Source organism: Arachis ipaensis, chromosome B1 (assembly GCF_059453495.1).
Source record: "Arachis ipaensis isolate K30076 ecotype BB chromosome B1, ASM5945349v1, whole genome shotgun sequence".
NCBI lineage: Eukaryota > Viridiplantae > Streptophyta > Magnoliopsida > Fabales > Fabaceae > Arachis > Arachis ipaensis.
In genome coordinates, this window is record NC_142436.1 from 112,204,181 (window position 1) to 112,275,596 (window position 71,416).

The 71,416-nt window shown below is 36.4% G+C and overlaps 6 protein-coding genes, 1 non-coding gene and 1 pseudogene across 14 annotated transcripts; 2 read left to right on the top strand and 6 right to left on the bottom strand.

Annotated features, from left to right (window-relative positions):
* Positions 1-11,639: 11,639 nt before the first annotated feature.
* On the bottom strand, positions 11,640-15,929 carry LOC107632213 (peroxisomal membrane protein PEX14). 8 transcript variants are annotated; one of them, XM_088501605.1, is made up of 12 exons: positions 15,726-15,929; positions 15,553-15,641; positions 14,982-15,229; positions 14,836-14,875; positions 14,509-14,702; positions 14,163-14,352; positions 13,932-14,021; positions 13,486-13,550; positions 13,320-13,362; positions 13,174-13,241; positions 12,951-12,995; positions 11,640-12,388 (listed from the first exon to the last, which is right to left on the bottom strand). In XM_088501605.1, the coding sequence occupies exons 2-12, from the start codon at positions 15,587-15,589 to the stop codon at positions 11,900-11,902; spliced, it is 1,509 nt and encodes a 502-aa protein (XP_088357731.1). In that variant the 5' UTR covers positions 15,590-15,641; positions 15,726-15,929; the 3' UTR covers positions 11,640-11,899. The 8 variants fall into 8 exon arrangements, with proteins under 8 accessions (XP_088357731.1, XP_016191412.1, XP_016191404.1 ...); XM_016335926.3 differs by having other exon boundaries at positions 13,486-13,514; positions 15,726-15,920; XM_016335918.3 differs by having other exon boundaries at positions 13,486-13,523; positions 15,726-15,920.
* An 18,415-nt stretch (positions 15,930-34,344) lies between these two features.
* LOC148577949 (uncharacterized) lies at positions 34,345-42,628 on the bottom strand. The gene is made up of 2 exons (XM_088503342.1): positions 41,861-42,628; positions 34,345-34,425 (listed from the first exon to the last, which is right to left on the bottom strand). The coding sequence occupies exons 1-2, from the start codon at positions 42,626-42,628 to the stop codon at positions 34,345-34,347; spliced, it is 849 nt and encodes a 282-aa protein (XP_088359468.1).
* Positions 34,806-38,853, bottom strand: LOC110266264 (uncharacterized; annotated as a pseudogene).
* LOC110268033 (uncharacterized) lies at positions 39,003-42,628 on the bottom strand. Its single transcript, XM_088503341.1, has 4 exons — positions 40,350-42,628; positions 39,956-40,267; positions 39,766-39,871; positions 39,003-39,683 (listed from the first exon to the last, which is right to left on the bottom strand). Exons 1-4 carry the CDS (start codon positions 41,387-41,389, stop codon positions 39,003-39,005), a joined length of 2,139 nt encoding a protein of 712 aa, XP_088359467.1. The 5' UTR covers positions 41,390-42,628.
* Positions 42,629-55,070: 12,442 nt separating this feature from the next.
* On the top strand, positions 55,071-55,174 carry LOC148577950 (small nucleolar RNA R71). The gene has a single exon (XR_015903723.1). It is a non-coding gene; the product is annotated as a small nucleolar RNA R71 (small nucleolar RNA).
* Positions 55,175-62,786: 7,612 nt separating this feature from the next.
* LOC107609523 (uncharacterized) lies at positions 62,787-64,613 on the top strand. The gene is made up of 7 exons (XM_016311526.1): positions 62,787-62,963; positions 63,083-63,356; positions 63,467-63,566; positions 63,773-63,916; positions 64,037-64,169; positions 64,261-64,319; positions 64,526-64,613. Exons 1-7 carry the CDS (start codon positions 62,787-62,789, stop codon positions 64,611-64,613), a joined length of 975 nt encoding a protein of 324 aa, XP_016167012.1.
* Positions 64,614-65,363: 750 nt separating this feature from the next.
* Positions 65,364-66,625, bottom strand: LOC148577951 (uncharacterized). Its single transcript, XM_088502925.1, has 4 exons — positions 66,521-66,625; positions 66,326-66,433; positions 65,635-65,938; positions 65,364-65,590 (listed from the first exon to the last, which is right to left on the bottom strand). The coding sequence occupies exons 1-4, from the start codon at positions 66,623-66,625 to the stop codon at positions 65,364-65,366; spliced, it is 744 nt and encodes a 247-aa protein (XP_088359051.1).
* A 2-nt stretch (positions 66,626-66,627) lies between these two features.
* Positions 66,628-68,877, bottom strand: LOC148577952 (uncharacterized; the record flags this gene model as incomplete). The annotated part of the gene is made up of 3 exons (XM_088502926.1): positions 68,492-68,877; positions 67,348-67,480; positions 66,628-66,807 (listed from the first exon to the last, which is right to left on the bottom strand). Coding segments are annotated over exons 1-3 (699 nt in total), but the record flags the coding sequence as incomplete, so codon positions are not given.
* Positions 68,878-71,416: the final 2,539 nt, after the last annotated feature.

Here is a 71,416-nt window from a genome sequence, read left to right on the forward strand (position 1 = left end):
TTAAATTCGAGACCAGCGAATTCTAGGCTGTTTTCGACCCAGTTTGCAGCCCAGAAAACACAGATTAGAGGCTATAAAGTGGGGGATTGAATCCATTCATAGGGAGGCTTTCACATTCACAATTTTAGGAGTAGATGTAGTTTTTAGAGAGAGAGGTTCTCTCCTCTCTCTTAGGATTAGGATTTAGGACTTCTCTTAGTTTTAGGAGTGACTCTCAATCCCAGGTTCAATGTTCTTTTGCTTTATATTTATCTCTTACTTTCAGATACTTTAATGCTTATATTAGTTATGTTGCCTATTTGGCTTATGCTACATTCATGTTATGATTTTCTTAATTAATATTATTTGAGGTATTTCAGATTTATGATTGCTTTCTTTTATTTATATAAATAATTTAGATTTTCCCCTTTTGGTCTTGGTTAAGAAATCAGTAACTCAAGATTATCAAACTCAGCATAATTGATAATCGCTATCTTGCTAATTGAACTGAACTTCAATAATCCCAACTTTTTCTTAGGAAATAAATAGGATTCGAAGGTCAAACTAATTAGTCTCTTGACTTTCCTTTGCTTTAAAGGTTAACTAAGAGGAATTAAGATTCAACTTTCATTATTGTTGAGAGAGATAACCAAGTTGGACCTCCAATTTCTCATACCTTGCCAAAAGTTTATTTTACAGTTATTTATTTATTTTTTATTGCTTGAAAATATACCTGTGCGCATTGCCCAAACTCCAGAACCCCAATTTACAAACTCATAACCAATAATAAGAACATACCTCCCTGCAATTCCTTGAGAAGACGACCCGAGGTTTGAATACTCGGTTATCAATTTCAAAGGGGTTTGTTACTTGTGACAACCAAAACGTTTGTACGAAGAGATTTCTGTCGGTTTAGAGACTATATCTACAACGCGACTGTTTTTATGAAATTCTTTACTGGCAAAAATCCTAACGTCAAAATGGCGCCGTTGCTGGGGAATTGCAAACGTGTGCCTTATTATTGGTTATTGTAAATATTTTTTTTTATTTTTGCTTGTTTATTTGTTTTTATTTTTGTTTTTATTTTTTGCTTTTCCATAAATTAAGAGGTTATTTGTTTTTATTTAGTTATTAAAAAAATTTTTTCAAAAATTTGTTCTTAGTGTTCATCTTGATCTTCAAGTTGTTCTTCGCGTTCATCTTGACCTTCAAGCTGTTCTTAGTTGTTTTCTTCGTTTTGATCTAAATTTGAAATTTGGTGTCATTTTATTATTTTTCTCTTTCCTCATTAAATTCAAAAATATTTTTAATTAATTTTTTTTGAAAAAAAAAATTTCAGATTTTTATTTTTAAAATTTTTATCTTATCTTATCTTATTTCAGAAATCAAATTTCAAAATTCAAATTTAAAAATTTTCAAAATTTAAATTTAAAATTTCAAATTTCAAATTTCAAAATTTAATTTTCAAATTCAAAATTTAAATAATCTTTTAATTTAAATTTGTTTTTATTTTTATTTTTAATTTTTATTTTGCTACTATGAACTCTCACCCCTTTGGCTATGAGTCTGGTTACAATTATGTTGCAGGAAGAAGAAATTACAATGAGAACATGCATCAAGGTTGGAACAATCAAAGATGGGAGGAGCCACAAGGATTTGATCAACCCTCATGGCAACAACCACCTCCAGTGGACTATCAACAACCACCACCATATGCCTATGAACCCTTTCCTCAACATGACTTTGGACCACCATACTCACAAGCCCCTTTCCACCATTCACCTCCATATGACCCTAACCCACATCCACCATACCAACCACCTTATGAACCAAATGAACCATACATAGATCCACCCCAAACCTCTATGGAGAAAGCATTTGCCAATCTAAACTCTACTATACAAGCTCTCGTCGCCCAAATCAGACCACCAAATACCTTCAACAATCAACCCTCAAGCTCTAGTGCAGTTCCTTTTCAACCACAGAATGATCTCTCCATCGCATCACCACCATCCATGGAAGAGCACCCACATCTATCAATCCAAGAGCAAGATGATCCCAATTATGCTATTGATATGGAACAGGAAAAAAGGAATCATCTTCGCGAATCCATACTTCATAAGGAGCTAGAGGAGGCCTTACGGGTAAAGGTAGGAGAGACCCTTGAAGATAAAGGAGTAGTTGAAAGGAGTTGTCATGGAAAGGAAATCATCGAGGATGAGTACGATTTTATCCTTAAACAACTGGACAAAGCAGCAATTATTAAAAAGGAAGAAGTGGTTGCAGACTTAAGAGATGTTGTACCTCCATTGGAAAGTCCAGTCACAGAGCCTCCTTCCACGGTGTTTGATGTTGATGTTGAGAAGAGCGTACAACCTCCAAGGCAGATCATGGTTGAAGATTTTGTAGAGGTTGATCAAGAGGTAGAAGATGTCAAAGAAGAGCACAAGGGAGTGGAGCTTGAAATTACCTTGCCAAAGTTGTTGGAAACCCCTCCCCCTAAGTTGCCATCATTTTTCACAATATTCAAGTGGGTAAAATTCATATCCCATAGCTTTCTAATCCCACTTGAATATGGGCTATTGTAGACGGATGGTCAACTTAGAGCTCTTTGCAACATTAAGAGTAAGAGGAAGATGGCCAGTGGTAAGAATTGTCCTGCAAGGTTCATCATGGTTGGAAGCTTTAAGTTTAAATGCAAAGGTTGGTGTAAAGCTCAACTAAATGGGTCTAGGAAGCTGTTTGGTAGCTGCAGTGAGAATTCAAATTACTTATCACCCAGTTGGAAAAATACAGATCCCGACAAGGATGGGTGTAAAAGCAAGATTTGGGATCCTGGAATCTGCTCTGACACTTGTTACCCCGGGAGCCTAAGAATCTGTTTGAAGCTTCTTAAGGGCTTTACATGCTTAGTTTGGGACCCCGGAGGCTACTGGAGATGAAAAAATTGGTGGAAATTCCTGGATGAATACAAGCATAAGCCACCATAACAAAGGACTCCCCAAATGTCCAACTTAAGGACTTTAACTAAAAGTGCTAGGTGGGAGACAACCCACCATGGTATGATTGTTCCTTTTTTTTCATTTTTTATTTAGTTTTATTTGTTTTTGAGTTTTATTTTATTTTATTATATTGAACCTGGAGTTTTGCATCACCTTCATATTAACACTACATTCTTCATTTTTCAGATTAAAAAAAAATAAAATGCCACGCAACGCGACCGCATCAGCGACGCATCCGCGTCGCAAAGAGAGGGGAGAAAAATAAAAACGAACAGAGAGTCACGCTGGAGCGTGGCTGGAGGCGTGCCAATGGCACAATTCTACCCACGCAGACGCATGTCCCACGCGTCCGCGTCACCTGAGAATAATGGCCTCCCACGCGACCGCATCACCCACGCGGCCGCCTGACCTGAAAATCGACGTCAACCAGGTGCATGGCAGAAAGTTGAGCTGGAGTTGGGCTGGACTCGTGCTGGAAGCCCAAGCCCTCCCACGCAAACGCGTGTCCCACGCGTTCGCGTCGTTTTCAAAAGATGGCCACCCACGCGACCGCGTCAACTACGCGATCGCGTCACCCAAATTTTTGGCAAAAAAGAGTTTTGAACAGAGAGTTGTGCGACCGCGAGGCTGCACTCGCGCCACTAACACAAATCGACTCACGCGATCGCGTGCCCCACGCGTCCGCGTCGCCTAACCTTGTTGCGCACCACGCGACCGTGTCACCCACGCGACCTTGTCACCCACACGACCACGTCGCCAGCGTCGCACAACCTATCCAGATTAGTGCCAATTTTCTTATCTTTTCTTCTCTGAATTCTTATTCTTCTTATCTTTTCTTACTTCTTTTTTCTTCCTTTCTTATTTTCTCTCACCTCTATTTTATTTTACTTAAATTATTTACATATATTCATTCATTGCATTTTAATTTTATGCATATTTTTATTTTCTTTTCTAAATATTTTTTTATTTTTCTATTGGTGTTAAAAAAATTTTTTATTCAACTGTTGTATCTTTTCTTGAATTTATTTTGGTAACTTGTTTTACACTGTGGGATGATATTAATTATCTGCCAATGCCAATCTTTTATGATACTTGCACTCCATTTGCATTGACATGAGCTTGTATTGATACTTCCATTACCCACACTCATCCCCTATACAAATTTTATACCACTGGCATGCCATGGCTTCTATTGTTTTCTCACTTACGTGTTGTAGCTACCATGTAAATGAGACCCTTATTATCTGGCATTAACACCTATATTTTATTTATTTTCTATCTTTATTTTTGGGTTACTTTTTCTTTTTCCTCTTCTTTCAGGATGGCCACCACGAAGGGAGCGGAAAAACTTCTTAAGGGGAGACAAACAAATCCATCTGCACAGTCCTTGAAGAAAAGCATCAGTTGGAACAACCCGTCCACCTCCACATCTCAGCATGCACCGAGGACGGTGCAATATTTAAGTGTGGGGAGGTCGATACCGATCTCCATAGGTTAGTATTTCCTTCTCAAACACCAATGTTTTATTTTCCTTGTTAGTTGTTGCATTTGCATGTTTGTTTGATTTTTGTGCATATTTTACCACTTGGTTGAAGTAATATTTTCTTTTTCAAGAAACTTTTTAGAGTATTTCACTAATTTGAATAAAAATTTAATGTTACATTTGTTTGAAGAAATATTATACTAGAACATGGTTTAGAGCTCGAACACACAAAACCTGTGAGATTTTTGAGCCTATGTGAATTGGTTGCATTTTATCAACCAACATTTTATTTTTGGTGTGTGTTTTTCTCTCTAAAATTGTGATCTTTGTCTTGCTTAATTCTATATTTCCATGGTTTGATGTATGCATGCACTTATATGATTGAGGCCTTTGTTTCACTGAGCTTACATACCCATATGGCCTTAACCCTTCATTATCCCTTGCAAACCAATTTGAGCCTATTATACCCCTTTGTTCTTTACTTTAGCACATCATTAACTCTAAGTGGAAAACAATAATGTCCTTAATTTGAATCCTTGGTTAGCTTAGACTAGTGAGAGTGCTCATGAATTAAGTGTGAGAAAAGTGGGTTTGGAAACATTTGGTTTGAGAATTGAGTATGTTAGAATTTTCTGAAAATGTGAAAGAATGTTGAGAATATGTTCATGCATTCAATACTTTAATCATATGCATTGACAAAAACAAAAGAAAAAAAGAAAAAAATAATATAAAAAAAGAAAAAAAGAAAAATAAAGGAGAAAAAGAAAAGAAAAAGAGCAAATAATAAAAGGGGACAAAATGCCCCAAAGTAAGTGGTGAAAGCAATGCATATGAGTTGTACTTGAAATTAGAATGCATGAATATGTGGAAAACATGGTTAATGGATAGTTAGATGTGGTATTATGATTACATGGATTGTCTAAAGTTAGGTGGAAAATTTAAGTTAATTAAGGATTCAGATTTTTAGTCCACTTAGCCAAATACAATCCTACCTTGACCCTAGCCCCATTACAACCCTTAAAAGACCTCCTGATATGTGTATCTGTGCATTAAATTTATGTTGATTGTTAGATGAAGAGTAAGCCTTAGAAAGCAAGGTTAGTAGAGAATTGAGAGAATCGAACCTAAAAAAACACTTGAGTGATTAGAGTGTATACACTACCAGTGAGGGTTCGATACTCAATTCCTTGTTCCCTGCTTTCATAAGTTATTTTCTTCTTGCAAGTCTATTTGTGCTTCATTTTTATGATTTGAATTAGTGAAATCCAGTTCATATTTGTTCTTGAAAGATTTTTTTATTTTTAACCAAGTAGGTAGAAACATCTTAGCATGTAGTTACATTCATAGGTTGCATTGCATACTCTCTATCATTCCTCTTCATCTTTATAGTTTCTCTTGAGCTTAGCATGAGGACATGCTAATGTTTAAGTGTGGGGAGGTTGATAAACCACTATTTTATGGTTTATCTTGTGCTCATTTGAGTGGTTTTTATCTACTCTTTACCCACTTATTCATACTATTTGCATGGTTTTACATTTGTCTTCCTAATTATGTGCTTTGATTGAAAACATGCTTCTTTGGCCTTTATATTGCTAATATTAATCCTCTCTTATCACCATTAGATGCCTTGATATGTGTGTTAAGTGATTTCAGAGATTACAAGGCAGGAATGGCTCAGAGGATGGAAAGGAAGCATGCAAAAATGGAAGGAATACAAGAAGTTGGAGAAATTGCTAAGCTGTCCAGCCTGACCTCTTTGCTCAATAAGCTATAACTTTAGCTACAGAGGTCCAAACGATGCGGTTTCAGTTGCGTTGGAAAGCTAACGTCCGGGGCTTCGATTTGATATATAATATGCTATAGTTTTCCTGACGTTAGGCGACGCGACCGCGTGATCCATCCGGCCGCATCGCAGTGACGGAAATCCAGCGTGATTAAATTCGAAACCAGCGAATTCTGGGCTGTTTTCGACCCAGTTTGCGGCCCAGAAAACACAGATTAGAGGCTATAAAGTGGGGGATTGCATCCATTCATAGGGAGGCTTTCACATTCACAATTTTAGGAGTAGATGTAGTTTTTAGAGAGAGAGGTTCTCTCCTCTCTCTTAGGATTAGGATTTAGGACTTCTCTTAGTTTTATGAGTGACTCTCAATCCCAGGTTCAATGTTCTTTTGCTTTATATTTATCTCTTACTTTCAGATACTTTAATGCTTATATTAGTTATGTTGCCTATTTGGCTTATGCTACATTCATGTTATGATTTTCTTAATTAATATTATTTGAGGTATTTCAGATTTATGATTGCTTTCTTTAATTTATATAAATAATTTAGATTTTCCCCTTTTGGTCTTGGTTAAGAAATCAGTAACTCAACATTATCAAACTCAGCATAATTGATAATCGCTATCTTTCTAATTGAACTGAACTTCAATAATCCCAACTTTTTCTTAGGAAATAAATAGGATTCGAAGGTCAAACTAATTAGTCTCTTGACTTTCCTTTGCTTTAAAGGTTAACTAAGAGGAATTAAGATTCAACTTTCATTATTGTTGAGAGAGATAACCAAGTTGGACCTCCAATTTCTCATACCTTGCCAAAAGTTTATTTTACAGTTATTTATTTATTTTTTATTGCTTGAAAATATACCTGTGCACATTGCCCAAACTCCAGAACCCCAATTTACAAACTCATAACCAATAATAAGAACATACCTCCCTGCAATTCCTTGAGAAGACGACCTGAGGTTTGAATACTCGGTTATCAATTTCAAAGGGGTTTGTTACTTGTGACAACCAAAACGTTTGTACGAAGGGATTTCTGTCGGTTTAGAGACTATATCTACAACGCGACTATTTTTATGAAATTCTTTACTGGCAAAAATCCTAACGTCAATGACCATAGATATTTTCTCACTATAGTGGACGACAAGTCCAAATTTACTTGGATAAATTTGATGAAGTCTAAGGCTGAAGCAGCATCCCTGGTGTAAAGTTTTTTAAAACTTGTCAAAAACCAATTTGAAAAATCTGTAAAAATAATTCGGACTGACAATGGTCCTGAATTTTTAATGCCAACCTTTTATGCTTCATTTGGAATTTTGCACCAAAGGTCATGCATCGAGACACCACAGCATAATGGTGTTGTTGAATGAAAGCATCAACACATTTTGGCTGTGGCAAGGGCCATTATGGTTCACGCCCAAATACGTAAGTGTTATTGGAGTTTTGGAGTGATCCATGCAGTCTATTTGAAAAACAGAATTCTCACACCTCGTTTACATGAAAAATCTTCATTTGAAGTACTACATAAATCACTCCCCCATATGTCTCACCTTAGAGTATTTGGTTGTTTAGCATATGCAAGCACGGTCAAGAATTGCAGAACAAAATTGGACCCTCGTTCAAGAAAATGTGTCCACCTCAGTTTCAGGGATGGTACCAAAGGTTATGTGCTTCTTGATTTGATTTCAAAAGAAATTTTTGTGTCTTGGGATGTCAAATTCTATGAAAATCATTTTCCAATATTGCTCCATCTCAGTTGCTTATTGACTCTCACCAAGAACCATCTTTCAGCAATATAATACACCTCACGTCATGCATGATTATGATTTGTTTAACCACCACACAACCGATCTGCATACTCCTACTTCCAATCCACTTCACACTAGTCAACCTACACCACACATACATATTACTACACAACCCACACATATTGAATCCTCAAGTCCAGCATTGCATGCACAACCCACTCATTCGAATATTCAACATCACAATGTATCACCATCTTCTCATCCCACACCGAGAAGATCATCACGCATTAGTAAACTACCAGCATACTTAAAATATTATAAATGCATGAATATCACTAATAATCACAACAGAGAAACTTTTCCTAATCAATGATATCACATCTCAAAGTTTTTATCATACAAATCTCTTTCACCCATGCATCGTGCATACTCATTAGCCATCTTAAACATTGAGCCTAAATGCTATGAAGATGCCATACTTAAACCTTGTTGGCAAGAGGCCATCCGAACTGAATTGGATGCTCTAAATGAGAACAAAACTTGGACATTGACTTCCCTTCCAAGTGGTAAGAAGGCGATTGGTTGTAAGTGGATCTTTAGGGTCAAATATCACCCTGATAGTAGTGTTGAGCAACACAAGGCTCGCCTCGTGGCAAAGGAGTTCACTCAAGTCCCCGGAATTGACTATAAAGACACGTTTAGTCCCGTTATCAAGCTAGGAACACTGCGGGTTGTTTTGGCACTGGCTGTTGTCAAGGGATAGCATTTGAAGCAAATTGACATTAATATCGCCTTTCTACATGGTGAGCTTGATGAGGAAGTGTACATGAAACCTCCCAAAGGTCTCGCAATAGCTTCGGGTAAGGTTTGCAAACTTGAAAAGTCTCTATATGAGCTTAAACAAGCTATTAGAAAATGGAACTTCAAACTGAAATCTGCTCTGCTAGAGTTAGGATATAATTAGTGTAAATCTGATTACAACATGTTTACTGAATTCCAAAGTACATGGTTTTACAGTCATTTTGGTTTATGTTGACGATTTAGTGTTGGAAGGGGACGATTTGTTTGAAATTGAAAGGTTGAAGCAGACTTTAAGGACATAAGTAATCTCAAGTTCTTCCTTGGCTTAGAAGTTGCTAGGTCTTCAAAAGGCATAGCTTTATATCAGTGAAAATATGTTCTAGATCTCTTGCAGGACACTGATTTTGAGCATTGTAAGCCCGCCTCCATGGACTATGGGGCGAAATTAAGAAAGGATGATGGAGATAGTCTTCCAGATTCCTCCGATTATAGAAAAATCATTGGAAAACTGTTGTATCTCTCAAACACAAGGCCGGATATAAGCTTTGCAGTTGGCAAGCTCAGCCAATTTTTGGATTGTCCCACAACTAATCACTTAAAAGCGGCACATAGGATCCTCATGTACATAAAGAACTCTTCGGCAGCGGGGTTGTTCTTCTTGGCTAACTTTGATCGATCTCTCATTGGATTCTTTGATTCTGCCTGGGCTGGATGCCTCGACTCGTAATGATCGATTTCAGCCTATTGTTTCTATATGGGTTCCTCCCTTGTCACTTGGAAGAGCAAGAAGCAAGTAATCGCCGCAGCTTCTTCCTCTGAGGCAGAGTATCGGACTCTTGCACTGGCCACCAGAGAAGCTCAATGGCTTAGTTATGTATTGAAAGACTTAGGAGCACCTCTTGGTAAACCTGTGAATTTGTACAGTGATAGTAAATCTGCCATTTATATTGCTACTAATTCAGTACTTTACAAGCGTACAAAGCATATTAAGACTGATTGTCACATTGTGAGGAATAAATTGCAAGAGGACTTAATTCATCTTTTACCAATTTCTACACATGAGCAGGTCGCAGACATCATGACTAAACCTTTGACACCAGGACCGTTCAGCATATTGTATGGCAAGCTTGGGTTGTTGGACATTTTTATGCCCAATCCTCCTAGCTTGAGAGAGGATATTACCTTATATAACATACTGCCGTTAGTTGTATCTATAATTAGTTAGTCTTAGTTAGTTCTCCCTTAATTGGTTAGTGCAGGTTAGGATAGTGTGTCTATATATTATATATGCAGTTAGTTGTTGTAAACGAGACTTGTGTGTCATAATGAAAGTTAATATTTTGACTCATTCTCTTCACTAGTTTTAGTTCTGAACTTATTTATCTCTTTCTTTTCACACCTTCAATAATTAGAAAAATGCACATTTCTTTATGTAGCTCGAATTATTTTATTTTCTGATAAGTCTTGAACGAAGAATATAATTCAATTTAACTAATCAAAAAATAAAATAAAATAGTTATTGCTAAGGATAAAGAATTACTGTTTTTAATAATCAAACAACTATAAGAACAAATTTTGGCCATGAGTTTGGAACGAGAGGGTAGGAGAAAAGGAGAGGAGAATTCACAGAGAGAGAAAGAGAGAGTTTTATTTTATTACGAAAATTCTTTTAATTTAATTTGAGTAACGTGACAAATAAATTTTAAAAAATTTATACTTTGTACATATTAGTCTTTAAAAAAAAAAGATACCAATAAAATCTTTTAAGATAACACTTGTGGACACACTACCTTTAAATTATAGAACCTTCTTCATTATATACTATTTCACCATGGTAATGAATGGATAACAATGGATTTCTTGACATTGTAGAAAAAAATAGCAACAATGAAAACGAAAGTAGAGAATGAAATTGTGATTCTTAGCTCCGCTCTCCAACAGGTATTTATTTTAGAAACTCATCCTAGAATTTGTCGGGAGTGCAGCAAACTCTATATAAATTATAGAGTTCATCGGGGGTGCGGCAAACTTGCTCTAATTACAAAAAAAAAAAAATCATATTCTAAAAAATAAAATTAAAAAATCTTGTTTGAAAAATTAATTTATTTTTTTATTTTATTTAAGTAAAAAATCCTCGTGCAAAGGCTATCATTGTAATGTTAAAACAAACCTGCAACCATAAGGTGATAAAACAAGGGATAATATTTATGAGAAATTGGTCACAGTAGAAGTTCGAGTTTACAAGAGAAGTGCCACGTACTTACAAAATTACTTGGTTTCATATGAAAAAAAAATATATTAACACTCCAATCAATTTATTTTTAGCTATAGTTACATACAATTCTAAAGATGGAAACAATATAGGGCCGCCATGGAAGCAGACTAAAACAACGAAGAGGTGGCAGGAAAAAAAAGGGGGAAAATAGGAAAAAGGAAAATTGTAGAGAAAATAACCTTCGGGAAAAAAGAGTGTGTTGTCTTTTATTGTTTACTTTGATCTTTCTTGCTAAACATCATATAAATCAATCCTTTTTAACAATTTCAGTATAAAAAGTCCATTTAAATAATTTTTTTTTGGTATACAATCCATTTAAATAATTAATTTAGCCTGTGATCCTTTAGAGTAATTTTCCAAATTAAAAACTGGATCATCCTAGAAATGTCAAGGGCTTTATAATTCTAATAAATAATAACTGAATGATGGACCATCAGATATAGTTTCTAGTTAACTTAAATATATGGGTTTCGATGCATGAATTGATAACATTATCGCATACCTATGCCATTGTACATTGTCGACACATGAACAAACACCTATAAAAATGCAACATATACGAAAACCGAATGTTGCTAACAGCCAACTTATTATTTCTTCTTAATATGTATATATATCCATTTTAAAAGTGTCATCCTACTAAAAATCAGGACATCAAAGCGTCTCGCACTTGGTACAAATATTATGGTATAGAAAAGGCCATGCGTTTGCATCTTGTATCGGCAATTATGAAATAAATTGTTTCAGGCTTATCCATAATTTAGGACTACTCCAAATTCTATTTTCCAAGCTTCAAGTTTGTTATGGTGTATTCTGATTCGCCTTAATTTCTATTCCCGTCTGAGTTCTTGGTCTTCTTGTATCTCAACTGTGCTGGGAATCGAGCTGCTGCTGCCACCCTCGACCGCACCTTCAGATTCTGATCGCCTTGGGATCCTAGTAACCTCATCAGACACATCTGAAGAATTACCTACAGACTGAGTATCCGACATCTGATCCTTTTGGGCCGCTGGCTTCGGGCGCCTGATTGCTTCTGCAGCCTCTGCCATTGCTATGGGGGGAGGTTGAGGGGGAACCCATGTGCGTTGGGGTGGTGGCTGATTGGATGCAACACCATAACTTGATCCATTTCCATTATATTCAGTTTCATTACCAATTTCTCTGATTCTAGCATTTTTCCTCTGCCACCAGGGTAGCGCATCATCACCGTCACCATTGGATTGAGTGGAATCTTGGACCTTTGAATTCAAGTATTCTCCATTTCCCTGAGCATGAGGCACCTGGGTAGACGAGTTCTGAACCTGACTAACCTCCCAAGGCTAGCCAGCAGAAATTTAAGTAAATAATCAGAGATACAGATGATATTATACCATTGAGAAAGCAATTTGATAATTATGCATTATGCATAAATTACTGCTTTGTAAAACATATCATAAATATGATCAGACTGCAAGAGTTTAGAAACATCATGCTGCTGATTAGTTTTTTGGAAGATACTCTTCAAAGATGGACTAAATTAAATCTAAAGTTTCACGAATCAAGAGTTCGGGACTTATGCAACTGTCAAAATTAATTACTTCCCACATCTAATATACTAAGAAAATGCAAAGGGAGCTCTTTGTAAACCTTGGGTCTAGACAATAAGTGAGGATTTGATGGTTGCTGACCAGGGTTGGGGATAAATCATTGTTTCCCTGTGTTCTAATCCATTACTCCATGCTAACACCCTTGTTCATACCAAAGAGGAATAACTTATAATTTCAATCGATATTTTTAGGCAAGAAACAAATTCATATCAGTAATGTAAATGAGTTGTATGGTTTTTGTATTTTAGATGTGCAAGTAACTGTATCCAGATTTTCAAAAGGGAAAATGGTTTACTCTAGTGTTTGAAGGCTTCTCCCCTCTTTGAACCATGTTCATTATCTGACAAAAAGGCAATTAAAGAAGTCAATATAGAATAGAATTTGTAGCAAGGAAGATAAATAACACATTATTCATCCCACCAAATATGAAGAATATAAAGCATTAGCTGAACACAACTCGGTAGGTGAAAAAGAGAAAGAGAGAGGGGGGGGGGGTGCAAAAGCAAAATAATCACTACCTCCATATATGACTTTGGATGAAGAGAACTCGGTGGTTCGTATGATACAGGTGGGGATGTAGATCTCACTGCACATCACATTCTAATTATAGGTTATCATTCCAAAAGTAAGATCAATTTACTTGATATTTAATTAATATAACAACCTGAATGCAAGTCATAATCAGCCTTGCCATTGACAATCAGTTGCTGCATTTATTATGAAAGGTTACGGTCATCAAAAGCCAACTTATTTTAGACAACTCAACGAGAATCAGAGAAAACGTAAGCCACAGTTTCATTAAGGATGAAACACATTGCTGTTCTAAGTACCTTTGTATTAGTTTGAGTGACTCGGAGATCTTCTTGTGCTAAAAGGAAAAATTCCCCATCAGTAGCTATATTTTCTCCCATTATTTGGCAAAGAAAATATTCAATAAGAACCTAAAATTCTAAGTAACTCCCACAAATTTACAGCACAAATGTCTTAGAACATAAACATAAAAAGCCACTAAATCTATCAGGAAGCCTGAAATGATATCAGTCCAAGTCAAGGGATTATGTACGATTTCCAACAATCACAAAGCAAAAATTACAGTAGGATGGACAGAACGCACATAAAACATGTTTCACTCTTAAGGAATAAAAGAATATAAATGTTCCTCAATTACCCAACCGCCACATTTTTGACAAATATACAAGGGGCTATTGCAAATTGAAATCTGAATGCCTGAAATTTTCATCTTAGCTAAATAGATTAAATGGGAATGCCCAATTACCTTCTATTCGTCTTAATGCATTAGTCATTGACTTCATTTCCTGTACTTGCATATCTAAAAGACTCACAACTTCCACAAAGTGTTTTCTCTCTGCAAAGTATAAAACATGCAGAAACAACCACAGTCACTTCTCAGAAATAAACCATTCTGGAGAAAACTAGGAAAGTTTAAAATAGTAATAAAAGGATTACACAGTGTGCATATTAAAGGTCATCCGTCCATTATACCAACCTTCCTCTTTTGAAATCAGCATATCTTGGCTAGCTTTTGCAACATCTGCAGCTGCAGCCGCAGCAGACTTTGCAGCTTGTGCAGCTTCCTCCACCAGTGTCGGTTTTCTGTCTAATTTCTTTAATTCTTCATCATCTTCTTCTACGACAACTTTGCGTATCCAGGATTTCAAGCGAGGAAGAATGGAATTCTGCAAGGAGCACACTTCAAAGTTCAGTGGATAAAACCACATCGTAATAAAACTTGCTTTCATAAGATAGCCACATCAATAAAAACCTTAACACAGTATTCTTTTTAATAAGATACCAATCTAGATTGCATCATGATGATTGGACGGTGATAGTACCTTAACTACTATAGCTGTTCCAGCACCTGAAGCAGCCAATACTCCAATTGCAATAAGGGCATGGGACCAGTGAAATCTGGAGCGGGACAAGGTTGCTGATGAAGTATTAACTCCAGCAGAGGCAGGTAGACCAGGTTGCAAAGCTTGTGGTTGGGCCTGTTGTTGAATGTTCGATGAAGATTTTACTTGTCCATCTATATTAACAATAAGCCATTTTCAAAATATAACTGAAGTGTGAATAAACTTTCTATTGTGGTTCAACTCGACCCAAAAAATTATAAGAAAACAAAGAAAACCATATAGTAACTTCAACACGGTATAATTCACCTTGAGTGACACCACCTGTCTGCACAGTCGGAGCTGAATCCTGCAATTGGTGCCAGATGTGAACAAGTACATATAGTTAGTTGCAGATGAACAAGTAAAAGGGCAATCCAGAAAAACTTAAGCAACATATATAAACAGTAGCTCACTGGCACACGCCGAAAGGCTTCATCTATCTCCTCCTTGGTAAGGCCCTTCCTTTCCAAAAAGGATCGCCTGTACATGACAGGAGAGCCTTTAACTTTGGGGTGTGACAGAAATTTCACAGCATTCTGAACTTGTTCTTCCCTCATCGGCTCCGAATTTACAAAAACCAAAGGCGTGGAGCTCTGTTTGACAGGTTCCTCTGTGGCACCCTGCTGATCCACATTTGCTGCTGGTTCCGCACTTTCAGCACCTAAAAAATGTCAAAATCGGCAAAATGAAATGTATCACGCAAATGTCAAGTTATCAATAGAGTCTATACAATTTTACCTGAAAATTCTGCTAGCACATCCAAAATTCATAGCAGTATAGCAAAAACGACAGTTACATATGAACATAACATGATATTTGGAACGATAAAAGAAGTGAAATTGTGCTCAAATTCAATCATATAGTGGGGGGAAAGCTAAGTAATGGATGTCATACCATAACATACAAAACACAGTTGTTATTATTACTACAAAACACATATATCAAAAAGGAATAAGAAAAGGAGAATTGAGAAGATAGAAGAACCTTGATTTTGATTTTGAGTGGGAGACTGGGTAGCCATGCTTGTCTGCAGCTGCTGCTTCCTCCTATGAGCCTATCCTAGGGTTCGATTCCTATAATATAGCATAGAGTTAAGAAATAATAGGAGAAAAAGAAATAAAAGTAGAGGCACCAAAAATAGTGATTATAATTGTTACGTGGTATTATTGGAAGGAACAAGAGATGAGGATGAAATGAAGTGAGTGGATCAGCTCATCATCAGCATGGAGAGAGAGAGAGAGAGAGAGAGTTCTCTTTTAATTTGTCAATATTGTATTATCCTCTGTTTGTTGCTGCAGTCTTTATTCGGCGGGGGAAAAAACGCCAAAATCAATATCAGGGCCTCAGGCCACATTTCTTCTGTTTCTTTTTTACTTTTTTATAATTATGTACAGGTTCTGACTTCTGAGATACTTATTTAATTTTGAAATGGAGGTAAGTATGGTGTATAGCTGAGTTATTGGGGTCTGGCGTATTGTACGAAAGTGTGGTAGCTGCGATGAAAAAATCGGACGGTCCGATTTAAGAGGGAATAATCGAACGGTCCGATTACAGAATTTGAAAGTATACAAATTGGACGGTCCAATTTGTATATTAATGTCCACGCATCTTGCATGCAGCCTCTTAGTCCATAGACCCACTTTAAAACTAACTAACGTATCCATTCATTCCTTTCGGTCTCACTTGTTCACTCTTCACTCTTGATTATACTCAACCCCACATTTTTTTTCTTCTCTTTTTTCATGGAAGCTGTAAAAATTTAAAAAGAAGCTGCTGCAAGGAAAAACAAAAATCAACAATGTCAAGAAGACCATAAATAAAAGAAGTTAATCATTCAGAATTTTTTAATTATCTTAATTATGTAAATTTTTTATTATCAAATAATTTGATTTAATCTAAATAATAATAATAACATTAAAGATTAGTTTATTGTAGCAATTATTATTAAGTGGATTGTAGGTATGTATTAATATTAATATTGTTATTAATTGTTAAAAGCCAACAGTAAAATAAAATAAATTTTGAAGGTTTTTGAATAATGATTAAATTAATTTTTCAATTGGTGAGTGTGTTGTGACATTAGAGGATATGGCGATAATTCTTGGTCTTCTAACAAACGGTCTTCCAGTTACAGGACCGACTCTAAGTAATTATGAGGCTTTAGAGGTCGAATGCTTGTATCAATTTGGTGTTGCACCTAGGAAGACATATTGTAGAGGAAGCTTCATAAAGTTGATGTGATTTCGGGGACTGAAGGATCATTTAGAGTTGGATAATGATATTCAAATTCAGAAGTACATAAAGTGCCACATAATATTATTTGGGACCATTCTGTTTGGAGACAAGTCTGAGACAGCGGTGCACTGAAAATTTCTGCCGTTGCTTCGTAACTTCAGTGGGATCATAAAATTTAGTTGGGATCGGCATGTCTGACGTACTTGTATAGAGCATTGCGTAGGGTCACTCGTATCGACTACAAGGAGATCGATGGTCCACTGACACTTCTACTTACCTGGGCTTGGATCCATCTACCATTTCTATCACCGATTCCCAGCAATCCTCAAGTCTTTCCGATTGCAAACAGGTAAAATTAATCACTATCTGCTTTGAAAAAGTGTAGCACATTTTATTTTGATTTTTATGATAACAGTTTAATTAACGGATGGTTTAATGTCAGCTAGCGTAATTGGGATCGTGCTAATCGGCCTTACAAATATCATTCTCTTACTCACTTTAGGAGGTCGTTGGATGATCTGCAAGAAGCACATGTATGTTGTATTCAACTATTATCTATTTTTGTTTAGCTGTATTATTATCTGGTGTGTAATCCTTTTTTAATTTCAATATGTTCAGTTTGTTTGGGAGGCTTATGCAGTTGATCGCATTGAGCCAGGAATGATTCTTGCTGACATCCATCAGCATTCGGTTATTTCTACTGCCAAAGCATACTGTTCACGTGGGATCCGGTTCAGCCAGTTAGTGTAAGCCTCACCCCATTCGTGTAATCGCTGATAATGCATCTTGTACTCGCGAGCTATCCTTGAATATCCTATGATAAACAAAAGACCTCCTAATAAAAACCATGCATTATAATAGAATCTGTAACAATAACAAATTTTCTTGTATTCAACTTTACCTATGTTGACGATAAGCTTCTGTAGGTACGGAGCCTTGAACTTCCTCAAGAAGTTGGACTTTATATGCCTGATACAAAATATGTGAAAAGCTCTAGGAGGAGACTAGGCTCCGTTACTACAAGTAATAGCTAAGTTGATGGACTCGTGTCAATTATAAGGCCTGATGGGTTGAAATCAGAATTTCATACCTAAACTCACCGGCAAGTGTACCGGGTCGCATCAAGTAGTAAAACTCACTTAGAGTGAGGTCGATCCCACAGGATTGATGGATCAAGCAACTTTAGTGGGTGATTAGTTTAGTCAAGCTAACATTGGTGAATTGAGTGAAATTGAAGCAACAGAATGTAAATTGCAATGAATTGTAAATTGCAGAAAGTAAAGTAGACAGAAGCTTAAATTGGCAGAAGCTTAAAGAGCAAGAAAAGTAAATTGACAGAATCTTAAATGACAAGAAAGGTAAATTTCATGAAATGTAAAGGGGGCTGGGTGCTGGAAATTAAAGAAAGCAATAGATCAATTAATTGGAACAATTGTAGAAAATATAAATGTGCAGGAAAGTAAATCAAGCTCAATGTGAATGTGAAATTGCAGAAGAAGAGAATTGCTCAGAATTGCAGGAAGAGTAAATTTGGATCTCAACAATTTCAAATGTAAAGTTGCAGAAAATAAAATTGCAGAGAAGAAAATTGGAGCTGAGAATTGTAGAAAGTGAAATTTGCATAAACTGAATTCAAGACTTGGAATGTAACAGTGCAGAAAAATTAAAAGTGTATACAAGGGAACTTTCTATTCTACCCTACTCCTAATGCTCTCTAGCAGAGCCAGCCTTCTTTACAAAAATGAAAATGATGCCTTATATAGGCTTTACAAAGTGAAAATGAAAATGAAATTGAAAACAAATTAAAATTCAAATGAAAATCCTAATCTAACTGATCCTTGTACCTTTGAGTGATGTCAATTGGGTTTTGCTTGCTTTCAATGAAATGGGGTGATTTTTATTTGGCCTTGAATAAAAAATAAATTTGAAAAAGGATGGGTCCGGTTAGCTTTGGTTCAATTTGGTTGGAGGTGTAACGACCCAATTTTCAATATGTCTAGATCATACCGAAAACTGAGCGCTACCAATTTGTCTTCCTAATTATTATCTATTATTTATCATATGAGCCTGATTCGTTGTTAAAAGCGTAGTTAATTTGCGAGGTTTTTTTTTTTTGAAAACGTTTGGATTAATAGGCGGAATCACTCATAATCAATTCACAAGTAATAACAGATAAAACAGTTATAAACAACTACACATAAATACATCACAAGTAGCGAGCAACATTTAGTGATCCAGCCTTTGTTAGAGTATAGACCTTTAGTTAGAACACCCTTAAATATAGCTAGATAATAACTATATACATATACATACATACAACTTCCCAGGTCCTGACCTGTTTAAGAAGTCCCTAAGCTGGCACCCAGGCTAGCCTAGACCCTATACTCACCTAGTCCCTCTAAACTACTAAAGCGAGGGAAAGTACGTTCTTAGGTCTTCAAAACTCAAGTCAAGTGGAACGTCATCAAAAGATAGAACATCATCTGCTACTCCTCTACACGATCAGACTTTTCCACAGGACGTCTCTCTGGTGCCTCATGAAGTAGCCACACAATAGGAATCTCGTACACAGGATTTAGGTTAAAGTACGCATACGAACGGGGTGCAGACGTTGGCTGGTCTCACAGTATATACATATAACAGAGAACAATACTCACCCTAGACTCAGAAGACTATCTAGAGCAGAATCCTCTTCTTGCGAATGGTCATCAGCGGACTATGGTGAGGTACTCTTACTTCCATCTGAAGGGGGAAGGGAGAGAGAAGGGGTAAGAACTTGGGAGTTCTTAGTAGGGTCGGGGTTATTAGTTACGTTCATTTATTTGGGGTCGATTAGTAGATGAGTAACATAATATAGCGAAGCAGTAAATAGAAGATAAAGATAGAAAGAGAAAGTAGAGACAACAAAAAGCAGAACACAAACAAAAGAATACAAGAAAATAAAACACAGAAATAGCATACGAGCAGACAAACATAAAGAAGTAGATCACACACAGAAAGGAATGCAACAGAGAATGATGCGCAGACAAGAATGATGCATATCTAGCCCTAGCGCAGGCCATGAGCTCATGTGTCGGTTGGCTGCCCGCAATCCCGACATTTATCCGGTCACGAGTAATCCCGATTTCCCGAATACGATTTTCCGTTCCTAAATAAATGCGCATATAATAATAGCCGCTCATTTGAGACAGCCTCTGCTTACTGCAGGAAAATATATATATACTCTGCTCTGCTCTGGGGAAGCGGAAAATAGCTGTAGGTAACTTAGTTTCCCTACAGAAGCTTTGGGTTGCATTAAGCAACTAATATATATTAAATATAGCTCTGGGTTGCATCAAGCAACTAATATATATATATATATATATAGCTCTGGGTTGCATCAAGCAACTAATATATATAAATATCTCTTTATTATATTACTCTTCTCTTTATATCTCTTTACTCTGTTCTGGTTTCTCTTTTCTCTGTATCTCTTTACTCTATTTTAATTACTCTGTTCTCTGTATCTCTTTTCTCTTCTCTGATTACTATTTTCATTTGTATCTATATTACTTTTTTTCTCTTTATCTCTTTACTTTACTCTGGTTACTCTGTTTTCTGTGTTTCTCTACTCTGCTCTGATTTCTCTGCTTAATGTATGTATTTAAAGTTTATGTAAATTTCGGTATGAATAGTTCGCCTGTCCCAAGTATAGGTTCATTAAGTCTATACTGAAACAGTGTAACTTTTCATATAATACCTAACCCTAGTCGCAACTCAAGGACTAACTATGTTGCCCTAGTTCGTTCACTAATTTCTGTCTGTTTTTCTGTTATTAAAACCTTACAGACTTTTCTTTAGTTTTTATCTTTTCTTCAACTTTTTATCTTTCTTTTATCTTTGCCTCACTAATATGTTCTTACCACTCCCTAAGTGTTTTATGAAGGTAATTATGAGATTCTGCGCTTAAAGTTGTCTTTCTAAAGCTTTTACAGAAAACTGCCTTTTCCGCATCATTTTATTATTTTTATTAAAATATTATTTTTAATTAAATATTATTATTTAATATTTTATTATTATTTATTATTTTATTATTAAATTTTCGAAAATTAACTTTACTTTAACCTTTAACCTTTAAAATTCACTTTTTACCACCCGTAACTTTTAATATTTCTACTTTTACCACCCTAACTTTCAGAAATTACCATATAACCCCTCAAACACCAAATTAATTACTTCCTTGCCCTTTTGTGAATCAAAAAGGTGTTCTTCATTGTTCTTCATCACACTCAAAGTGTTCTTCATGTTCTTCATAAATTCTTCAGATTTTTTCTCTGTTTTTACCCGTTTTTCAGTCTTTTCAGCAACCGATTTTTACCATAATTCAAAATAAATTTCCAGCCACTAAAATCCCATCTTTTCTACATGATTTTAACACAAATTGAACCTCAATTTAAGCTCTAGGGTTTCGTTTTCCAGCAGCCACAAGAACACACATTCATAGCTTGAATTTCATCAAATTTCATCAAATTTTCACCAAAATTTCAACAAGAATTACTCATACAAACAATCAATTTCAAGCACAGCCAAAACATATCATAATCACACAACTCAAACACAATCAATCAAGATTAAATTCGTCAATACCTACCTGGTTTTGTTGCTCCTAATTCGGTTAAACTTTCAGGTGGTCCTTAAGCACTTTTTCCTCCTAAATCACATCAAGAACAACTTTAAATCCAAAAACTCTCAACTGACCAAATCTCACTCAGTATGTTAGGAAGAGATATCTCACCTTAGACTTGCTGGAAATTCACATTTCTTGGCCCTCAAGTCAAGTTAAGCATGATTCCTAAGGAAGAACATCAAGAAAACACATATTTTGCATGGTTTTCCTTGAAAACCGAATTGAAATGGGAGGGAGACAGCCATCTCACCTTATTTCCAGCCTTGATAAATCACATGGTTATGTAGAGGAAGAAGAGAGGATCATTTTGGGGAAAACGGAGTTTTGATTTGAGTTTTAGTTCAGAAGAAATCAAGCTTTGAAGATTAAGTGTTCATGAAAGTTTCTCTCTTTTCTCTCTTGTTATTTTCGGCCAAAATGATGAAATGAGACAGCCTTGGAGGTCTTGGGGGTGTAAGGTGAGTTTTGATTGGTTGGCTTGGAGGTGGATTAAAATAATATTAAAATATCTCTGGTGTACAACTACTAAAACTAGGTGTACTGGAACACTCGTAAAAACATCTCTAAAAATTATTTTCTGAGCTACTAGCATAAATGACACTAGTAACATATTTATTATGAGAATAGAACATTTATAATGAGGCCTTAGCATTGCTAAATTCATCAGAGAGTGCTGGTGCTAAGCTGCACCAGTAAACCGTAAATCCGGTTAAACCGATTTTCTGTTTTTAACAAAAACAGACCAGATAACCTTATAATGTCATTCAAGCATTTTCTAATACTAATATAATGATAATATTATACTATTATCTCTCTCCTCTCATGAATCGAGTCCGGTTCGTCAAACAGAGACTATTTACGAAAATTAAAAATCAAAACTGCCAACCGATACGGTTCAAAAACAAGGTTCTTTGCGATTGCATTATCGAGCTTGCCTCAGAGGAGGTTCTAACTTAAGGATGACATAATGATAATGAGGATTGAGATGCTTGATGATATAACAGAGGTGTTCCCTTTACTGATCTTTCGGAGAAATCCGTACTTTCAGAAAAGATCTCATGTTCTCAAAAATCAGGGTTGTTACATTCTACCCTCCTAAAAGAAAATTTTGCCCTCAAAATTTCAGTTACCTAGGAATAAATGCGGGTAATCAGCTTTCATCTTATCTTCCAGTTCCCAAGTGTGCTCTTCTTCTCCTCTTGGTTCCCATGCTACTTTGACTAAGCGAACAGTCTTGCCTTTTAGCTGTTTATCACTTCTTTCTACGATCTGAACCGGTGATGCTTGATATGTCAAATCATTTCATAACTGTACTGTCTCTAGTTGTAAAACGTGACTCTTGTCGAGAATATATTTCTTAAGTTGCGAGACATGAAAAACATCATGAAGGTTTGATAAATAATGAGGAAGGACTATTTGATAAACTACTAGACCGACTCTTTTAAGTATTTGGAAAGGTTCTATGTATCGTGGGTTAAGCTTTTTAGTTTTAAGGACTCTACCTATTCCAGTAATCGAGGTTACTTCTAGAAAGACACGGTTTCTGTCACTAAACTCTAAGGGTCTATGTCTATTATCGGCATAGCTCTTTTGACGGCTTTGTGCTGTCTGGATCTTCCGATGAATCTCATTTATCTTCTCAGTAGTTTCTTACACTAAGTCTGGACCTAAGACACTAGCTTCTCCATCGTCATTCCAACACAATGGTGTCCGAAATCTTCTTCCATAGAGAGCTTCACATGGTGCCATCCCGATACTTTATTGGAAACTGTTGTTGTAGACGAATTTGACCAAAAGAAAATACTTATCCCAGCTGCTTTGGTTGTCTATCATACGTAATCATAACATGTCCTCTAATGTCTGGATTGTCTGCTCTGATTGTCCGTCTATCTGAGAATGGTATGCTATACTCGTGTGCAATTCTGTTTCCAACGCTTTCTGAAAAGCTCCCCAAAATCTAGTAGTAAACCTCGAAACTCGATCTGAGACAATTTATGAAGGTATCACATGTAGTCGTACGATTCCTTGAATATATATTCGTTCCAGCCTTTCTAAAGTATAGTCAACTCGAATCGGAAGGAAGTGCGCTGACTTTGTCAACCTGTCCACAATTACCCAGATGGTATCGTGTCCAGTTGAGGTCCTTGGCAATCCCGTGACAAAATCCATAGAAATCTGCTCCCATTTCCATTGTGGTATTTCTAAGGGTTGCAGGGTTTCTGACAGCTTCTGATGTTCCACCTTCATCTTCTGGCAGGTTAAACATTTTGAGACATAATCAGCTACTTCTTTCTTTAAGCCCGGCCACCAGAACATTTGTTTCAAATCTCGATACATCTTTGTCACTCCAGGATGCATAGAAAATCTACTTTGGTGAGCTTCAGCAAGAATCTTTTGTCGCAATTCTCCAGAGTTAGGCACACAAATTCTTTTCTTGTACCTCCATAGGCCACTACGATCCTATCTCACAGCTTTTTCAACTCTGCAAGCAATGGTGACATCCAGTACAGTGCTATGGAAATTGGTCCGGCTCCAGGTACTAGATCAATGCTGGATTCTATCTCTCGCTGAGGAGGAAACTCAGGTATGTCGTCCAAGAAAACATCAGGAAATTCCTTCACCATTTGGATTCATTCTAAGCTTAATTCACTATTATTCGAGCTAGCCGCTAACAGAACGTACCCCTCACAATCACTCCCACCTAAGGTAACCCTTACAGAATTCAGATATAAGGTGTGGGACAGAAATGGTTTAGTACATAGACTATCAGATGGAATAACAACAGTTCTTTTAAAATAATCAAGAAAAATATGATACTTAGATAACCAATCTAATCCTAAAATAACTTCTAAACCACCTAGAGGCAAACAGATTAGATCGTGTATAAAAGTCCTGTTCCTAATAGTGAATGGTACTTGCAAGCACACTAAACTGGTCAAAGCATTTTGGGATGCAGGTGTATGGACAATCAAGTAAAATTCAATTTAAAGAAATATAATCCTAACTCGTGAGCAATAGTTAGAGAAATAAAGAATACGATGCACCCGAATCATACAGTGCAGTTAGAAATCGATTCTTGACATAACACTGACCTTGAATGAGGGCATCCGATTGCACAACATCATCAATAGTGATAGCAAACACTCGTCCTTGTTGCTGGATTCTAACTGAATTTTGAGTAAATCCCTTCGGACAATCCTTGGCAATATGTCCAAGTTCTCCACAAGCATAGCAGTTAGGTGATCCAAACAGGCAAGACCTGTTACTATGCTCTTTTCCGCATTGCTTACATGCAGGGTTTATGTAAGCCTGACGGGCTCGTTTACCATTGCCTTGCCTTACTTTACCTCCATTCTTACCCGTAAGGCGAGCAGTAATGTTACCAACTTATAGGTTCTTATGCTGTCATATGCCACGCGCTTTAAAATGCACCCTTCTTCCAGCTGCCTGATGATTACTAAGACGCCTTGGTGGAAATCCTTGGCAACTCACCTTGGCCACATTCACTTTCTTAATACATTCTTCTACTAACTTACTCTTGTTGACTAATTCAGCAAAATTACGTATCTCCAGCGAAACTATTGAACTCATCAGATCATCACGAAGGCCTCCTTCAAACTTCAAGCACTTCCATTCTTCAAAGTCAGTAGGACTCCCTTGACAGATCTTAGAGAAACAACACAAGTCATTGAAATTACGGGCATACTCAGCAACAGTCATACCCCCTTGCCTCAGCTGCATAAGCTCTATCTCTTTAGCATCACGCACTGCTCTTGGGAAATATTTCTTGTAGAAATCATCTTTAAAAATATCCCAAGGAATGTCACCTTCATTACGTTGTAGCAGTCGCTGTATCCCTTGCCACCAGTACTCAGCTTCTCCCTCGAGCATATAAGTAGCAAACTCCACGTGTTGTCCTTCCGGAACATGCTGCGCTCTCAGTGATCGTTTAATACCTCAAAACCAGTTATCAGCATCAGTCGCAACGAGTGTACCCTTGAACTTAGGTGGATTAACCTTCAGAAATGTCGCAAGGGTCATAGGTCTTTCAGGATGCCCTAAGTTGTTCTCATCATTCCCATTTCTCACTCCAAGACGTTCAACAGCCGTAGCCGCTGCTACAGCAGCTTCACACACTACTTCAGCCACGTTGTTCATGGTAGCCATAAACGTTTCCTGTTCCCTCTCGTAGTTAACATTAGGAATTCCTTCCCGTACGCCTCGTCTCCGTGAACCCATTGTAGTCTTGTTCACACCAAACAATCATTGTTAAGGTGATCAGTCTTAACACTTCAAGTCAAGTGTGAACATTCCCAAAATGAAAACACAGAGACAATCATGCAGCATATATCACTGGGATATCCTATACGCATGAGACACACAACAGAGTATGCAATGAAGCATAGTCAGTCCACTCCCCAGGCTCTACTGGGAACGAACTGCTCTGATACCAAATTGTAACGACCCAATTTTCAATATGTCTAGATCATACCGAAAACTGAGTTCTACCAATTTGTCTTCCTAATTATTATCTATTATTTATCATATGAGCCTGATTCGTTGTTAAAAGCGTAGTTAATTTGCGAGGTTTTTTTTTGAAAACGTTTGGATTAATAGGCGGAATCACTCATAATCAATTCATAAGTAATAACAGATAAAACAGTTATAAACAACCACACATAAATACATCACAAGTAGCGAGCAAAATTTAGTGATCCAGCCTTTGTTAGAGTATAGACCTTTGGTTAGAACACCCTTAAATATAGCTAGATAATAACTATATACATATACATACATACAACTTCCCAGGTCCTGACCTGTTTAAGAAGTCCCTAAGTTGGCACCCAGGCTAGCCTAGACCCTATACTCACCTAGTCCCTCTAAACTACTAAAGTGAGGGAAAGTACGTTCTTAGGTCTTCAAAACTCAAGTCAAGTGGAACGTCATCAAAAGATAGAACATCATCTGCTACTCCTCTGCACGATCAGACTTTTCCACAGGACGTCTCTCTGGTGCCTCATGAAGTAGCCATACAATAGGAATCTCGTACACAGGATTTAAGTTAAAGTACGCATACGAACGGGGTGCAGACGTTGGCTGGTCTCACAGTATATACATATAATAGAGAACAATACTCACCCTAGACTCAGAAGACTATCTAGAGCAGAATCCTCTTCTTGCGAATGGTCATCAGCGGACTATGGTGAGGTACTCTTACTTCCATCTGAAGGGGGAAGGGAGAGAGAAGGGGTAAGAACTTGGGAGTTCTTAGTAGGGTTGGGGTTATTAGTTACGTTCATTTATTTGGGGTCGATTAGTAGACGAGTAACATAATATAGCGAAGCAGTAAATAGAAGATAAAGATAGAAAGAGAAAGTAGAGACAACAAAAAGCAGAACACAAATAAAAGAATACAAGAAAATAAAACACAGAAATAGCATACGAGCAGACAAACATAAAGAAGTAGATCACACACAGAAAGGAATGCAACAGAGAATGATGCACAGACAAGAATGATGCATGTCTAGCCCTAGCGCAGGCCATGAGCTCATGTGTCGGTTGGCTGCCCGCAATCCCGACATTTATCCGGTCACGAGTAATCCCGATTTCCCGAATACGATTTTCCGTTCCTAAATAAATGCGCATATAATAATAGCCGCTCGTTTGAGACAGCCTCTGCTTACTGCAGGAAAATATATATATACTGTGCTCTGCTCTGGGGAAGCGGAAAATAGCTGTAGGTAACTTAGTTTCCCTACAGAAGCTCTGGGTTGCATTAAGCAACTAATATATATTAAATATAGCTCTGGGTTGCATCAAGCAACTAATATATATATATATAAATATAGCTCTGGGTTGCATCAAGCAACTAATATATATATAAATATAGCTCTGGGTTGCATCAAGCAACTAATATATATAAATATCTCTTTATATCTCTTTACTCTGTTCTGGTTTCTCTTTTCTCTGTATCTCTTTACTCTATTTTAATTACTCTGTTCTCTGTATCTCTTTTCTCTTCTCTGATTACTCTTTTCATTTGTATCTATATTACTTTTTTTCTCTTTATCTCTTTACTTTACTCTGGTTACTCTGTTTTCTGTGTTTCTCTACTCTACTCTGATTTCTCTGCTTAATGTATGTATTTAAAGTTTATGTAAATTTCGGTATGAATAGTTCGCCTGTCCCAAGTATAGGTTCATTAAGTCTATACTGAAACAGTTTAACTTTTCATATAATACCTAACCCTAGTCGCAACTCAAGGACTAACTATGTTGCCCTAGTTCGTTCACTAATTTCTGTCTGTTTTTCTGTTATTAAAACCTTACAGACTTTTCTTTAGTTTTTATCTTTTCTTCAAATTTTTATCTTTCTTTTATCTTTGCCTCACTAATATGTTCTTACCACTCCCTAAGTGTTTTATGAAGGTAATTATGAGATTCTGCGCTTAAAGTTGTCTTTCTAAAGCTTCTACAGAAAACTGCCTTTTCCGCATCATTTTATTATTTTTATTAAAATATTATTTTTAATTAAATATTATTATTTAATATTTTATTATTATTTATTATTTTATTATTAAATTTTCGAAAATTAACTTTACTTTAACCTTTAACCTTTAAAATTCACTTTTTACCACCCGTAACTTTTAATATTTCTACTTTTACCACCCTAACTTTCAGAAATTACCATATAACCCCACAAACACCAAATTAATTACTTCCTTGCCCTTTTATGAATCAAAAAGGTGTTCTTCATTGTTCTTCATCACACTCAAAGTGTTCTTCATGTTCTTCATAAATTCTTCAGATTTTTTCTCTGTTTTTACCCGTTTTTCAGTCTTTTCAGCAACCGATTTTTACCATAATTCAAAATAAATTTTCAGCCACTAAAACCCCATCTTTTCTACATGATTTTAACACAAATTGAACCTCAATTTAAGCTCTAGGGTTTCGTTTTCCAGCAGCCACAAGAACACACATTCATAGCTTGAATTTCATCAAATTTCATCAAATTTTCACCAAAATTTCAACAAGAATTACTCATACAAACAATCAATTTCAAGCACAGCCAAAACATATCATAATCACACAACTCAAACACAATCAATCAAGATTAAATTCGTCAATACCTACCTGGTTTTGTTGCTCCTAATTCGGTTAAACTTTCAGGTGGTCCTTAAGCACTTTTTCCTCCTAAATCACATCAAGAACAACTTTAAATCCAAAAACTCTCAACTGACCAAATCTCACTCAGTATGTTAGGAAGAGATATCTCACCTTAGACTTGCTGGAAATTCACATTTCTTGGCCCTCAAGTCAAGTTAAGCATGATTCCTAAGGAAGAACATCAAGAAAACACATATTTTGCATGATTTTCCTTGAAAACCGAATTGAAATGGGAGGAAGACAGCCATCTCACCTTATTTTCAGCCTTGATAAATCACATGGTTATGTAGAGGAAGAAGAGAGGATCATTTTGGTGAAAACGGAGTTTTGATTTGAGTTTTAGTTCAGAAGAAATCAAGCTTTGAAGATTAAGTGTTCATGAAAGTTTCTCTCTTTTCTCTCTTGTTATTTTCGGCCAAAATGATGAAATGAGACAGCCTTGGAGGTCTTGGGGGTGTAAGGTGAGTTTTGATTGGTTGGCTTGGAGGTGGATTAAAATAATATTAAAATATCTCTGGTGTACAACTACTAAAACTAGGTGTACTGGAACACTCGTAAAAACATCTCTAAAAATTATTTTCTGAGCTACTAGCATAAATGACACTAGTAACATATTTATTATGAGAATAGAACATTTATAATGAGGCTTTAGCATTGCTAAATTCATCAAAGAGTGCTGGTGCTAAGCTGCACCAGTAAACCGTAAACCCGGTTAAACCGATTTTCTGTTTTTAACAAAAACAGACCAGATAACCTTATAATGTCATTCAAGCATTTTCTAATACTAATATAATGATAATATTATACTATTATCTCTCTCCTCTCATGAATCGAGTCCGGTTCGTCAAACAGAGACTATTTACGAAAATTAAAAATCAAAACTGCCAACCGATACGGTTCAAAAACAAGGTTCTTCGCGATTGCATTATCGAGCTTGCCTCAGAGGAGGTTCTAACTTAAGGATGACATAATGATAATGAGGATTGAGATGCTTGATGATATAACAGAGGTGTTCCCTTTACTGATCTTCCGGAGAAATCCGTACTTTCAGAAAAGATCTCATGTTCTCGAAAATCAGGGTTGTTACAGGAGGCATGGGGCATGCTTCCAGTGGAGCGCTCAGTTTGGTTAGTGAATTGAGCGCTCACCAGCTTTGCTTTGCTTCACCCTTTGTGCCAATTTCCTTAGCGCTCAGTTAGAAAATGTAACGTAGCGCTACACTGCTTGCATTTGTTTCTCATTTCGAGCCTTGGTGAAGCCATTTCAATATGGCCAATTTCTTTGCAAGAAGCGCTCAGTTAAGTAACAAAACGGAGCGCCCTCTCTATGCTTGTGCAAGGTTTCCAGTTTGAACTTTGCTGGCTTCATGTGCTAGCAATTTTCTTGTATTTTCTTTTGAATGAGGCACGATAAAGTTAACTAAGTTAACTGAGCGCTATGTCTTTGCCTTGTTCTCTTGGTGACCCCCTCTTCGCGCCTTGCTGATTTCATTTTGGAGCCATTCCTCATGCCAATTGCAGCGCTCAGTTAGAAGAACTAATGCAGCGCCCTTTGTGCTTGTGTGGTCTTCACTTCAAGCCTTGGTGGCTTCAATTTGCCAATTTCCTCATGCCACTAATAGCGCTCAGTTAATGAAGAGAACGCAACGCCTTGCTTTTTGATGGGAGCCCGAGAAAGTGAATTAATTTCACGTAGCGCTCAATTTTGAGCCTCCCTTGGGCGCTCCGTTAAAACTTGGAACGCTGGCCTTCATTGCTTTACCTTGCTTGTATTAACGTCTTAGCTTCCCTTGCTTTAAGCGCTATGCTTGAGCTTTCATTCCATTCATTAATAATGCCAATGCATGGTTCATGATGGTACTAATTTAAATACATGCATGCTTTACCTTGGCATTGATTTAATAATGCTTTCATTGGCTTTGTAATGCCAATTACCGTGAAGCTCTTTTATTTCATTCATGCATGCATGCTTCCATGGCTTATTATTACTAATGCCAATGCATTCATTCATTAATCCTTAACAATGTATTATATGCATGATTTGTAATGCCGTAAAGCTTTAATAATGCCAATTGAATAATGCATGGTTCATGATGGCATGCATGCATGCTTTAATTGGCCGTGGTATTCATGGTCATGGGCTACGCTTTTAAAAGCATGACCTAAGATTCTAAAGCGTGCTCAAACTTCAAAGTGTGTCCCAAAATCCTTTTTTTCTTTTTTTGAGCTGATTTTGTGCCATTTTGCTTCTTTTTCCACTTATTTCCTACAAAATTTATAAAATCAAAAGATCAAGAAAATATAACATTTAAGCACAAAAGCTTTCAATATCTAAGCACAAATCATCAATTTCTTGTATGAAAAAGTATAGAAAAACATGACATGATGACATGTCATCAAGGCCCACACCGTCACGTGTTACCACATGCTGTCGCAAGTTACTAAGAAAAAAGTGCCACGCCTCAGATGTCTCTCCCTCCACTATCGCAAATGCAATAGGCACAATATTGAAATTGTCATCCTGTGAAACTACAACCAACAAACAACCCTTATATTTTCCATACAAATGAATATCGTCTACCTGCACTATTGGCTCAGTGTTTGAATTCTCTAATACACAAGGGTAAACACTCCAGAAGACTTGATGTAGTACTCGAATATTAGGAACCAAGTCATCCCCCTAGTATACAAGCATTGTTTCAAAATGAACGACTGTTGATGGCTCCTTGTGACACATGGTCTCAAACCATATGGGAAAAGTGATACGTGCTCAAGAAGGCATTTTCATCATGTTAGAGACAAGAGGCAGAATGGTAATCTTGTCATATTCAAGGATCTGAATACTAGAAGAATTATACCATGTCGATCTTGGATATCAAGGAGACCAAGAGTTTGTCTCAAAATCAGTGGTGCTGAAATGGCGGTAGCTCACAAGGCCCATTGGGCTAAGTCAGGACAGCAAGAAGTCCAATAATGCTTTTCAAATTTAGTGGGAGGCATAATTTATCATTAAAATTCGAATTTTGTAAGCCTTTGTTTTAGTTTGTTTTATGGTTAAAGTTTGTTAGAAGATTTGTTTTAGTTTTGATTTACTTATTAGTATTTTTAGGAATTTTAAATTTTAAATCAAATCTGATCTAATCCATTAAGATCAAATCTGATTTAAATTTTAAAATCTTATTTTATCTTTTTATTAGTTTGTTACGGGCCTATTTAAACACCTTTGGTGAGACCATTTGGAATAACTTTTGACGAATAAAATTTTCTTAGTGCTTTATGCACTTTTTTTTGTGTGATTAAGTGAGGTGAGTGATTTGCTTCGCTTGTTGCATGGAGAAGATTGAGTGATTCAATTTTCATCCCTCTGATCTAGGTTGTCAAGGACAGGTTCTTTGAAGGTCTAGTAGGGAAAGCCCTTCTGGTGACTTAGGTTGCTAGGAATAGGTTTCTTAGAAGTCTAGTAGGAAAAACCCCATTTATCTATCATTTTGATTTTCTTATCAAAAAGCTTCATACGAAGCTTCCCAACCGCCAAAAATGGACTCCACTGCCTTCTGCTTTACTAACCATGCTTTGCGATAACTTTTGGCGTAGTTAAACTTCGACTGTACTTCTGCAATGATTGATTTTACGTTTATAGATGGGTCAACTTCTACCAAGGGCTTTATTGCTTCTGTAATTGTATTGGAATCAAGCTTTGAATGGTCTTGAGAAATGGTGGCTCTAGTGCAAGTGTGACTATCATTGTACCTCCTTATCTCCCAATAGTACTTCTTGCACATTTTACCAACCCTGATAAGCCAATCACAACCTGCGCTGTATTGTGTACATTTAGCATAAAATGTTGTTGGTTCCGACTCATACACCCGATAATTTACACCTCGACGGATTGTATAATCTTTCGTTGCCTTAATCACTACCTCCCTAGAACTAAATTCCATTCACACGATGAATTTACCATTCGTCACAACAGGAAGCTCTGCTACATTTACACTACAAAATATGTATTTCAATAAATAATTATTAAATATATGTCTTAACAGTTAAAACCTATCTATAAATTATAAATATAAATATAAATAAGTAATAATATAAATATAAATATAAAATCTATCAAAATTTGTCGTTATTCAAAATATAAATATAAATAAGTAATAATAAATTATTAACCATGCAAAAATGCAATATATAATATGTGATAAAATATACATAAATAATTAATAATCAAATGATACTTACTAAATAAAAAATATACATGATTAATTGATATATATATATATATATATATATATATATATATATATATATATATATTATCCTATGCTTTAACTAAATAAATAACTGATCAAATGCTATTTAATAAATTATATTCCAGAGATCACATGTTGGTCATGTTACTTAATCGATCTACAATATTTATCTTTCATACATTGTATAAAAAATACATACTTGCATTCATATACTGAGAAAATTTTAGTGTATGCATGTCCTCCAAATCCAACGAGTGCATGAAAGTAGGCTCCACAAACGGATGCTGGTTTACTAGTGTATTTGCCACCCCGCCACATCTGCCTCTACAGTGCCGTTAGCTTGATCTTCGTCTCTACCCGGATCAACGACCTCATAGTTACTTTCAAACTCTTCCTCGCTAGCACTATTATAATCTTCCAACTCAATATTTCGGTCCACTTCAGATTGTTTGAACTCAATATACAGCTTGATGAACGATATCTGGGAGCGAGTTTTCATATACACTGAAAACATATCTTGCATGCTCGCTTCATTGGTTACATATTTGGTTTGAAATTGAATGAACTCACTAAATATGGATATAGGATACCTGTACAAAATGCACGACACTCTCCTAGATATTTGAGAATCTATTTTCTCACAAATCACGCCTTTTAGTTCTTCAAACGACAATCACTACAAAAAAAGGTTATTACGGCGGTTATTTTGGGTAATTACGGCGGTTATAACCGCCATTATGACCAAAACTGGCACCTCCAAGAAACGCCATTATTCTGGGCGCCATTCTGGTTATTACGGCAGTTTTTAGAAAACCGCCATAATAACCTGTGGATAATACGGCGGTTTTGAGGGTTAAAATGGCGGTTTGTAACCGCCATTATTTCCGCATAAAATGGCGGTTTTTGAACAGCTGCCGTTTTTACCAGGATGTTGTGGCACCTCTTCCGTTTAAAATGGCGGTTAGAAACCGCCGTTTTTTCCATGATAACCGCCATTTTTTTCACGTTATAATGGCATCTTTTGCGTTTAAAATGGCAGTTTCTAACGCTGTTTTTACCAAAATATAATGGCATCATTTTCGTTTAAAATGGCAGTTTTTAACCGCCATTTCTACCAGCGTATAATGGCATCGTTTTAAATTAAAACGGGGGTTTCTAACCGCCGTTTGTACCTAATTATGATGACAATTTTATGCTTTTTAAAATAAGATTGAAACCACTAATTTAAAGTGATATTTTCGAAACTCACTTTAAAATCTCATAATAACCAAAAGGTATAGCCATAAATCAAACATCATAAGATGATTTTTAATTCATACATGATCCAAAAGTCATAATCCAAGTCATAATTGAAATGTCATAATCCAAAAAAAAAGTATCAAAATAATCCTTAACAAGCATTGACTAATTCTGACTTATAATTGTCTTAACATATAATTCTTAATATACGTCTTAACATATCAAGCTTCCTTGTTGCTTGCTCCAGAAGACCTACTTCCTAACTCTTTTGGTGATGGAATCTCACTCTCCTGATCCAATCCCTACAACAAAAATATAATTATTATGAGCACAAGAAATACAAGAAAAATGCATATATTAATAATAAGTGGATAATTATGAATTTGAATTCATCTAAAAAATACATATAAAATGTTACTAATAATACTACTAGTGCTAGTTGTTAATTAGCTTTCCCATGTGCTTGTTAACCATAGCAGCGACAAAGAATGAAGCCTTAAGATCTTTCTATTCACTGATGTATAGAATCATTTTCAAACAAAGCAATAACAACAATAACAACCCTTAGTCAACAACCAGCAATAACACATGCTCATGCTCACCTATTATCATTAGCTGCTTCCTACTTATGCCTATATACCACAAACATTGATAAATCTTTTTTTTTTTCACTTTTTGTTAATCAATTATAATTTAGAAGAAAATCAGAACGGGAAGTCAAAATCTGTATTCATGAACAGTTTACAATTATTTCACTCAAAAGTACATTCAAATAGCCAACAGTGACCATGACCGAATCTTAACTTGTTTTGGAGATCAAAAGTATTCATGAACAGTTTACAATTATTTCACATCAAAAGGAAAAAAAGAGGGAATTCTATGATGAATATGAACACTATTACTTGGGGGAGAAACCCTAATATTGCTCTACAAGGAGATGCTACTTCTCAATTAACTCAACTACAACTGTTGCAAAATCTGTTGCAAATCATGAACGGCAACACATTTCTTAACATGGGGAATAACCCTAATTTCCCCTTAGGAAACCCCAGCTTCAATAATTCTTATCTTAACGGGTCAAACATCTTTCAAACTGTAGAACCTTTTGGCTTGAAAAGTGAAGAATATGGATCACAATCAAACCCTACTGGTCTATTATTATCTCAATCAGACTACAGTAATGACTTCTTTCAACATGGATTGTCAACAAATACACGAGAGCTTGAATGCTATAACAAACTCAGCAACACTACTAATCAAGCAGAGATTAATCCACTGTTTACAATTATTTCACATCAAAAGGAAAAAAAAGAGGATAATTGTATTTGTACCTGTGAAACTTGTTGAGTAGGAAACATTCCAGCCAATTGTATTGGAATTTTACCTCCTTCCTTAGAAGCAATATAAGAGACTAGCGCTTGCAATTGCGCTTTAACGGTATCCAACTCTTCTTGCACATTTGGACCACAAGTAGATGATGTTCCAACATCATTTGAAGAACCTAAATTCATTTGACTAATCCTTGTAGTGTTGTTCTTGAAAGCAATTGTTGGAACAGCTCACATACCTAAACCTCGAACACGACCAGGGTGCTCTTTCCCAAAAACTACTCCAAGAGCATCAAGAGGAGAATTAAGAGTTAATTCCATCGGTTGTTGGCTGCTATGTGCTTCAATCTTCTCCTACATGTATAAAAAAAAGAAAGAATAAAAAATAGTATTATCTTATAAAAAAGAAAGAAAAAGAAATAGAAACAAGTTACTTATTACACTTTAGTCTTACCGCTATTTCTTTAGCTTTTTCATTAACATAACTTCCATCTGTTTTCTTGTGAGTGATGTCCCACATTTGAACCCTACTAACTTCTTTTCCCGTCTCTTCCGTCTAAAATTTAAGAAAAGTAGAAAGACTCGATCAAAAAATTAGAAGCCTACTAACTTCAATCATGTATATATCATTCATCTAATTATTATTTGAGATAGATTAGATATGCAGAAAATTAAGAGATGATGCATGCATTATATTTGAGATAGATTAGATATGCATGCATTAATTGATTACCAATTCAGCCCTTCTTCTTGCAATTGATTTAGCACCTGAAGTATGAGGAATTATTTGTTTTTGCCGAATTTCTTGATTCCTCTTACAAAGTTTCTGCAAGTTAAATTTGGACATAATTAAATAGAACCAAACATGCATTCAACATATAACAATAATAATGGTTTCAAGAGGGAAAAAGAGTGCAGCACTACTGCATGAGAAGCTATCACTAGTTCATTACCAACTCTATATAAAATAAAATACAAGAGCAGGCAGCAGCAATATCTGCTTCATATAAGGCTTACCTGAGTTTCAGGCTTCAAACGATATTCTACAAATAAAGCCCATTGATCAGGAGCAATATCTTCTGGTGCATTATTTATGATCTCGGTTTTACTCAACCTCGGATCATAAAAATCATTCCAAAGCTTTATCCTGTGTTCCCTCCATTTTTTGCCAAGTGATTGGAGCAAAAATCGTTTGGCCAAGTTATCACTCACTTTGAAGCAAAATCGAGCCTTCACAATTATAACAAAGAATATATATTAACCAGCAAATATAACTAAATAATGGCAAAGAAATAAGCTTTAGAGTTTGAGTAATCTTTTTACTAGGAAAAAAATATTCCATTGATTTTCAAAAAAGCTTTTTGGAATGTCTGACCACTTTTCAAAACTGATTGGAAATGCTACACAATTGGTGGCCAATTGCCCACAAACTCCTGCAAGGAGTCCAGCTGCTTCTCCTATTGCTGCATGATGTTTATCAAAAGTGACAACTATGCGCAAACCTTCTGGCAAATTATGCACATCCTTCACTAATAAATGAAGGCGTGTACTAGCTCCGTACTCATCTAAAATAGACAAATGAGTATAAATAAATAAGTAAATGAGCGACTAAAGAATAAAATAAATAATTTTTAAATAATAGACACTATAGAATTAACTTAATAATAACTTTACAACTAAAGAATAGGGCATGAAGTTGAAAGAAAGCACTATAAACACAATCAATCAGGATATAACATGTTCTCACTATAGTAGCATTCAAATTGCACTAAATCTAGAAAAGGAAAAAGAGAACAAAACAGAACAGATCAATCTGGATCGATGTTAGTTTTCCTGCTAAGGAACTCTCTCACTGCACATATCTTACAGATATTACAATCCAAGTGATTCAGGTGGAAGATAATCAAGATTGAAGCAGTGAAGTACTTACAAAATTTTACATAGACACAAAAGGTTCATCCAGATATTAACTTCTTTTCCTTTTCAAATGAATAATACCTATATGCACCCATGGAATTCTAAGTTCACCAAAAAAGGACCATGTAGAAAGAATGTAAAAATAAAGCTGATCATTTTCTGCCTTATGTTTTCTCATCAAAAGCATATTTTCAAGTTCATAATAGCCCAAGTAATTGAATGTCAACATATATAAGTACAATTGTTCAAACTTAGTTTTAACAAATCTGAGCATTGCATGTGGCAACTAAGGAAATACAAAAGAAAAGAAAAACGAAAATATATTGAAACCAACAGGTGGGAAAAGGAATACATCAAATGTTGAACCAAAACACTGAACTTAATAAAATAAATAATTTTTAAATAATTTCTCTGCTATAATGAAATTTATCACCAATTGCATGTAACAAAGCAAAGCATGATCCCAAAACCCAGCTATAAATGAGTACATACAATAATAATGTTTAGTATCTAGTTTTTATCATCAGCAAAATTCCACATATGCTAATATAGGAAACAAGTATATATATGACATGTGTGTCTAGAACAGGAAGGCATTAACTGGGAGAAACACTACTTAAAATCAGGAAAAGAAGCAGATATGGCGCACATGATGCCAATATTGTATTCCACTGCTACAGTCTTATTTAATTAAAGCCCTAAAATATAGTTTAGTTAATGTTAATTTGCTTTAATTTTTTGGGTATTACTGGTAGATAACTTAGTCGAACAGAATTCTGAAGGAATCATGGCTGCTTAATTAATATATAATAATTTCACACACTAGTATTCTCTAAACCAATAATGTGTTTGTTCTTTATTTTAGGTTCTGAATGCTTCTTGCTTTTTGATAATAATAACATAATAAAACATCTATACATACCTATGGCATCAACAGTCCAATAATGTTTAGATTCACGTCCACGTTTACGTTTAGGTTCGGATGGATGCTCAGAAGAATTTGAAGCTGCCGACTTGTCTCGGGATGAACTTGCAGCTGCTGCTGAATTGTCTCATGAAGAACTTGCAGCTGCTGTCGACTTGTCTCGGGAGGAACTTGAAGCTGCTGACTTATCCCGGGAGGAACTTGAAGCTGCTGACTTGTCTCGGGAGGAATTTACAGCTGCTGCCGACTTGTCTCGGGAGGAATTTGTAGCTGCCGATGTCTCTTGGGAGGAATTTGCAGCTGCTGCGGACTTGACTTGTGATGCATTTGAAGCTGCCGACTTGTCTCGGGAGGAATTTGCAGCTGCAATTGACTTGTCTTGTGAAGAATTTGCAGCTGCTGTTGCTTTAAGTAGATTCTTGTACCTCTTTTGCTTTGGCATATCTGCATAATAGATCAAGAAATTCAGGAAGTTACATATCTGCAAGTTAAATTTGAAGACCTAGTAACTAGTATATATCAGTAGGCACTACTATAATGTATAGATAAAATAATTTCATACCATAAATATGAATTATAACTAAATGATAGTTGGAAATAAAATAATAGTTGGAAATAAAATAATTAATAAGTATAGATAAAATGTGAATTATAATTAAATGAAAACTTAAATATAAATTTCATACCATAAATTAATTTAACCTACTAACTATTCCGACATGTGTTCGTCTTCTCCAATATCATCATCTAGTAGTTCATCATCTACCTCATCTCTTAACAATGATAGATTATCACCATTTTCAAATAAAGAATCCAAGTTTTGCTCTAACCATGGCTCATTCTCACATGCTTCATCATCTTCATTTCCCCCAATATCATATGAGTCTCTTGGCTTCAAATGCACGACAACACTCCAATCTTTATTCACTTCATTATTGACAAAATACACCATTCGAGCTTGTGAGGCTTCAATATATGGATCATCCTCCTCTCGGTCACCACTGTGTATTACTCGTGAAAAATTAACAGAAGTAAAACCCCAACTATCCTTTTTACAGCCCCATTCTCTAGTGGTGTCAGCCCATTTACATTTGAATAAAGTAACCCAAAATCGGCCATTGTAGCTTAGTTCTATAATATCTTCTAATTTGCCATAATATGACAAATCAGCATTCCTAACATTAGCATCACTAGCGCTAGCAACACAAGGAGTTGAAGACATTAAGAAAACTCCACTATTCTGGGTCTTTAACCCATTGTCTCGATTGGTAGTTCGAAAGGAGAACCCATTGATACTAAATGTAGAAAACCTTTTGGCATATCGTGATGGACCCATCGCTAAGTATCTCAAATCCTCATGCACAGTATTCATAACGTCTGGGTTCATAAGCTATTATGATAGAACAACATATTAGTTATTATATCCACAAATACTGCTCAATATTAGCAAAAAAGATCACTTTTCTATTTACCTGCGTAGGAAACCAAGTAACAAAATCTTTGTTAACTCTTTTTTCTATCTCTACATTTGAAGGCCTTTTACCCTTAGATCGTCTTCGTACAAAATCTTTGAAGTCACTGTCAGATATGAAAGTTTAACTCTAACTAAACAACTATTTTCAAGTAAATAAAAAACATGTACGCAAATCCTTAAGTACTTACTCAATGAACGGTTTGACATATGGACAATTTAAAACCACATAGCGATGTGCTTGTTTTTTTTCCATAGGTGACAACTCAAATACTGTGAAAGCTCCCTTAGAGTTACCCATTTGTGGAAAAAGTGAATCAACATGTGTATTGTAATTACCATCCGGACGATCATCAACACGTGGTGGCCTATTAAATCTTGTCTCAATCCCTTCTAAGTATCGAGAGCAAAATGTAAGAGCTTCTTCAGCCACATATCCCTCAGCTATAGAACCTTCTGATTTAGCTTTGTTTCGTACATAGGACTTCAAATGTCCTAAATACCTAGTTTGTATAATTGGCTTTAGTAAGCAAGATATAACTAAGTGACAGGTTAAATGAACAATGATTGAAAAGAGATATTTACCTCTCAATAGGATACATCCACCTATAGTGTACTGGTCCTCCAAGTTTTGCTTCATCAACTAGATGACAGGTTAAATGAACCATGATTGTAAAGAAAGAAGGAGGGAACAACATTTCTAAATGACAAAGGGTAAGGATTATTCGAGGTTGGAGCTTCTCAAGTTCTGTAAGACTTAAGCTTTTAGAGCACAACTGTTGAAAGAATGAAGACAACTCTATTAGCACTGCAGTAACTTTATCTGGTAGCACATTACGTATGGCAATGGGTAATAGTTGCTGCATAAGGACGTGGCAATCATGGCTTTTCAATCCAGAGAGCTTTCTTTGCTTCAGGTCAACACACCGTGAAATATTACTCGAGAGACCATCTGGTACTCTAATATTCTTTATAGTACGCAAGAATACATCTTTCATGGAATTTGACATTGTGAACAAAGATGGATGATATCTTCCATTTTCATCTGGCCATAAATCTTTCCTTATACCCATTTCTTTGAGATCCTTACGAGCTTTGAGATTATCCTTTGACCTTCCAGTCTCATTGAGCAAAGTGTATAACACATTGTCGCAAACATTCTTTTCAATATGCATGACATCTAGATTGTGGCGCAATAAGTTAGACTCCCAATAAGGAAGATCAAAAAATATGCTTTTCTTCCTCCACATCCCCGATTCATCATCTTCTTCAACAACTTTTCGTCGAGTCCTCTTACCTTTACTTGCCTGTAGTTCCTTCCCAAATGAAACATTGATGCCTTCAAGTTGTTCCAATATTTCTGACCCTGTTAGTACTGCTGGGGGATCCCTCAACTCAATTTTTCCATTAAATTTTGCACGACTTAGCCTAAACTTATGACCCCTTTCTAAGAAATGGCGATGCCCCAAAAAACACCATTTTCCACCATGCTTTAATCTATATGAATCAGTGTTGAAGTTACATGTGGGACAAGCATATTTACTGTGTACGTTCCACCCAGATAAGTTACCAAGGCCTGGAAAATCACTAATTGTCCACATTAATGCTGCTCGCAATGTAAACATTTCATTCTTGAACCTATCTAATGTTTGAACACCATCATGCCACAACTCTTTTAACTCTTTGATAAGAGGTTATAAGTATACGTCTATGTTGTTCCCCGGCATTTTCTCTCCGGGAATAATCATTGACAAGATTAGTGATGTTGGCTTCATGCACTCCCATGGAGGTCGATTGTATGGAATAAGCACCACTGGCCAAACGCTATAGTTTGTACGCATAGCTCCAAAGGGGTTGAATCCATCAGCTGCAAGACCAAGACGTACATTTCGAGGATCTTCGGCAAACCTATCATGAAGTAAATCAAATGTCTTCCAAGCTTCAGAATCTCGCGGATGCCTCATCTTCGAATCTTTCTTTTCTGCCGAAGCATGCCATTGCATTGATTGAGCAGTCTTAGAACACATAAATAATCGTTGAAGTCTCGGTTTTAGTGGAAAGTATCGCAATATCTTTGCCGGTTTCTTCTTTTTAGCATCGGTCCATTTAGATGTCTTGCATCTTTTGCATTCTTGCAAATCTTCATCCTCCCCCCAATATAACATACAATCATTAGGGCAAGCTGGTATCTTGGTATAATTAAGCCCTAGTTTGTTTATGGTTTTCTTGGCCTCATAGAATGTATTTGAAATCTTGGCATTTCCAAAAGCATCTTTTATTAACTTGAGGATTTCGGTCATGGCTTTGTCGCTTATTCTATATAAGCACTTTATGTGGTACAAACTAATCAAGAAAGACAATTTTGAATACTTTGTGCACCCTTCATATAATGGTTCATTACCATCTTCCAACAACTTATGAAATTCTACATTTTCTCCACTATGCTCTTCATCTCCATCTCCATCTTCTGTATTGCCTCCATCTCCATCTCCATCTCCATCTTCATTCAAGTCAGATCCAGCGACTCCAAACGCGTCATTGAGCATTGTTACCATTGGATGCTGAGATGTCGAATCATCTTGTACAATATGACTAGTTTGATAAACTTGTGACCCAACTCTAACTGCTTCGTCACCATGCCAATACCAAACTTTGTAGTTTTCTGGAAATGGCTTGACTATTAAATGTTCAAAAACTTTCTCTCTTGTTTGCCACTTGCGAAAACCACACACCGGACAAGGACATTTAATCTGACGACCCGCGAGAGACCGATGCTCAAAAGCAAAATCCAAAAACTTGTTTAAACCATCTCTATACTCATGCGTGGTTCGTGGTTTTCCAATCCACGACTTATCGATTGACATGACTAAGAGGGACTACAAATAGGGATTTAAAAAAATTAAAAGTCTATATATATTCTAAAGGTAAGAAAATTATTCTTGTTTGTGCAAATTAGATATTAAACAAATACTTAAATAGTATTCTAAAAGAAACTATAAAAAAAATTATAATTACCTCTTTCAAATGATAATTTTGTGGCTGTAACAGTGACTTTGTGAATTTTTCCTTCTCAAGTAGTTGTATATATGATCTAAAGAAGAAGCTGGGTAAGTTAAGAAGCTAAAAAAGACATTACTCATCAATTTGAAAAACAGAAATAGTATATTAATCTCACATAAAAAATTATTAATTGCCTTTTAATTTTATCATTTAAAAAATGTATTTAAAAAAAAAGAAGAAACAAATAATAGATCTGGAGGGAAATAAGGAGACTAAGGTATCTGAAATATCAGCAACAACAATGAATAGCAAGTAAATCAATGAATGGGAAAAAAAAGTAATAGCATTAACATAGTCTATATTAATAATGAGAAACTACTACTGTCTCCTATTGCACTAAGAATTTATATATTGATATATGTGTTACATCAAAGAGAGATGCTGGACTTATATATTGACATATAAAAATAAGTATAAAAAGTATAAAATTGTTGGTGTATAAAAAGTATAAAGAGAGATGCTGGACGTTCACTAAGAAAAATAAGTATAAAAATCAATTAAACCGTGTCCATGCATGATTGACATATAAAAAGTCTTCAGTTGTTGGTGTATAACATGGATAAAATTGTTTATCTTATCCTAATTAATGATCCTCTAATAAATCTATTTCTGTAAATGACAAAAAGGAGAAGCTAGCTAGAAATAGGTATGGTATGGTATGGTATGGTATGGCTCACAAGTCACAAATGTCTAGTCAATAGAGTTATAGCCCTAGATGAATGAAATTATCAAAGTCACAAGCGTAATGTTCAAGTTAAAATTCTCTAATTATTAAGGGGATGCAATTTAATTTTTCAATTTATGTTCAATGTTTGGTTATTCTACTTTTTACTAGAACAAGAACAGGAGGAATATTTTTGTGTGTGTGAATGAATTAATGCATGCCAGCTTATTGCATATGAGAGCTCTAAATTAAAATAATTTGAAAATGCTCAAATTAAATAGAATGCACTTTAAAATTGACTAGTTATTAAAATAAGTTAGTTATTTCATTTTTTTCCTTTTTACAATATGTCATTTGAAAGCATTCAAGTTGCAGTGAGTTATTAAAATCAGTTTGCAATTGAGTGCAACAGCAACAACTATAATCAATGTCAAAATTTGACTAGTTAATAAGCTCAAAAACTGCAGCACAGATTAGATTTTTCATGTACCTAGTAAACTTATTTGTTTATTTGTGTAAGAAAAGTACATGAAATAGAGGAGATTATTTTTGATAAATTATGTGTAAGAACATAAGGAAAACATTGCCTTTGTACCTTTATGAAAGTTTTAACATTGTGTATCCTTTCCTCAATAGGCTGTATCAGTTCAGCAAACTGCAAAGTAGAGAAGGATCATATAAGAAAACTTCAAACCTAAAAGCAAAAGCAAAGCCTGAAGAGATGAGGGAAAGAGGCTCTTTTGTGAGTAAAATCTATACATCAAAAATTATAACTTAGTAATAAGGTGATCTTTCATCTTATAGTTGAAATTACCAATTAACAAGCTCCATTATACAATGTTTAAATCAATGAGCTCCTATACAATTTAATAGAAAAACTTTTGTAAAAAAAGTATAATTCCCAAATTTCAAAAATGAATTTCTCTACCAAAAAAATTTCAAGAGACAAAAAATTGAAGTGCTTAACAGTTTAGTCAGTTGTAGCATGATACTCAGTTTCACTACTTTATATTTTGCACATTGACTACTGAAAATGAATATATTGTCTGGAATTTGAATTCATACATACTCTTCTGATTAATCTGAGCAATCCGAAAATAATTTGACTCAGACACCAATAATAAGCTACAAGAGTTCAGTGAGAGAAGATGACACTGAAAGAGGGGGAAAAAATAAAAATGAAAAAATCAAAGCCTAATTGTTTCTTTCTTGTTTTAGCACTCAAGTCTCAACTAATGAATGATCATGTCTTGGAGGCTCTTCAACCATGACTTTCTGCAACACAAACCATACCTGATTGAAATTGAAGACACAGCAGTGTGGAGCAGATAGAAAAAATTCACATTTTCAATAGAACTAAGAGGATAAAAAGAATATGATAGGCACAATCAAAGAGCAGGAAATGACCATTAGAAATTACAATTTCATCAATTTTGGCCATAACCCAATTAAAAATCACAATGGTAACACATGATTAATCCAAAGAATCTAACCCGGCAAATTGACCCAAAACATAAAGGAGTTGAAGTTTAAAACCAACACAACAATGAGAAATCTGCACAATACTCGACAATATCCCAAGAGAAATCACAATGAAACAAAAGAATATGACAATAATCAGGCACACAAAGTAAGAACCACTTAAATCAACCAGGAATAAACTTAGCACATAAACTATCCATCATCAGGAAAATAAGGAAAAAAACTTAAGAAGCATATTTACCAAATATCATAACCCTGACCAATAAGTTGCTCAGAAATTCCCCAAGCAGAATGCTAGGAACAAAGTATAGGAGCAGAGGAAACCAAAAACCAAATAAAGAAAAACTCCAGCCCCAACATCATTCAAGAAGAAGAGTTAATGATCTATTTTTTCAGGATAATCTCAAGCAATAAGAACGCAATTAAACTCCATGAACAGAATGCCACAGGCACAAGCACAATCAAATGGCCAGAAATCAATGAATACAGAACAGAGCCCTACTTCACTAAGCTTATTCAGTCTGAACTCATTCATCAATTCACTATATTAAGAAATAGCAGGATGAATTAACTAGCAAAATCCAAAACAATAATAAGAGTGGCAGCAATTGAACCATTGACACATGCATCGAAGTAAATACATAAGGAAAGAGAAAGTGAAGTTACCGTCAATCCAAGATCTGATATCATCGACTAGTTGAACACAAGACCCGATCGGCGTCAATCACCCCCACACCAACGTCAATGGAATACTTCAACACAAGCTCCGATCGTGGAGCTGCAGAGAAACAAACCCCCCCCAAAAACGAAGAAATCAGTAACTGGCGGAGAGGGACAGGTACCTAGAGAACTTGAGAGGGAGCTGCAGAGAAACAAATCAGTAACTGGCAGAGAGGGAGAAGTACCTAGAGAAGTCGTAACCGGTGGAGAGAGGAGAAGCTGAGAGGGAAGAACGGCGTTGTCGGAGATCGAGAGCGAAGGGAGAGAGAAGGGAGATCGAGAGCACCGTTATAGTGTGTTTCGTTTAAGGCTAGGGTTGCAATTCTTTTGTTTTATATATGTGTGAAAACGGCGGTTCAAAACCGCCATAATCACCCAGACCGCCAGCAAACACAAAGTTAATTATGGCAGCAACCAAAAATGCCATAATAACCGGGTATTACAGCGGTTCTTGAAAACCGCCGTAATGTCAATGCCATTTTAAACTCTTTTTTTTTGTAGTGAATGTGAATGGAATAACGATATCTAATGGATTTTCACACACATATTTCACTCCTTCAGCTGTTTATAACAAAATTTGTCCATGATAATATACTTTTAACATCACTCTATCATCCATTATGATATATTCATATTAAACACTCTCAATCTTGGTATTGTTTCTGTTGAATCAATGAAGAAGAAGAAAGAACCAGAGGGGTTTCCAAAGAGAGAATTGAGAGACGAAGAAAAAATGGAGAGTTCAGCCAACTTTGGGTATAACACAGAAATTGGACAGTCCGACCGCATTTTTACCATTTCAAATATTTTAAAGAACTGAAATCAGATCGTTCGATAAGCCTTATATACAAATAAAAAAATTGCATGCATGAAATCGGACCGTCCAAAGACTATACAAACAAAGATTTAAAATTTTTTTGCCTACACAAATCAGACCATCCGATTTGTGTTCCCCTTTTTTGCCACAAAGAAATCGGACGGTCCGATTTCTTTCCCCGAACTTCAAAAAACTAACGCTGTCACAACAGTGTACCCATACCTCCATAACTCAGCATTACACACACTTTATATTCATATTAAAAATAATGAGCTGTTCTGAGATCTGCCGTATACAAAATGTCTCCTGCTCACACTGTAAATATTTTTTATATTAAAAATATTACACCACATTAATCACTTACTACTTTTCTATTTAGTTGTTTCTCACACCATAAGTGACTTTACATATTTATTATAGGGATACGACGTAATTCATTAAAATTAAATAATATTATTTAATCAAATATTTAGCATCAAAGTTAAGGTAAGGTCATTTCATTTAGTCCAACATGAAAGAATATGTGTCAGTTGAGTTCACACGATAAAATCGCATGAAAAGAAGTAAAAACTAATATAGTACAATTTTTTCAATCTCAATAATATTTATGCTGTAGTTGAGATTTTTAAAATCTTTTTTGATACAAATAGTTAATATCAGAGACTACTTTTGATGCGGGGAAAACTTGTCTCAACAAATCTTCCTTCGGCAAGTGTACCGAAGTTGTCGTCAAATAAAAACTCACAATTGAGTGAGGTCGAATCCCACAGGGATTGATTGATCAAGCAACTTTAATTAGAAGAATGTTCTAGTTGAGCGAATCCAGAAATTGGGTTGAGAGTTGCAGAAAATAAAATGGTGGGAATGTAAATAACAGAAAAGTAAATGCTAGAATTAAAGGAATGGAAGTAAATGACTGAAAGTAAATTGCAGAATTATAAATGGGAATGGGGGATTTGCTCATAAAAGTAAATCGCAGAAATTAAAGAGAATGGGTAAGATTAGAGATGGGGAGTTCATTGGGCTTAGGAGATGTTGCAATTCTCCAGATCAAGTTCATTTTCATCTCTTCCTCAATCAATGCACTCATTGATCTCCTTGGCAATCTTAAGTGATTGAATTACAATTCCTTGCAATTCAATCTCTCAAATCTTGATTAATAGCCAATTCCTTGGTCAATTGCTCATGAGAAGAGATGAAGTATGGTCACTGATTATACCACATGCATTTCCCAAACCAAGTATTGAGAGGGTTACAGTCACATACCCATCCAAACCCAATTTGGTCCAGCATGAGAAAGCATTTCTAGCTTGATCTCTTCATTCCTCTTCCAAGGTTCAAAAGAGATCCAAGTTTGAATAGCTTCTCTTCCAAGATAACTACTCAATTGGATGAAGATCGAAAGCCTTCAAGTAAAATCAAGAGGAAAGATAGAAGAAGAACAATGAAAATTAGTATTGATCCATCAAATTACAACAGAGCTCCCTAACCCAATGAAAGGGGTTTAGTTGTTCATAGCTCTTGAAGATGAAAACAAAGATGGAGAATACATCATAAAACTAGAAATTGCAAAGAAAGTAAATACAGAGAGTAATTCTTTAGCCTCCTGAACTATTTTACAATTCAAAGCTACTCCTATATATACTACTCTTCTCAGCTTCTAGATCACTCTTCAAGTCTTGGGCCTTTGGATCTTGAGTTTGAAGCAGTTCCTTTCTTTATTTGGGCTTGGCTTTACTTGCAGAGAGAAAGTGCGGAGTGGGCAGAGACTTAAGCTCAGGGCGTAAGGAGTGTTAATCATTTAGTGAAAGTCCAAGTTCGGGAGCGTTAGTGACACTTAACATTGTCACTAACGTTCCAATGCACCCCTTTTTCCTTACGTTAAAACCCACGTTAACTAGGTTAACGTGGCTTTTAACGTTGCTTTGTCAACCTTCAAGAACGTTAGTGACACTCAACATTGTCACTAACGTTCCAGTGTGCCCCTTCTTGCTTCACGTTAAAGCTCACGTTAACTAGGTTAACGTGGCTTCTAACGTGGCCTTTGCCATCCTTCGAGAACGTTAGTGACATTCAACATTGTCACTAACGTTCCAATGTGCCCCTTGGTCTCACGTTGGAGTCCACGTTAACTAGGTTAACGTGGCTTCTAACGTGGCCATCTTTTAGCCATCCCAACGTTAGTGACAATGTTGAGTGTCACTAACGTTGGCTCATCCTTCATTTCTCATCGTTAGCTTCCACGTTAACCAAGTTAACGTGGAAGTTAACGTGACTCTCGGGGGTTGTGTGGTTGCTTCAACGTTAGTGACAATGTTGAGTGTCACTAACGTTGTCGACAACTCTTCATCTTCTATGTTAGTTCCCACGTTAACCAAGTTAACGTGGGAGTTAACGTGGTACTTAGCACCATAGGCCAACGTTAGTGACAATGTTGAGTGTCACTAACGTTGGCTTCTCTCCCCCCCTTTAACGTTAGAGGCCACGTTAACTAGGTTAACGTGGCTTCTAACGTGGCCACTTATGAGTGATTGCCAACGTTAGTGACAATGTTGAATGTCACTAACGTTGGCTCAACTTCTCTTCTCCACGTTAGAGTTCACGTTAACTTGGTTAACATGACTCTCTAACGTGGGCATTGATGGCTTTTTTTGAGAGTGTTATTGGCAATCACTTTTCTCATTAATCTTTGCAAGTTACCTCCCCTTTCTTGCTCCTTTTTGGTCCTGAAATCAAGCAACAAAGTGCATCAAAGCTCCAGTCCAAGTCATGAGTAATGCAACATAATATTTGTCACTAAACTTATGCAAAATCCTCTTGAAATCATGTAAAATGCACAATGTATGCTTGAGTCAAGGCATAAGTGAATATTTACCCGAAAATAGCTTATTTCCTAAAGAAATGCATGAAACTAACCTAAAAACAGTAAAGAAAAGGTCAGTGAAACTGGCCAAAATGTCCTGGCATCACAACACCAAACTTAAAGCTTGCTTGTTCCTAAGCAAGTACTGGAACAAGAGCATGATGAATGGAATATCCAGAGGAATGAGTCATCCTTGTGGAAGTCATATTACTGATTTTATGGTGGTTTCATGCATAGCAACTTAGGTTCATTCCATTACTGGCTTTCAGACCTTTATCCTGTCCTAAAACACCCACTTTGTTCATATCCCATGAGACTTTTATTCATTGATCCTTTTATTGTTATTACAAGGGTTGTTTGTGTTATTTAGGCTAAGTGCTTTGTAAGGGGGCAACTCTTTAAGATAAGCTTTCAGCCAACACTCCCGAACCAGTTGGTTCAAGGTGCTAGGTGTTGAGACACCCCTAAGGACTTACTCCCTCAAGCCTATCCCCCATACATACACACTACAGGCATTTAGTTTATTTATTTTCTTTTCTTGAGACCTTGGTGTCCAGCACCTCTTTGGGTTACTAAGTGTTCTGTAGTGAAGGTTACTCTTGATAGTGGACTTTCAGCTGATAATCCCGAGTTAGTTAACCCAAGTTACCAAGTGATAAGGCACCCCTAAGAGCTTATTCATCCAAGTATATCCCTCACACAGGAGCACCACAGACACTTGCCTCAAGCTTAAAACCATTGATGCCTAGCCTTATTGCTTACTCTTTTTCTTTTGTTTTTCACTTCCATTGTTCTTTCCCTTTTCTCTTCTTAGGATCTTGTTATTAACTTAGTCTCATGAGTGTATCCAAAGCAAAGTATTCAGGATAGATAGTTGTCCTCCTAGCCTTGTGGTTGAACCAACTTAGCTAACTTATGACTACCCCAAAGATTCATGAATGCACTTCCACAATATAAACTCCACTCTGGTCTTTTACAACTATAATCATTCTCTTTTTATTTGATTTAAAAAGGGACAAGCTTACAAGTAAATAAGGGAGTGATGCAGTGACATAAAGACCAGTAATCATGGACCTATTCAGAAGGAAAAACTTAAAAGACAGAATTTAAAAAAATTTAAACATGACATGGAAGTATGTTCTATTTCATACAAGATCTTCCTTATTTAAAGCATAGAAAAGATGGACTAAAAAGAACTCCACCACCTTTCATTCATGTGGATGTCCATGCTCCCATCCTTGTTTATCCTCATTGTGTCTCTCTTGAGTACTTGTACTTCCACTTCCCTTGCCTTTTCCAAGCAGCTTCCTTCAGAAACCACTATCTTCCATCTTCTTCTTGAGTGTCTCCTTTTGCTGTTTCACTTTTCTCTCTTCTTGTTCTACAAATTCTTTTTGAACTTTATCATATGCAGGGATGGCATAGTGTAGATGATGCATATTACTGGTCATGTAGTTCAACTCGGCTTGAGTGTTTACATAGAACTCTTCCCTATGTAGTTGCCTTCCTTCATTGAGTACACTGAACTCATTAAAAGTTTTCATTTGGGCTATCTGTCGCTGGTTGAGCTCTTGCAAGTGCTTCTCTTGAAGTTCTTGCCTCTCATTCACTTGGTTGATGGCTTGAGTGAGCTGAGAGTAGTATTCCTGCTGCTGCTCCATTTGTTGTTTTTGCCGTGCTTCCTGTTGGTTCAGCCGGTTCAGTATTTGCTCTTGTCCTTCCATATGTCTCTGTCCTAAATCTTCAATGGCTCTTAGAAGGTGAGTCATATTCAAGTTGGCTGGGTCATGATACTCTTCTTGTTGATGTTCTTCCTGATGGTATTCCTCTTGATGAGCTTCTTCCTGGGCCTTTTGCCTTCCTATATGTGGCCTTCTTAGTTGCTGAGCCGGTGTGGTATAGACCATTCGCTCGAGGGTGACTGGCCTACCTGGGTTTACCCAGTCTGGGCTGCTGTCCTCAAATACTACCTTGGCCTTGTTGCACAAGCGGAGAATGGTGCTGGGGTACCAAAGTCTGGCTCCTGAGTCAGCTTTCTCAGCTGACTCTTGAATCCCTTCGGCAATGAGCTCATGCACCTTGATTTCCCCACCTTGTACTAAGCATTGTACCATAGTGGCTCGATTGATGTTAACCTCCGAATTGTTAGCAGCTGGTAGGATGGACCTCCTTACAAGCTCAAACCACCCTTTGGCTTCAGGGTGAAGGTCCCCCCTTTTTATGAATTTTGGTCTCCCATCTGAGTACCTCTCCCAGTCAGCGGCTATGACACAGATGTCTGATGCTATCTCTGAGAGCTCATCCTTATCGGGGCTTCTACTTATCCTTTCCTGATAACTCTCCTCATCAAAATGAGGTGATTTTAATTGAAGAGCTCTTGTTATGGCACTTGGGCTGAAGTCCACCTCCCTTCCTCTCACATAGCTTTTGAAGGTTGGGGCTTTGGTCTTATCCTCTCTAACTGCATTTGCATAGAATTCTTTGATGAGGTTTCCATTGATCTTTCCCTCTGGACTGGTGAGCAATTGCCACCCCCTCTGTTCGATTTTTCTCCAAATCTGTGGTGATTCATTTGCATTGATTTGGAAGATTAATTCTGGCAATATCCTTCTGACACTTATCCGCTCAAATTCATGCTCATGAAAGGCAGTCTTGAATCTCTTGTCATCAAAAGGAGCACTCTCCATAGGCCCTTTCCTCTTTTGCCTCTTTGAGCTTGATGATGCCATGGCTTGAATTGTTGTTTGAGGGGGTTTGAGGCTTCGGATAGATGAAGAGAGGATTGGTTAAAGCAATTTGTGATGAAGGGTTTAGTGTGCCAATAGAAGTGTGGAGAGTGGGGATTTGAATGTGAGGAGTGAGCATGCACTACGGTTCACTTATATAAGAAAATCATGAGTGGATGAAGGGTGTGGATTGCATGAATGTTTACTAGATGAACGGATGGGGTTGTGTATGAAGGGAAGACAAGGATCATCACTTTAATGAGAGTGATTGGTTCGTTCTTCAAGGGTCTTCTTTCTCCAATGTTGCATGGCAGCGTTTCCCCATGCGTTCCTTCTTGAGACATGTGTGTAGTGCTCTTCATTAAGTGGTGAAATCTCCCCCATTTAATTGTCCAATCAATCCTTTTTATGCTTCTTTTCCTTTCCTATAAAGATTTGAAATAAGGGAATTAATATATAAAAAAAATTAAAACTCTACGGCTAGAATAAAATGAAAGAAAGGATTTGATTGTTTGTTTATGAATTTCAACCAACTGACTAACTATTGGTGGTTCCTTATATGCATTTTGGTGGCACCATGGGGTGACACCAAACTTAGTCTGAAGCACTGTGATGAAAGTTTTGTGTTCAAAGCTCCCAAGACTAGCATGCAACTTGGTTCGCTTTGAACACCAAACTTGTTCCTCACTATATTCTGCATAAGAAGACTTTCACCAATTGTTTGTTAAGTTTGGATTGAAGCTCATAAAGATTGACTTATTCATTATCATTTGAAAGCATATAAAACATGGGTTGCCTCCCATGAAGCGCTTCTTTAGCGTCACTAGCTTGACGTTTTTTTTTCTTTCATCACGGTGGTTGGTAGTGCTTAAAGTCCTCCCCTCTTGCTGTGGACTTGTATCCATTGGTTGGATCAATGATCTCCACATGTTCCAGGAAAAGAACTCTGTTGATAGTGAAGACCTTGGGTAATTGAGATGGCACAGTAGGGATATTAGGGGGAATATCCGGGAAGTAGGCTGAGACAACTCTATCCCCTGGAGAGAAGTCTTCCGTAGGGATCTTCTTGTTCCTCCATCTCCTTAATACCTTCTTTTTTGTTTCTTTTGAGGTTGCCTTCCCCTTGGTGACCTCTTTTCTCCAAGGAGTTGTGATGCTATCTTCACCTGCCTCTAGAGGTTTGGGTTCCTCCAACTTTTCCTTGAGCTGTGGCAATTGCTGTTTTCCTTGTTTGTTAGTTAAGGGGGTCTCAGAACGAACTGGCTGTGCTTCAGTGCTTGTTTCCTCCTTCAGTGTCTCATTATCATTTGTGCTTAGTTCCTTGTCCTCTTGATCTGTTTCTTGTGAGAGTTTGAAAACATTGAAGCTGAGTCGTTCATCATGGATTCTCAATATTAGCTCCCCTTTCTCTACATCGATAAGTGCTCTGGCCGTAGCTAGAAATGGTCTTCCCAATATGATTGGGTGAGTGTGACTTTCTTCCATGTCCAGAATGACAAAGTCTGTTGGGAGAAAGTACTTCTCAACCTTTAGCAACACATTTTCCACCACTCCTATTGCTTGCTTTTGAGTTTTGTCAGCCAGTCTGATAATGACATCTGTAGGCATTATCTCATTGATCTACAGCCTCTTCACCAGGGATAAGGGCAGTAAATTGATGCTGGACCCTAAATCGCATAGTGCTCTGTCGAACATAGTTTCACCTATGGCACAAGGGATATGAAAACTTCCTGGGTCTCTTCTTTTTGTAGGTAACTCAGGTTGAATAAGGGCACTACATTCCTTGTTCATCACTATAGTCTGCCCTCCCTTGAGTGAGCTTTTCCTGGGAAGAAGTTCCTTCATATATTTGATGAATGCAGGCATTTGTTGAATTGCCTTGATGAATGGTATGTTCACATGCAGAGATGCAAACAAGTCTAGGAACCTTGAGTATATTCTTTTTCCCACAGCACCATTGAGCAGTTGAGGGAATGGTGCATAGAGCTTCAGCAGCTCTTGTTGTGAGATTTCTGGTTCTTTGTGATCTCTATCCTCCTCCTTTACTGAGTTGTCTTCAGGTTGTTTGCACATTTTGCCTTGCTTGTCTTCAATCTCTTGATCACTTGTAGTGACCATTTTGCAATCTTCCCATCTTACTTTCTTTGCTTCTCCCTTGGGGTTTTTCTCAGTGTCACTTGGGAAGCTATCAGTAGGTTTGGGAATCTTCTCAGCTAAATATCCCACCTGGAATTCCATCTTTCTAATGGTTTCTCCCGGGTTCTTAATATTGGCTCGCACCTCCTCTTTGAACACCTTATTTTCTTGAATCTCTTGGCTTATTCCTTCAAGTAAGGCTTCAATCTTAGAGAGCCTGTCATCAATTGATGAGTGATTCGGAGCAGATGTGCTGTTTTGGTTTTGATAAGTATGTGGAGAGTTGTTATTGTGGGGGTGTTGAGATGTCCTCTGGGTGAATTGTTGGTGAGCTGCATTGTTGTTGGAGTTGTAACGTCTCTGGTCTTGGTTTTGATCTTGCTCACTTCCCCACCCAAAGTTCGGGTGATTTCTCTATCCAGGGTTGTAGGTCTTGGAGTATGGATCATAGTTTTTCCTTGGTGAATTCCCAATGTAGTTGGCTTGCTCCTGACTTCCTTCTGCTTCTTGGTTTACTCCTTCTTGTGTTGTTGATGAAGTGGAGATTGCTGCTACTTGGTTCATCTCCATCTTCTTGGTGAGGTCAGCCAGCTGCTGGGTAATGAGCTTGTTTTGGGCCAACAGAGCATCTACATTGTTTAGCTCCATCACTCCTCTTGTGTTTCCTCTTTCGGAAGCATAGAAGTAGTCGTTTTCTGCTACTGTTTCAATAACATCTATGGCTTCCTCAATGGTCTTCTTCTTGTTCAAGGACCCTCCAGATGAATGGTCTACTGCCTTCTTTGACTCATAAGAGAGCCCTTCGTAGAAAATGTGCAGCTGGACCCATTCGTTGAACATGTCAGGTGGACACCTCCTTGTTAAGTCTTTGAACCTCTCCCATGCTTCATACAGAGTCTGACCATCCTGTTGCCTGAACGTTTGAACCTCAGCTCTCAGCCTATTGATTCATTGAGGAGGGTAGAATCTTGCTAAGAATTTGTTCACCACATCCTCCCAAGTTGTCAAGCTCTCCTTTGGGAAGGATTCCAGCCATTTGGCTGCCTTGTCTCTGAGTGAGAAGGGAAATAAGAGCAATCTATAGGCGTCAGGATGAACACCATTAGATTTCACTGTGTCACATATTCTCAGGAAGGTGGTCAAATGTTGGTTGGGATCTTCTTGAACACCTCCTCCAAACGAACAGTTGTTCTGAACAAGGGTGATGAGCTGTGGTTTAAGTTCAAAGTTGTTGGCATGGATTGTTGGTTTTTGGATGCTACTTCCACAATTGCCTGGGTTTGGATTAATGTAAGAGCCCAAAACTCTTCTATCCTCTCCAGCATGATTTGCTCCACCTCCTCTGCCATGGTTGTGAGTCTCTTCTTCATGATGATTTTCCATATTTTCTTCCATGTTTAGTTCAAAGTATTCCTCAAACTGTTCCTCCTCTTCTTTAGCACCAACTACTCGTTTTTCTTTTGCCTCCCTCCTTAGTCTAAGGAAGGTTCTCTCTGGTTCAGAATCAAAGGAAGTTGAAGCCCCACTTCTTCTCCCTATCATACAACCAACAATGACAAGCAGAGAAAATAGGTGCAGACAGTATTTGTGTCAGAATTGATGTTAGTTGTGGGTGATGCAATATATCAAACAGTTAGTGGGTTAGCAAACAGAATTTGAAAATAACAAAGAGAAACAAAAGAGTAGAGGAGAAGGTAAGAAGTTTAGCTAAAACAAAAAGTAAATCACTCAAACAGAAAATGAAATACACAAAATAAAATGCTCAATCTAGTGATCTTCCAATCTAATCATTGTTGATGCACAATCAATCCCCGGCAACGGCGCTATAAACTTGATGTGGGGAAAACTTGTCTCTCAACAAATCTTCCTTCGGCAAGTGTACCGAAGTTGTCGTCAAGTAAAAACTCACAATAGAGTGAGGTCGAATCCCACAGGGATTGATTGATCAAGCAACTTTAATTAGAAGAATGTTCTAGTTGAGCGAATCCAGAAATTGGGTTGAGAGTTGTAGAAAATAAAATGGTGGGAATGTAAATAACAGAAAAGTAAATGCTAGAATTAAAGGAATGGAAGTAAATGACTGAAAGTAAATTGCAGAATTATAAATGGGAATGGGGGATTTGCTCATAAAAGTAAATCGCAGAAATTAAAGAGAATGGGTAAGATTAGAGATGGGGAGTTCATTGGGCTTAGGAGATGTTGCAATTCTCCGGATCAAGTTCATTTTCATCTCTTCCTCAATCAATGCACTCATTGATCTCCTTGGCAATCTTAAGTGATTGAATTACAATTCCTTGCAATTCAATCTGTCAAATCTTGATCAATAGCCAATTCCTTGGTCAATTACTCATGAGAAGAGATGAAGTATGGTCACTAATTATACCACATGCATTTCCCAAACCAAGTATTGAGAGGGTTACAGTCACATACCCATCCAAACCCAATTTGGTCCAGCATGAGAAAGCATTTCTAGCTTGATCTCTTCATTCCTCTTCCAAGGTTCAAAAGAGATCCAAGTTTGAATAGCTTCTCTTCCAAGATAACTACTCAATTGGATGAAGATCGAAAGCTTTCAAGTAAAATCAAGAGGAAAGATAGAAGAAGAACAATGAAAATTAGTATTGATCCATCAAATTACAACAGAGCTCCCTAACCCAATGAAAGGGGTTTAGTTGTTCATAGCTCTTGAAGATGAAAACAAAGATGGAGAATACATCATAAAACTAGAAATTGCAAAGAAAGTAAATACAGAGAGTAATTCTTCAGCCTCCTAAACTATTTTACAATTCAAAGCTACTCCTATATATACTACTCTTCTCAGCTTCTAGATCACTCTTCAAGTCTTGGGCCTTTGGATCTTGAGTTTGAAGCAGTTCCTTTCTTTATTTGGGCTTGGCTTTACTTGCAGAGAGAAAGTGTGGAGTGGGCAGAGACTTAAGCTCAGGGCGTAAGGAGTGTTAATCATTTAGTGAAAGTCCAAGTTCGGGAGCGTTAGTGACACTTAACATTGTCACTAACGTTCCAATGCACCCCTTTTTCCTTACGTTAAAACCCACGTTAACTAGGTTAACGTGGCTTTTAACGTTGCTTTGTCAACCTTCGAGAACGTTAGTGACACTCAACATTGTCACTAACGTTCCAGTGTGCCCCTTCTTGCTTCACGTTAAAGCTCACGTTAACTAGGTTAACGTGGCTTCTAACGTGGCCTTTGCCATCCTTCGAGAATGTTAGTGACATTCAACATTGTCACTAACGTTCCAATGTGCCCCTTGGTCTCACGTTGGAGTCCACGTTAACTAGGTTAACGTGGCTTCTAACGTGGCCATCTTTTAGCCATCCCAACGTTAGTGACAATGTTGAGTGTCACTAACGTTGGCTCATCCTTCATTTCTCATCGTTAGCTTCCACGTTAACCAAGTTAACGTGGAAGTTAACGTGACTCTTGGGGGTTGTGTGGTTGCTTCAACGTTAGTGATAATGTTGAGTGTCACTAACGTTGTCGACAACTCTTCATCTTCTACGTTAGTTCCCACGTTAACCAAGTTAACGTGGGAGTTAACGTGGTACTTAGCACCATAGGCCAACGTTAGTGACAATGTTGAGTGTCACTAACGTTGGCTTCTCTCCCCCCCTTTAACGTTAGAGGCCACGTTAACTAGGTTAACGTGGCTTCTAACGTGGCCACTTATGTGTGATTGCCAACGTTAGTGACAATATTGAGTGTCACTAACGTTGGCTCAACTTCTCTTCTCCACGTTAGAGTTCACGTTAACTTGGTTAACGTGACTCTCTAACGTGGGCATGATGGCTTTTTTTAGAGTGTTATTGGCAATCACTTTTCTCATTAATCTTTGCAAGTTACCTCCCCTTTCTTGCTCCTTTTTGGTCCTGAAATCAAGCAACAAAGTGCATTAAAGCTCCAGTCCAAGTCATGAGTAATGCAACATAATATTTGTCACTAAACTTATGCAAAATCCTCATGAAATCATGTAAAATACACAATGTATGCTTGAGTCAAGGCATAAGTGAATATTTAACCGAAACTAGCTTATTTCCTAAAGAAATGCATGAAACTAACCTAAAAACAGTAAAGAAAAGGTCAGTGAAACTGGCCAAAATGCCCTGGCATCAACTTTTTAATTTAACTCGATTTTATATATCTAACATGTGTACATATTTTTTTTATTTTCATAAATAATAAACTTAAGTCAAATTACTTTTCTAAAACATTTTATAAATTTAGTACAAAAAGTTTTTTGACATAACAACTATTTCAGGCATTTATTTTAAGGACAAGTTAATCCATTTTAGTTGTTTGGTAGATTTTGGTATTTAATTGACTAATTTGTTGTGGATTTAATTTTATTTAAAAATTTATTATTAATTAATGAATTGTTAAATACATAAATTAAACCCCCTTTAAATAAAAGAGTAAATTAATCACACCAACTCAAGTTGGTTAATAGATGATATATATATATATATATATATGGTGGCATTGACTTGTCTGTGGCTAAGGTGGCTATGAGAGACTTACCAATTTGGTTGTGACACTTGGCATATTTGACTGTAGGTGGGGAACTATTTGAATTACTTATACGTGGTAGATTCACTAATAATGCGCAGTAAAAATCAACACATCAGTAAAGAATAGTGTTTAACAACAAATCATTGGAGAGAGAATCTAAAAAATTAAAAAAATATAATATAGAAGGATTGTGAAAAATTGTGTAAAAAATCAACGAATGTAGAAAGCCATCATTGGAGAGGCTTGCTGTGGAAAGGGTTTATGGAGAACTAGGGTTCGAATGGTAGATTTTCATCAGATATCGGAAGGTGGCGCCCAGCTAGTTTTAATGACATGTTATTCTTGGGGCATCATACTGGAGAGCGGGACGCCGGGACATGTGGAGGTGGTCTGTATTGAAGTTGTTGGACATCAAGAGGAGCACAGAGGGATAATCGTGGGGGTTGGATGTATCATTTTTTTTCTTCTGGGGTCAAAGACTGGGATCGTAAGTTGGCCCAGATCTAAGAAATCGAACCCTAACTCGCTATTCGACCTGGTTTCCAAACAGAAGCTACACACTTTGACTTGTTCTCTCGTTCATCCCTTCATTGTTGTCGTTCTTCATGGTGGAGGAGGGATGTAAAATTTGAGAAATTAATAAATAATTAGCCAATAAATTAATTATTATTTAAAGAAATTAGAAACTTAAATTTTATAATTTAATGATATAGAGCTAATTAAAATAAGAATATTGACACTAATTTTAAAGAATTTGACCAAAAATTAAGTTGAACAGGCCGAATCGGGTGAACCGGGCCCGTATTGGGCCCAAGGCCCACCTAACTCACTTAAACAAAATGTGCTCAGCTCATTCTCTTCCCCCATTCACATGCAAACATGCTGAGAATTTATCAAGAGGGGGAAGAACACTTTTCATTCGTAAACCCTCACTCAAACCTTTGATTCTACACAACTTTTCGCTCAGAGTTCCGATCGCCGCACCGTTTACGGCCACGCGTCTGCAGTGACGAGCTCTACAAAGCTTAGTACATTATAAGGTGAGGAAATCACATTCCTAGTTCCTATTTTCTCTTCTCCAATTCAAAAATTTCATGGTTTTAGGTGTTGAAATTTTTGGTTAATCTGATGTTTTAGGATCAAATTGACTTGAAAATTAGCGAGCTTGCTTAGTGGGGTTGTTCTTGGGTTATACGAGGAAATTAGCCAAGGTATGGTTTTGGTTTCTCATATTTAATATATAATGTCTTGTGAAAACTTAGGCTAGACGACCTAGGATAAGTTAAATTATGACTTTTGGAGCTTGATTGATAGTTTTAGTTGACAATGTATGTTGAATTGATGAGGCATGATAAATTTAATGGTTTTATGATATGAATGTAGTTGATGTGGTGAAAAGATTGATGAATGATATTTTTTATGGTGATAAATGAAAATATTGAATGTGGATATATGAATGTTAATAATTGTGTTGGTATGATCGACCATGTTGGAATGATATGTATTCAAAATTGCGGTATGATTGGTGGTGATAGAGTGCGGAGCTGTGTTTTGGTATAATTTGGTGGATTATGACTTGGATGTAGAGTTTTATTCATTTTTTAATTCTCCAAAGTAAACATAAAATACACATTAATGCATTTCTAAACAAAAAAATCTTTTCATATGGTCCAACTGAGGCCCATAAGTCAGAAAATAAAAACTTATAATTATCTTGTTATTTAAATAACTATGTCTATCTACAACAAAACTGTCTTTGTATACAACATAACCATTAATTCCACATTTGCATAAGCCCCAATCTGTTAGCTTTTTTCTTGTCCAAATTAGCCAACAACAAAAAGTTATATATGCAAAAACAAAAAATCAATTCACCCGGCCAAGTGAAAGGCCCGCATTACAACAACAAAAATATTTACACATTTACTCTATCATCTTTATATTAATAAAAGTAGAATAGCAAAACAGTGATACAAACCCATATTGCCTAATACATTGACACGTTCTTATCAATGAGGTGACAAAGCTTACTCACCAATTTGGTTACTAGTATGTAGCATTTGGTTACTCCCCAACTTTGTCCTTCTCGGTCACCAATTTGGTTTCAACAATCCCAAGGTTAGACATGCAATTTGGTTACTGGTATGAAGCATTTGGTTACTCCCCAACTTTGTCCTTCTCAGTCACCAATTTGGTTTTGACAATCCCAAGGTTAGACATACAATAAACTTAATTCTCTGTTTTCTCATTGGTTGATAAGTAACTTGCAGGATCGCCAACTTGGATTAAGCATGCATAAAGGATGTTAAACTTACCCGCACTGTTAATACATTTCAATGGCAACTTTTTATGACAACTTTTTAGTCTTCCTTGTGTGAAGCTGATGCTATACATATACATGTTTGTCTGATAAGTTAGTGTAGAAGGTATATTAATGAGCAGATATTTTATACCATTTTCTTAGTGTTTTCAGTTACATTTTATCAAGTTTTAGTATGTTTTAGTGCAAAATTCACCTTTTGGATGCTACTTTGAGTTTTTGTGCTTTTCTTATGATTTCAGGTGATTTTTGGGTGAAATTAGCAAGTTTTGGCAAAGTCTAATTCAGAGGCAAAGAAAGGATAGCAGATGTTGTCAAATCCTAACCTCTGTGCAGTCCAACGAGCATATCTTGAGCTACAGAGGTCAAATTGATGCTCTCACAACAGCGTTGGAAAGATAACTTTCAGAGCTTTCTAGAAGTATATAATAGTCTATACTTTTCTTTAGAAATGACTGCCCAAAATGGGCGTTGAATGCCCAACTTACCCCCTTTCTGGTGTTCAACGCCCAAGAAGGACCAAGGCCAGCGTTGAACACCCAAAACTGGCGTTCAATGCCACCAAGGGAGCACAAGGCAGTGTGGACACCCCCTAGAGGGCGTTCAACACCCACTCATCTAAGTTGAATGCCAGGCATCAGTCCAAACACTCACCAAGTGGGCCCCAAAGTGAATTTTAACACTTCTTAGCTTATTTTATTTTTTTTTTGTAATTTTTAATTAAGAACAATATCTTTTAGGTTTAGTCTTAGAGTTTTTATTATAAATAAGGAACTTCCTTCCTCCTGAGGATTAGGCCTCCCAGGAGGGGAGAAGCACAGACACATTACATTACACCTTATCTATTTTCTGTAAAGTATGAGCAACTAAACCTCCTAAGTTAAAGATAGGAGCTCTGCTTATTCCCATGGATTAATATCATTACTTTTCTACTTTAATATATGTTTGACTCCATTCTATGATGCATTTTCGTTCTTCATCTTTATGAATTTGGGGTGGAATGGAAGTATGATCCCTTAGTCTACATGAGTTCTTGCGAGTCCCTGACAGGATAGTATTGAGCTGTAGCTTGAGAATGCATCACAGATCCCAACAGAGTATCTGGGCTAATTGGGATAAGTGACATAAAATCTCGTTAGTCATGGGTAATTGAGATTTCTATGGCGCTAAGGCTAGAATCCTGAGCTTCATTCTCTGATCCGGAAGATCTGACCTTGTCTGTGGCGTTTTGAGTAGGGTCATCAGAGATTGAATTGCGTGAGCTTCACCCTCGTTCAGATTGAATGACCACTGACCCTGACATTTGATGTGGATCAGAGGAGATCAATGACCACTGACCATGGCTTTGATCACTTACAGCCTTACCATTGAATGAATCATTCGTTGTTAAATTAGTCAGTAAGAAGTATTAATCTGGAAGGATAAGTATCTTCGAGGTCTTAATTACTTCCGTATATTATCTTTTTTCCAATCTTTAATTGCTTTTCTTTACTTTCTTGTTTATGCAAATCCAACAACAACAACTCTCTTTTCTAATCGCCTAACTAAGATCTGTAGGATAACAACTGCTTGCTCAATCCAACAATCCTCGTGGGATTGACCCTCATTCACCTAAGGTATTACTTGGATGACCCGATGCACTTGCCGGTTCAGTTGTGCGAGTTCTAATTTTGCGCACCATGTATACACTATAGAGGCAGTTTCAGATGGCAATGCTTAATGTTTCAAATAGTACAACCCATGGATTTGATCGTGTGGTAGACATTAACCCGTCTAAACTAGAATGGTCTGTGGTGGTGGGCGTTGTTCGAATGTACGAGGTTTTGAGTCAGTGGAATCCAGATGAAGTTTTTAGCATTGAGATGATCCTTCAGGATGAATGGGTAAGTGTATCGTGTATTGATATCATTTATTATTTTAGTGTGATGAAGCCTATGGGTTTATTAACGTTTTTATTAAATTTTTCTTACTTTATTTTTGTGTGGTTGGCTTTTGTTCATAGGGTGATCGGATCCATTATACTATACCGAGGAACAACATTGTGATATTTAGGAGTGTTATCTGCGATCATGAAATCTATTCCCTGAAGAATTTTATTGTGCAAGGCTATAAAAATTCAGTGAGGACTACACCTCACAAATATAAACTAAGCTTTTATATGAAAACGCCTGTGTCTAGACTCACTCCTGACACATTTCTTTTCAACCCGTATCGATTCACAAAGTATGAAGAAATTGAGTCAATGGCTTTGGTCGTCGCTCAAAACCACCTGATCAGTTAGTATTGGGACTTTCATTCTAAGTTGTTATGGTTGCTTTGATTCTTGGTCACCTTGATTTTGAGTGAAGAATTAGTGATTGGAATATGTTTTCAATGTCTTATGTAGATTGCATTGGTCATGTGGTAGCTAAAGAAAATGTAAGAGATTTGGTAACCAAAACTGGGCAACACACTAAACGCATAGTGGTTTATTTGAAGGATTTAGAGTTTGTTTTCTTGAGACTCCTTTTGTTGTTGAATCAATTTTGAATAAATTATTTTGATGGGGTTATAATTTATTTTATATTAGGTGTTTGTGTGTGACTTTGGTGGTGTTCTTATTCATGCATTCAACCTATGTTTTTATAGGACATAAGATGAAGTGTACTCTATTTGGCAACTTTGTTGATGAAGTGGTTACATTTTTACATAGGCCAGATTGTGAGCCATTAGTTATGGTTGCCCAGCTTTTTAAACCATATGTGTATTTGAATGATGTTAACATCCAAAGTAGCTTTGATCCTTCTCGAGTATATTGTAACGCTGACTTCCCTGCTGTTATTAGTTTCAAAAAGAGGTATGCAAAAATGAAAAAAAGTGAAGGTTCATTTCTTTAGTTTTTTATCTTCAAATATGGATAAGTTTTTTACCAAAAAAGACTGTGTTGTTTTATGTTCAATATTTTTGTGTTATGTAGTTTACTTGAGCAAGGTGATCTAGCTTCTCAGAGAATCAATCTTATTGAGAGTCATGGCCAAACTTCCTTGTATGATGAATCCCAGGGAATAACTCCAATCAAGTCAATGGAAGAAGTTCTAAACTTGGACCATGTGAGCTTCTTGGTTTAGTTTTTGAGTTTAAACATTCCTTTATTTTATGTAATCTGTTGATTGAAAGAGGTTATGCTTTTTTAATGGTTAGGAGACATCCTGTTGGGTTGTTGGTACCATAGTTTTTGTCGATGTGGATTTGAAGGATTGGTTCTACGTATCGTGCAACACATGTCCCAGAAAAGTGTAGCCAAATAAGGACAGCTATTGATGTGACCATTGTAGAAAGGTGGGGTTTAATGACACTCTCAGGTAATTTGATGACAATAAGGATGTATTAATGTGCATTTTTTTTGCATCTGTCACAATACAGCTTGGTGTTCCTAATTCCCATTAATATTGTGTTGTGTTTATAGGTATCACCTTGTTGTCATCCTTACTGATGGTACCGGTTGTATTAAGGTGACCTTATGGAATTCAGAAGCCAAAGCTATTCACAACTAGAAAATTGCTTAATACAGATTTACAAACAGATTTGGTCTTTATTACAAACGGATTTTCGGTTACCGATGAAATTACCGACAGATTTTGTCCCTCTGCAAAAGCCTCGTCGGAAATTATTTACCGACGGATTTTTTTCCGTCGGTAATTTAACGACAAATTTTTACCAGTTACCGACAGATTTTTCCTCGGTAAATTCTCCCCTCTATTTCCCTAAAACGGCAAACTTTCTAACGGATTTTTCATCGGCAATTAGAGACAGGTTTTTTGCGGATTTTTCGTCAGTAATTAGAGACAGATTTTTTGACGAATTTTCTGTCGGTAATTAGAGACAGATTTTCCGACGGATTTTCCGTCGGTAATTAGAGACAGATTTTTCGATGGAGTTTCCGTTGGTAATTGGCAACAAATTTTTCGTCTGTAATTGTAACCTTGGTAAACCATCCCTAACTCTGAATACAAACAGAAAATTCTTCTGTAAATTCGTCAATAAGGTAAAATAGAATTTATTTTAGATTTTTCCATTGCAAAATAAAATTGTTTTTATACAAAATAAATATAAATTTAATATAAATTTTTATCTAATTTGTATTCGAATATTTATAATATTTCAAAAAATAAACAAATTCATTGTATTATCAAACTAAAAGAAAAGTACTATAAACAAGCAAGTCAATATAATTCAAAACATAAACAAAGTGTATTGATCATCAACTATAATTCTTAGTATAATGTTCAACCATACTAAAACTATCAGCTATAGTCTTCAGTGTCATCTTCATCCTCATCATCATCATAGTCCTCATCCGAAGAGATTGAGGGTGGCAGCGGTGGCAGTGGTAGTGGAATAACACTAGAACTACTTGACGCTCTAACCTTCTCATAATAACTAATATAAGCCTTATTCCATCTCTTCTGTTTTAGCTTTACCTTCTGAACCTTTCCAATTGCCCGTTCCAACTTTTCTAATTTTTTTGAGCCTTTTCCAAAGGAGCCAAGCGTGTATCTAATAACTTACTAATACGCTCATCTGTTTGTTGAGTAACACACTGAAAAAGCTCTTCATTGAGATTACGAATCTCTTCTCGCAAATCAGGAACAGAATTTTGATTTCTAGATGCTCTTCCAGATACAGAATCGGCAGAAGTAGTTTCAGACTTGATAGAGCTAGAAAAGAATGCCCCTTTTCCGTAAACTCGATTCTTCTTTTGCCCACCACACACTTCCTCCCAAATCAAGTCTTCATCAATTGGTGGTAGCATGATTCCCTGTGCTTGAGCCTCGGCATGTTGGGCTTGAACTTCTGCTAATTTTTTTATAAACTTCTCCTATTGCACAATGATTATATCAATTATATAAATAAAGTTTCAAACAATATAGTCACATCAAATACAACTTGTTGGGAAAAATTGCATCAAATTCAGAAGAAGATAGGTTTTATTATGGGACACGAAATCAATTACCTTCTCTCTCTTTGATGCCAATCTCTCCACTTATTTAATTAATATTCTTTCACCATTTCTTTTTCCTCTTCTTGCTCTCCACTCTCAAATCAATCCACTAATTGAACTATTAATTTAACAACTCATCTTTCACTTAATCACACCCTAAACTAATTAAGCATTCCTAGTTGTATATATACATACATGCATGTGTGTACATAAATATTTAAGTGGCAGCATGTACATTAATTTAACATTTATACTATATCTCACATGAGTGTCTTGAGAGCGCTTGTCCACCCATTTAGACTTGTCACTTTTAAGTGTGTGAGATTCCTTGAAGACTTCCTCGTGGGTTGGTGTACGGCTTAACTGCCTCTTCTGTTTCACATAAAACACAAAATAAGAAAAATTTTACATAAATAGATGTCTATTAAATAAGATCTAAAGCCACTTAAATTATGTTACCATCCTCTCTATAGTTGAGCTCAATGGAATAGAACCACCGCAATGGACAGAACCACCTAAGAGTGATGCTCGATTCTCCCTTGCTTTTTTTCTTATATTTTCCATTTCTCATCCATTTCCCAGTACCTTTTCAACACATTTTTGTAAGCAGGAATTAGCCATTCATGGGTTGTATCCACACCGTCACGGATATCTGACATCATTTGGCTAAATCGCTTACTTGTCCTATACTTGAAAGCCCTCCAAAAAAACTCTTCATCATCATCATCATCAATAAGAAAGTGGCTCTGCATATAAAAAGGGTAACATGATATAAGAATTTAAATTAAGCTATCCTTCCCATACTCATCAAGTTGCTACTTACAGACAAGACATAACTATCAATGATACTTAAATAATATCCCAAATTTAGTGACTGATGAGGTATATATTTAAGCTTGCATTAGCAAGAGTTTGCAACTTTGCATAAATTCACATTAAACTAAATAATAATAAAGACACAAACAGGAGGAACTTTATATCTTTTAGGAGGTTCATGTAAGGAAATGGTGCTAATGGTGCTAGTGGTGCGATAAACTTCAAAAGTCGTACTTGCTTTATTATGAGAATCATCCCCCAAATGAAAACCCCACAACACCCTCCTGCTGGTGTCACGCAATCAATCAATCAAATTTTAAATTCAATCCAACAAAATTCTCATTCATATCTAGTGTCATGCAAACATCAATATGAACATAATTATAATTAAGTTTCCACATAACAATATTCATAAGAAAATAATCTTGTTCTTAGAATAATTTATATGATTTGCAAGATATATATGTTACTTTTATCTTCCACTCCTTAAACCAAAGCTTCTTTGTCGGAAGAGGGACATCTCCAAACTTTTTGTACAGTTTATCATATCGTTTCTTGATTATCTCTGTAATCTTCTGAGAACCAGGAGGGAAAGGTAACCAACTGATAATTTCATAAAGAATTGACAAATTAGAAAACTAAAAAAATAGTTTTAAGTCAAGAAAGGGTTGTTATTCATTTTCATAGTCCCAACAGTAAAAAGGGGAGAGTGTGTTTTCAGTTGGGTGGATTTCGTTTTTTTAATGCCTTCAATAACTTCTACCTTACTTCTTCATACTAAAAAGGAGATGTAATACTAAAGTATTTTAACTTTTAAGCATCAAACAACATGAAATTAAAAGTAACATATAATTTGCATGATTCCTCTCACAGTTGGAATTGTTCCTCGTAGCCGGCCAGGATCTAACTTGCTCCATAATTATTAAGGCAGACAATTTTATTAAAAGATATTAACTATTTTTATGCATAATTTTTATAGTTAAAAAATATATTATTTTAACATATATTTTATAAGAATGACTAATTTAATATTTGGGTTTTTTCATACTCCAACTATATATATATATAATTATTCCTGTGATCTGATTTCCTTTGCTTTTAATTAACATTTAACAATTTCATAAAAGGCACTAAAATATTTCCCACTTCCCTACAGGAAAAGCTTCTAACATGTCTTCTTTTGTCAAAAGTCTTTCTTTCATTAGTTAAAGCTAAGGTTTATCTGTCATAGGGTTAGTTTAGTACACATTCATTCAGATCACTGATCACTCCAAATTCCAAAATAAAACATTTATTTTATTTAGACAAAAATAAACTAATACAAATATATCAAAAGATATATTTTTTACTGCATCAAATCTAATGAAATTCATCAACAAATAAAAGCAGCGATATTCCACCTTATTTAATTTGCTGATTAACAATCTAGGTACTAAATATAGTAGTAAACACATATCTTTAGTCTATTGGCACTTTAATCATAATCATGAATCATATAACTAGTTAACACATGTACAAACAAAATTAATAAAATTCATAATCAAAATTAATATATATGGTTATTTTAGAACTCCTTCCAACTTGTATTTAGTTATGTAGAGATCCAAATTTTACCTAGTTTTTCTATTTGGAACCAATCTTTCTTTTGTAACACTATTAGGAACTGATGTAGTCTCTGATGGAGGAGATGTATTAGAGCTTTCAGATGTCTCTGAATCAACTAATAGACTGGAATTGCAAGGCGGAGGAGGAATCAAAATTGGAGGAGGGGGTGGAGGAGGGGGACCTATACATTCTGGAGTAGGCCAACTTGGTGGAGGAAGACCCGTGTAGCTTGGATTAGGTACCATTAAATACAATTGCTGGCTAAGTGGTCCTGGCTGAAAATCTGGCACAACCAAAGTCCTAGAAGAGGTGGAGGTGGTTGAAATAGCGGCTGCGGCGGTGGTGCGAGAACCTTTATGACCCTTGACACCTTTACCCTTGACTCGAGAAGCCATGACCTACATATATATTAAAGAGAATATTAAAACAATACAAGCTAAGATAATGTTAAAGACAAGTCAAATATTAAAAATGATTACCCTATTAAAAATCGATATCATCATCAAAGTCTGCAACATCATCATATTCATTTTTATTAGCCCCAAAAATAGAGCCGATGGACAATTCGACAATGCGGTCCTCTCCAAATGGAGACTTAAGACTAATAGGAGGCTCAGTGTGATAAACCCCATTTTTAGGGTTTATCTTGTGCTTAAGACTAATAGCATGGTTTCATGATTGTCTCCTAATTAGTGCTTTAGTGTGAAAACATACTTTTTAGGCCCTTAATTGGTTGATTTTAACTCACCTTTGATTCCACTAGATGCCTTGATATGTTTGTTAGTGATTTCAGGTCGAAAAGGCTAGGAATGGATCAAAGGAATGGAGAGAAAAGCATGCAAAGTGGAGAAATCATGGAAAAGCAAGGATTTGGGATGAGATCAACGACGCGCATGCGCAGAAGACGCACACGCGTGGAATGTGAGGTCGCATGGTGACGCGTACGCGTACATGACGCCTACGCATGGAAAGAAAAATCATCAAGCGATGCGCACCCGTGATGTACGCGTACGCGTCGGTGCTCGCACGAGACTCACTTAAAGGCAATCTGCTGGGGGCGATTTTTGGGCTTCCCAGGCCCAAATCCAACTCATCTCTGATGCTATTTAATCCAAGGAATGAAGAGGGATCAAGTATGTAGTTACCATTAGTTTCGTTTAGTTTAGTTTTGGTGGGAAAGTTAGTTTCTAGAGAGAGAAGCTCTCACTTCTCTCTAGGATTAGGATTAGGATTAGGTTTTAGTTCTCTTCTAGATCTAGATCTCCTTCTTCTCTTGCCTCAATTTTTCTTTTGCTTTATGAATTCTTATGTAGATCTCTATTTTCTTTTCAATGCAATTTATGATTTCCATGTCTTCTCATATTTGATTTGATTTTCTATTATGGATCTATTGCCTTTGTAGTTAGATCTCTCTTTAATTCTTGCAACTCATATGTTTACCTTTATTGCCTTTTATGTGTTTAATGAAATGCTTCTTTTAGCTATGAGTTAGATTTTGTTCCTCTTGGCCTAGGTAGAGTAATTAATGACACTTGAGTTATCAAACTCCTTTGTTGATTGATAATTAGAAGTTGCTAATTAACTTGAATGCCACTAAAGCTAGTCTTTCATCATGATTAGGTTAGGACTTGTGGAATCAAGTTAATTCATCTACTTGACTTTTCTTCATAGTTAGAGGTTAACTAAGTGGGAGCAATGGGAAATACTCATCACAATTGATAAGGATAGCTAGGATATGACTTCTAGTTCTCATGCCTTGCCAAGAGCTTTTTTAGTTGTTAGTTTATTTCTTTTGCAATTTACAATTCTTGTTTCTTATTCCAAAAACCCTAAAACATACCTCTAATCAATAACAAGAGCACTTTATTGCAATTCCTAGGGAGAACGACCCGAGGTTTGAATACTTCGGTTATTTTTATAGGGGTTTGTTACTTGTGACAACCAAATTTTTGTATGAATGGATTATTGTTGGTTTAGAAACTATTCTTGCAACGAGATTTCATTTGTGAAATTCTAAACCTTCAATTTTTCCATCCACTAAAATGGCGCCGTTGCCGGGGAGTTGCAATGGTGTTATGTTATTGGTTATTGTATATATGTGAATATTGTGAATAGCTTGATTTTTGGATTGCTTGTTAGTTTTTGCTAGTTTTAGGACTTTGTTTCATTATTTCTTATTAGCTTTTGTTTTTTAATTTCTCTTTTCATTATGAATCCTCACTTTGGCTATGAGTTTGGTTCTAACCATGTTGTAGGAAATGAGAGCTTCAATGAGGATGTGTATCAATGATGGGACAATCAAAGGTGGGAGGAGCCATATGCATATGATCAATCTTCATGGCAATAACCTCCACCAAGACACTATGAAAAAGAGCCATTCTATGATGCATATCAATCTAATGGCTATTGTGAATCTCCTTGTGACTTTAAAGAATCACCACCATATGCCTATGAGCCATACCTTCAACATAACCCTCAACCGTACTCACAAGCCCCTTTTCACCAACCACCTTCATATGACCCTAATCCATATCCACCATTCCAACAACCATATGAGCCATATGAACTACGTATAGAGCCACTACCATCCCAACATCACCACTTTCAAGAGCCACCCCTCCATATTATTACCAAGATAAACCACCTCCAATGTATGGAAATTTTTAACCACAAGATAAATTCTACCTTCCACCACAACATCCCATGGAAGAATATTCATGTCCATCGATCCAAGAGCCATATGATCCTAATCATGTTATCCAAGTGGAACAAGAGTCAAGGGATTGTCTCAAGGAAGCATTGGATCAACTTCAAGCAACCATGGAGTGTGTTGTGCAACACGTGAAAAAATTGGAGAGTGTTGAACCGCCACATCCTTATCAAGAAGAACCACCTTCCTACTATGAACCCTTCCCCCAAGATGATGAACCCTTC

Excerpts from the sequence above, each read along its gene's own strand:
- LOC107609523 (XM_016311526.1), top strand. The coding sequence starts at position 62,787 with ATGGCAATGCTTAATGTTTCAAATAGTACAACCCATGGATTTGATCGT. Across the intron at positions 62,964-63,082 it reads TGATCCTTCAGGATGAATGG|GGTGATCGGATCCATTATAC; the intron begins GTAAGTGTATCG and ends TTTTGTTCATAG. Across the intron at positions 63,917-64,036 it reads GTTATTAGTTTCAAAAAGAG|TTTACTTGAGCAAGGTGATC; the intron begins GTATGCAAAAAT and ends TGTGTTATGTAG.
- LOC107632213 (XM_088501605.1), bottom strand. The coding sequence starts at position 15,589 with ATGGCTACCCAGTCTCCCACTCAAAATCAAAATCAAG. Across the intron at positions 14,703-14,835 it reads GACAGGTGGTGTCACTCAAG|ATGGACAAGTAAAATCTTCA; the intron begins GTGAATTATACC and ends TTGTTAATATAG. Across the intron at positions 13,363-13,485 it reads TCACTCAAACTAATACAAAG|CAACTGATTGTCAATGGCAA; the intron begins GTACTTAGAACA and ends TAATAAATGCAG.
- LOC110268033 (XM_088503341.1), bottom strand. The coding sequence starts at position 41,389 with ATGTTTACATTGCGAGCAGCATTAATGTGGACAATTAGTGATTTTCCA. Across the intron at positions 40,268-40,349 it reads TGGATGTATCCTATTGAGAG|GTATTTAGGACATTTGAAGT; the intron begins GTAAATATCTCT and ends TATACAAACTAG. Across the intron at positions 39,684-39,765 it reads TTACTTGGTTTCCTACGCAG|CTTATGAACCCAGACGTTAT; the intron begins GTAAATAGAAAA and ends CTATCATAATAG.
- LOC148577951 (XM_088502925.1), bottom strand. The coding sequence starts at position 66,625 with ATGGAAAATATAAGAAAAAAAGCAAGGGAGAATCGAGCATCACTCTTA. Across the intron at positions 66,434-66,520 it reads GCTCAACTATAGAGAGGATG|AAGAGGCAGTTAAGCCGTAC; the intron begins GTAACATAATTT and ends TATGTGAAACAG. Across the intron at positions 65,939-66,325 it reads AGCGCTCTCAAGACACTCAT|GAGAAGTTTATAAAAAAATT; the intron begins GTGAGATATAGT and ends ATTGTGCAATAG.
- LOC148577949 (XM_088503342.1), bottom strand. The coding sequence starts at position 42,628 with ATGTCAATCGATAAGTCGTGGATTGGAAAACCACGAACCACGCATGAG. Across the intron at positions 34,426-41,860 it reads AGACATCTAAATGGACCGAT|GGATTGGATCAGGAGAGTGA; the intron begins GCTAAAAAGAAG and ends TTTTTGTTGTAG.